General features: G+C 36.4%; 2 protein-coding genes across 2 annotated transcripts in view; both read left to right on the plus strand.

The window, feature by feature from the left end:
- STEAP2 (STEAP2 metalloreductase) overlaps positions 1 to 972 on the plus strand; it is a 26,956-nt gene extending 25,984 nt beyond the window's left edge. Inside the window, exon 5 of the mRNA XM_023507740.1 lies at positions 1 to 972. This exon is cut by the window's left edge and continues 1,570 nt beyond it. The gene's annotated coding sequence lies outside the window, so the exon portion shown is untranslated.
- Positions 973 to 10,176: 9,204 nt separating this feature from the next.
- On the plus strand, positions 10,177 to 60,175 carry CFAP69 (cilia and flagella associated protein 69). The gene is made up of 23 exons (XM_003782653.2): positions 10,177 to 10,455; positions 14,252 to 14,311; positions 18,302 to 18,367; positions 21,128 to 21,237; positions 24,395 to 24,471; positions 27,306 to 27,404; positions 31,393 to 31,542; positions 31,649 to 31,826; positions 33,659 to 33,782; positions 36,867 to 36,915; positions 37,010 to 37,131; positions 39,674 to 39,890; positions 41,467 to 41,631; positions 44,923 to 45,041; positions 46,525 to 46,643; positions 47,735 to 47,816; positions 50,486 to 50,678; positions 51,987 to 52,124; positions 52,663 to 52,739; positions 54,127 to 54,324; positions 57,848 to 57,934; positions 59,236 to 59,340; positions 59,889 to 60,175. The coding sequence occupies exons 1-23, from the start codon at positions 10,336 to 10,338 to the stop codon at positions 60,057 to 60,059; spliced, it is 2,826 nt and encodes a 941-aa protein (XP_003782701.1). The 5' UTR covers positions 10,177 to 10,335; the 3' UTR covers positions 60,060 to 60,175.
- Positions 60,176 to 68,343: the final 8,168 nt, after the last annotated feature.

The raw sequence follows: 68,343 nt of genomic DNA on the forward strand, positions 1-68,343 counted from the left end.
GTGCAGTGACAGACTCAAGCAGAAAGAGGACCAGAGCAGTGTTAATGAATTTTTTTTTTTAATTTCTGTAGAGCTGGTCATCTCCTTGTCTCTTCCTGCCTACACAAGCATTCACTCCAGAGCAGTTTACAAGCATACAGTATATTAGGATAAGGGGCTGATTATAAATCTATTCTGGAGACATACAGTTATACAGATTACTCATAAAATTTTTCATTGCTGGCATTCCACATTTAAATTGCATTTTGTTCAAACCTTAGTTAGAGCGGCCTACATACGTCCCATTTGCTCTTTTCTTATTGAAATAGAAAGTTGCAGACAAGATACAATTCTATGCATTCCTCTCCTTAAACATTTCTAAACTTACCCACTGAGGTAGTACTGAATTTAGCTGCTGAAAATAAATAGGCTTTTATTTAGTGGACGCTGCTTTCCCACCAATGGCTCTTTTCCTACTACTGCCTTGTCAGTTTGGTAAATCACTCGTGATTCTCCATTGTTCTCGTCTTGGTGAATTTTTGTCTGTTATACTTTCTCATTGAGCTCTCCATTTTCTTTATTTTAATTATATTTCTCCCCTCTTGGTAATCACTTGTTAATTTTTCATAGGATTTCAGTAGAGTGATAATAACTTGTAAAAGTAAATACCTAAGCATACTAGTATAATGAACTAGTGAAAATAACAGCATATTTTTGATATTTTCTTGTTCCTTAATTTTCCCTTTCCTAAGACCATGCTTCAGCCATTTAATGTGAAACTATGAAATATTTCTAAAAGTTAGATGACTGTTGAAGTATATATTTTGCACATGTATATTAAGTAGCCAGTAATATAAATAAAATTATCACTATGACTGATAGTGATAAATGGGGCCTTTGAAAATATGAAAAACAAACTTTTATGAAAATGTATAAAAGATGGCAACTGTTGTTTCAAATGGCAACATCTCTTTTCAGTACTATAATGGAATAATGTCGACATTTTAGAATAAATATAATACATTCATTATAATTCTACGTGTTTAAAAGCCTTTCTAAAATGCAAAACTATTGACTTTTAATTGGTTTATTTTCGCATGTGATTCTTTTTCTGTATTATCATTCTTCATAATTATTTTTCTGACTTTTGGCCTCAGACGTAGGACTGAATTCTGCAATTGCTAGATGTGAGAAAGTGGTGATGGGAACTTTTCAACAGTAGAAATTTGTTTCTTGGTCTGTGTTTTCAGAAGTGCCCCTAAGAAAATTGTAAGAATGTAGAACGCATACACGGTCATAATCCTATGCAAAAAAAAAGTCAAGTAATTTTTTTTCCTGTAAGGGAAAACACCATGAGCTGTATCATGCTACTTAGCTGTTGTGTACAGATTTCATATGTCTCCTCTCTTAAGAATATTTAAAATCACATTTAAATATGAATATATTCATGCTAACATTATTTTTCAAAATATATGTGGAAATTTAGCCCAGATTGTCTACATGTGAGATTTTAATTTAAATTTTAAAATATTTAAAAGTATGAATAAATTATATTTGTAGGTATTTATCAGAGATAATTATTTTGTGCTACATACAGGATTGGCTAATGAGAGCTAGTGTTAAACTACTTGATTAATTTCTTATAAATCAACATAACCTTGGCTTAAGGCATTTTACTTTCAAAATTAATTTGATAATAACTTAAGGTATATTCATACTTATGCTACATTTAAATTATAGAAATCATTTGTGTAAAAGGGCTTCAAAAGTACATCATATCCAATTTATTATTTACGTCTTATGTGATATGATAAAACCTTAATTATTTTTAATTGCCATATGCCATTAAGCTATTTCATAATAAATTCTATATAGAGATTTCTCCCCAAAATAGGTTTATTTATGATACTTAAAGTTTCTTATGTGATATTTTAAAGTGCCATAAATGTAATTCATAAATATTTCTCTAGGAATACTATACCACTGAACTTAATTATACCTGCCTATAAAAATCTTATTTTGAAATAAGTAAACAACCTAAAATACTGTATTGAAATTATTTTGTAAATTCATGACTTAAAGCAGTGCACACACCTCAGTCCAGTGTCAAAATTTATATTTGTGATGTGTCATCATGAAAATGAAATGTTTCACTCTCAATTATCCATCAGTCAGTAAAACAAATGAAACTGGAATAATTTTAGTGGAAGCACAATCTGTTCTTTAAGCAGTGAATTTTACAAGAATGAATAGATTCTTTGATTTTTTAGTGTGAGGAAACTATAAAGTGCTTAATTCTCACGTACGCTGTTCATGATCTAAAAACTGTTTTGTCAGTTTAACACACATATATACTGAGTTTCTTTTTTAACTTTCCAAACCATTTAATTTCCATCGCGCCTTTATCCAGAATTACAGCAGAGTGTATGGATTCTCCTAGGGGCTAAATTAAATCACAGAATGCTTTTGTGTGGTCTTCACATTTTCCAACTTTAAAAAAGAATTCTCTGGAGATTTTCTTTAAAGGTAGCTTGCAGATATCCAGCCTGAACAGGGAGTGGAAGTTGTCTGCCAGAGTCTATCTCCCCTACTTCTTTAAAAACTACTGCCCATCAGATTCCTCAACTGTCCTTGCAATAAGGCATACAAGTGTCTGAGTGGGGGCCTATGAGAGGGTCTCCTCAAAGACGAGCAGGATGTGTTCATAATCCTCCCTTCATCTCGCTGCTGGGATTGTGGATATACACTGGGTATACGGGATCCCTGACAGTTGTCTGCAGAGGATCAAGGCCATTACCCTAATGAAGGCAGATTAGAAGACCTTGACTACTTCTTTACTTCAACTGCTTTTTCCAGCATTTAAGCCATTGTAAATTTGGCTTTCTTTGTTACATGAAGTAAAAACTAATCCTTTTTGGCCTTCCGTTCTTTGCCATGATACCATTTAACAGTGTTGAATAAAATAGACTGCAATAATTCTTACCTTTGAAAGCTTTTAAAGGATAATGCGCACTTGATTTTCCATTGTTGATTAATTATACTCATTTTCTTGCCTTGATTCTTCATTAGATATTTTGTATCTGCTTGGAATATATTGTCTTCTTTATACCTGTGTAACTGAAATTTACCAAAACTCTGTAAATCTCCAAAATGCCATATCAAATTATATGCCATAGTTTTGTATCATTCTCATAGATCTGCCTTATAAACATTTAAATAAAAAAGTACTATTTGATGTTTTAACTTCTCTTGTGATGTTGTCTACAAATGGATTTTTTTTTCCTTCCTGAATAACAATTTCAGTTAGTTGAGGGAGGCCAACTAATACTTTTCAGAGTATTTCTTTTTAGAACCATCCAGAAAGCAATACACATGATAGTCTTGTTTTGGAGGGGTTTTGTTTTTCTGTCTTTTACCAAAGTAGTCATTTAGAAAAACCTTCATTTAATGTGTTGGCATTCTTAAAATGATTTCATTTTATTAGTATTCATTAAGCATCTTTAAATCAGGAGACAACAATATAGCTATTTTGTAAGCTCCCTGTTAGCAGGAATTTTGTGTATAGTACAGTATGGTCTAGGCAGGCATCCTCAAACTACGGGCCATATGCGGCCCACCAAGGACATTATCCGGCCCGCTAGGTGTTTTTGCCACCACTGCCTGTCCTGCTTAGCAGCCAATTCATCCCAGGGCCCACAGTCTGCCCCTCCAACGTCTGAGGGACAGTGAACTGGCCCCCTGTTTAAAAAGTTTGAGGACCCCTGGTCTAGGGTAAATACTAAAGAGGTATCATAGTGAATCATGACTCATTTTTATAGGAAATTGTGTTTTTATCACCAACATCCATGCAGCCATGCCTAATTCCTCCTGCCTCTTCCTAACAGCCCTCCCATCACTGCCCCACCTCTAGCCTTCCTCCCTCCAGTTGCCTGGAGCTGCCCTGTAGTCCTAGAAAGAAGCCACTGCTGCTGTCACTGCCACCACACTGCTGTATGTTGAGGAGTCCTATGCGCTGACCAGTAACAAGGAGAAACCAGCCTTGGGCCTGTGCATAGCATCTGTGGAAGCTCTGGCCTCCCCAGCTGCTGCCTAGAAATGCATAAGTGCTCATATCCTGAGAGTAGGATTACCAGGTAAAATACAAGCCTCTCAATTACATTTGCATTATAGACAAACAACAAATAGCTTTTTATTAGAAGTAGGGAACCTTTTGGGGGAGCTAACCCTCGCAACCCTGCTTAAGGAGTGAATTTTAACCAAGGAGATACAGCAACAAGATGTAGCTAGTAGATAAACTCTCCCTTCCTTTCACCCAGATGGGCTGTTCCAAAGTGTAATAATTCCTAAGACCTTCATAGAAATATCCTCAAAGATCAAGCAATTAACTGCTCTTAATCCAAAGCCATCCCCAGTTCAGTACCATCTACCTTTATGCTCCCTTCTCTCCTGCCTCACTTCCATTTTTTCTTCCTTCTGCTTCCCAGAGATAGCACTGCCCTATGAAGTGGCAGCAGGTGAGTATTGGTTGCTGTGCGTTTGTGGCAGCCTGAGGAACCTAGGCTAGCACAGTACTTTTGGCAGTGGATTCTTCAGATGGAAAGTCATACATGACATAAATGATGATTTTGACAAAGTCAGGCACTGGGGCCTGCAGGTTCAAAATCCAAATTTGTTGAAACCCCTGAGAGTGGATACATTCCTCAGGGACAGATTCACCTTGATCAAATGTACAGTGATAGAACATTAAATCAGAATAGTAATTTATCACTACTGTGAAAACTATCAATGTCCTATAGGCAAGAATGCCATTATTGCCTTAGCTAAATATATTCTATTACTGAATCTGTTGTTTGTAAGAATTCATATCATAATCCAAAGGATATCAGTAGCTATTACGGGCTGTATTGTGACCCTCCAAAATTCATGTGGCAAAATCCTAACCCCCCACTACATCAGAATGTGATTTTATTTGGAGGTAGTGCCTTTAAAGAAGTAGCTAAGGTAAAATTAGGTCATATCATTGAGCCCTAACCCAACACATAACTGGTGTTGGGCAATGCCTGTGGCTCAAAGGAGTAAGGTGCTGGCCCCATATACCAGAGGTGATGGGTTCAAACCCAGCTCTGGCCAAAAACTGCAAAAAAAAAAAACAAAAACAAAAACAAAAACATGACCAGTGTCCTTACTAGAAAAGGAAATCAGGTTACAGTCAGGCACAGAGGGATGACCCTATGAAGAGAAAGGGAGTCAGTCGATGGCAAGCCTGCCAACACCTTATCTTGGACTTCTCGCTCTGGAACTATAAGGACATACATTTCCATCGTTTAAGCCACCCAATCTGTGTTATTTGTTATTGCAGCCCTCGAAAACTAATACAGGATCCATGGAATAAGAACAAGTTGAGTTAGTTATAGAACTTGAATAATTAATAGTATTGGATAAACGTGTCTGATTAATCCTGTCCCACAATAAAAATAGTTTTATCCTGGGGTTACTTCACTGTAACCTCCCACCTATAAACGCAATAAGTAGTTCTAAAATCTCAGGAACATTTTTATTTCATGGACATACTCCTATTGGAATGAAGTTTTGATTGGGCCTAAGAAGCTCTTAAAAAATTCTTCATTTATTACCATTTATTTAGTTTTCCACTAAACGTGAATAATAGTTCCTGTGGCTTCCGATTTAAAAATCACTTGCACTTTGGATTACCGTTAGTACTTTTAGTTAGAATGGTTGACTTCAGGATTGGCTGTTCTTTTACTTTCATTTTCTGTTCTCTGTACTTCTTATTCCCAAATTTGCACTAATGATTTTATTGGAAAGAGGTAAATTACTTTGGTTTTGTTTTTAGGCTTTGCTTCTGTACTGTGAATTTGAAAGAGTTTTTAAAATATGGAGGTATATTAAATCCAGTTTTTATACATTTGTTACAAGCCAACCTACTAAACCTATAATTAGATTTTATGAGTTTTAAAGTTCTCAATTCAAAATAATTTACTCTGACTCAGAAAGGAATAACATTTGCTTTAACATTTAGAACATCTGGCATTAGTTTAAAGGCTACCAAATTCATATGTAATCTAAAATACTTAGAAATGTTCTTAATTCATGTAAATATAATTATAGATATGATTATAAATAATTATAATTTTAGGAAACATTGATAATTAGGCAGAGTGCAAATGAAAAATTAGAAGGAAAAAATCAGAACCACATTATTGTTTAATATGTTCATTTAAAAAATAGGTTTTTTTGGTTACTTTTTAAAAGTAAAAATTATGTGTAGGTCAATATTATTAAGACTTCTAGTTGGTTTCTTTTGTCATTGTCATTGTTTGAGATAGTCTCACTTTGTCACCCTGGGTAGAGTGCTGTGGCATCATTGCTCACAGCAACCTCAAACTCTTAGACTTAAGTGATCCTCTTGCCTCAGCCTCCCAAGTAGCTGAGACTACAGGTACATGCCACAATGCCTGGCTATTTCCGCAGACTGGTTTCCAACTCCTGAGCTTCAGTGATCCATCTGCCTTAGCCTCCCAGAGTGCTAGGATTATAGGCATGAGCAACCATGCCCAGCCTTAAGACTTCTAGTTAATCTTTAAGTCTATGGGTGCTTCTAAGAAATTTCAATTTCTTAAAGATACTAAATTCCATAGAATTGTTATCAAAATGAAGCATTTCTGTTATCTAAGTATTCATTTCTCATGTTTTCTACACTTTCTCTTTTGCTGAAATAATTTACCATTTCAGCAGGCATTTCACTTTTTCATTCATCCATTTTTTGAATCACAAAAGATCAATGAATAATTACTAAAATTAAATCCACATACCTAATTTGCACAGAGCTTTTAAAAAGCTTAAGCCTTGTCCACTTACAAAGAAGAAAAATAAATAAACCCAATGTAAGAGAAAGAAAGACATGGGACATGGAAATGGAATAATTAGTGAAAGCCAATTTTATGGAGACTTAAAACTACTCTGAAACAATAGTGAAAACACACATGAGCACTGATCACCTTGTTAAAACGGAGATTCTGATTCAGTAGGTCCACCATGGGGCAAGAGATTCTGCATCCCTAACAAGCCTCCCTAGGTAATGCCTATGCAGGTGGTCCAAGGACCCCATTTTGAGTAGCATGCACCTGGAATATTTACCTTAACTCTGGCTAATTTATAGAATGCTTTAACTTGGCTTCAAATCAAATTTAAAAAGTAATTTTTAATTCCTGAAATCTTTAATGAACAATTATTGAGTAGCTAGTGTGATCTGTACCAAAAGTCCTCAAGTATGGTTTCCAGACTAACAGCATCAACATCACCCAGGAACTTGTTAAAAATGCAAATCCTTGGGTCTCCCCCTAAACTTACTGAAGCAGACATCCTGCAGATGGGTGTCACAAGTCTGCCATTTTAATTGGCTTTCCAGATGATTCTGATATACACTGTTTTCAAAACCACTGCTCTAGGCAGTATGTGGAGGGTTTGGGGTACATCTTAAGTGATTCTCCTTGCTTTCAAGAATCTTAGTACAGTAGGGAGGGATTGTGCTGCTGAACCAGAAAACACTGTTAAATACGTGGCGAGTACAAAAACAAAATGATGGACAAGGTAGCTCCTAAAATAGCAAAGGAGGTAAAGAGGATTTCCTAGAAAAGGTCACGTAAGCTGAGTTTCATCAGAAGTTAGTCATCTGAAGACAGGAGTATTTACAACATAGTGCAAAGGTAATGCAGGAGACAGCTTGGCACCTTTGTGATTTTCTGGTGCAGATCACACTAAGTATTCAATAAACACAAGGGAATCCTGCTTATCCTTCCTGGTGCCTCAGAATGAGGAGAGATGAGGAGGGAGATTGCAAAGGAAAATTTGCCACTTAAAGCGGAGTTTGCCTAAGAGTTACCAACTGACTCTTAACTTTCAACACAATGGGCTGAAGCTGATAAGGGTCCATAAACCTTAATGACCTTGGCAAGTAAGACTCCTCACTAGACCTAACTGAAGACACTTTCCTAACTAATGAACAATGATATTTTAACTGTGTATAGATCTATATATTCTTTTGGTCCGATAGCCATTAGTGCCAGTTTCCAATAGATACCTAATTAACATAAATCCCATGAATTCCCACTTTGTAACACTTATAAGCCCCTTTTTCCTTCCTCAGTGAAATTCTTCATGGGGAAAGTTCTCTTTTCTGGTAATAACAAACATACTTTGTTACTTATTTATTTTTAACTCTAATGGTATTTGTTGTATTCATTGACAGGTGAAAAGAGACAAAGATGGAATTCCTCAAACACTCCACGTTCAGCCACCTTGAGTGAGTTACTCACAGAATTCCATTGTGTTTATCCAAGTATTAATCAGTCTCCTGTCAATGTGGTATTCTCAGCCTGTGCCACAGCAATTAAGGTTATGTGAATACAACACTTAACTCATCGTATTCTCTGTTAGACCTACTGAGCTGTAAGGCCTGAGGAGAGCCTTAGAGATACCTATGAGTAGCAAGGTAGCAGAGTGGCACAGTAGAAGTAGGCTGGGTCCATAAAGATACCTATGAGTATCTGTAAAGATAAAAGAAAAAAATAATGCGAAGGCCTAAGCAAGGGAGTGTCAAGAAAGGGAGAGTGGTCAGCAGGGTAAAATCCTACAGACAAGTACAGCAGAACAAGGACAGAAATGTGTTCACAGGTTTTGACCACAAATGTTGGTGATCTCAGAGCAGTTTCAGGGGGCTGAGGATGAGGAAAGTGAAAGAATGACAAGAATGGAAATAAGGACTGCAAGTGCTCAGTATTCTCTGAAAGAACTTGGTCTTCTTGGCAGCAAGTGATGCCAAGCCCAATCTAGTTTTTCCATTTCTGTTTTAGGGCCAGAAATGGCATTCAGTGTTTAAGGTGAAGGAACTTTAGAAATCATGGATTAATCTGCTCATTCTACAAATGAGGATAGAAGCCCTGAGATGTCAAGTGAAAAATTTTTTCATTGGGTTTATGTGTAATTTTAAATCTAAGTTGTATAGAAGTTATAAAAACATACCTTTAAATCTTAAAGATTATCTGGAAGTTTAAGTATGATTAAAAGAGTTAAAGGATTTTTAAAAAGTTTTTGCAGCCATGGTGTTTGGAGTTGTTAAATTATACTTATGATCATCATGAGCAGCTTTCCTTTCTTGTATTAAGGATACAGTAGATAGATAACAACAGTAATAGTAAAGTTTATGATAATCTTGATTATACTGGGTGCTTATTATCTTCCAAGCACCACTTAAACACTGTCATCTCTCATTCCTCACGACAGTCCTATATTATAGAACCGAAAAGTGGGGCTTCCAATAGTTACTTTGCTAAAATTTTAGCAATTTGACCCCAGAACCTTTTTAACATTGTATACAATGCCTTTTGTTGTTGTTCTTTAACTATTGGCTGGGCCACTAACATACAAAAGACATAAAAAGCCAGGAATTTATGAGAGTGGTCATTTCTCTGGGGCGAGGTAAACTGCTCTGCTTTCTCTTTTTTTCTTTTTTTTTTTTTTTGAGACAGTGCCTCAAGCTGTCCCGAGTGCTGCCGCATCAAAGCTCACAGCAACCTCCAACTCCTGGGCTCAAGCGAGTCTCCTGCCTCAGCCTCCCAAGTAGCTGGGACCACAGGCGCCCGCCACAACGCCCGGCTATTTTTTGGTTGCAGCCATCATTGTTGTTTGGCGGGTCCGGGCTGGATTCGAACTCACCACCTTAGTTGTATGTGGCTGGTGCCTTAGCCACTTGAGCCACCGGCGCCGAGCCAACTGCTCTGCTTTCAACACTATCCGTCCATCACAGTATCACCACTGCATACAGTATACATCCCACACCCCTCCATTCATGCTAGTTTTAAGCAAGGCTACCAAGACTAAAACACACAGTGCGCCCAAGGGCCACTCCCCGCCACGTACAGGGAGTGCCCTTCTCCCTCCTTCTTGCTTTGTCCTTCCTGCCTTCCCCCTGACTCTCGCCTGCAAAAGCACTGAATCCCGAACGCAGAAGTACCAATTGGGTCTTTGTGTAGTTTGGCTCTCTGGGTTTCCGTAGCAGCCGCCTCTTCTGGCCCCGCCCCCTAGCAACGCGCTGGCTTGTGTTGACACCTGGCGAGCCGGAGGCACTTGGGCCTGCCGGTGGGCTATTGCGACGCAATGCGGGCGGTGTTGGGGTGACCTAGGCCACCACCGGACCTTCGGGGTCTTTCGCAACTCTAGCAGCTCTCAGGCTGCCTTACCCTCTCGGTGAAACCCTCTTCGAGCCCAGCGGCCGCAAGCACAGTGTGGAGCCGGAGGATCCCTCCATTGCCCACTCCCCTCCCCCTGCACTCAGCCATGTTCACAGCGGAGTCCACTGGGACTGCCGAGGCCCCCGTGCCCTGCTACAGGATCAAGTCCAGCAGTTCCCGTCCAATCCAGTTGGTTGGGGTGGTGACGGAGGACAAGGAGGCCCAGGTAGGGAATAGTGTGTGCTTTGGGAGGAGAGGGGAATAAGATCAAGGGGCGGGCGGGGAAGAGGGGTGTGTTAGAGGGAGACTAAGCCTGGTAGTGTTCAGGGTGGAAATGAGAACCCGAGTGGAGATGGGGGAACCCTCGGGACGGAGGTTCCAAGCACAGAACTGGTTCCTCCCTCCCCCGAGAACTGCGCAGCCTGTGAGGGGCCCTGACTGTCGTCAGCCAACCTGTCTGGGGACTAATTCAGCTTTATCCTGGAGCATTCCACTGAACTGAGTAGGCGGAGTTTTGCCGAGCTACTTTGAAAAGTTGTGGTCTCGAGGGAATTGGGAAGAAAGGAATCATTCTTAGCCAGATTTGATTTGATGACCAGATGACTTGCTGCACTGGGTTTTTATACATAGATCTTTGTTGTCAAATGATGTTCTTGAAATAGGTGTAAATTCTCCCATCCTTAAACTTTGCTCTTATTCTGGAGGGGAAGAATATGCTGTTAAAATTAGAAATTAAGCGTTTTTTAAAATATGAAATTGGAAGCTGATTGTTATAGGTTGGGTCGGAGAGACTTGGGAAAAAAACAGAACTGATATGTTTTATTGTGCTTGTACTGTATTTATGTTGAGTTTGCTTTGTATTTTGTATTGCATACAAAATAAATACTTCAAGTTGGTCTGTTGGGAAGTTTCACCCGCAATGCCGGCTTGGATATCCATTCATGATGGACGTGTTTAAAAACCCCGGGTGGTTTATTTCATACAAGAGCTCCACTGCTCCCCCCAGAGAGCCTTCACCGTGGCTTGAAAGCCGTGAATTCTATGGAGGAAACCTTTCCCGCCTCACACTAACCGTGTGGCGCCACTGTGGGAATTCCTGTTGACGCTTCACAAGTCTCAGACTGCGTCAGGAACTCGGTCTCTTGGTCCACGGTCTGGAGCCTTGAAGAGTTCCTTGGGGGTGGCCAGTTGACTGGGGACCTAGTCTCCCAAAAAATAGGATTGCGCTCTCTGAGGAAGGTCAGACATTTCCGTGGTAACCTGCAGAGGAACAGGATTTTTGCATGAGGAACAGCAGGTGCTAGGGGAATTTACCTAATCTGTTTTGTGGAAGTATTTCCAGTACTGGAGTGGAGAAGAACTTTGGAGAAATCAGCACTACCACCATACTCTCAGGCATGGGGCAAAACTCGCGAGTAGGTGAATTTGGTTACTGATGGCTTTCTTTCTTCTTTTACTTGGTGTAAAAAAATTTGGGCAGCATTATATGAGGCAGGCAAACATAGGTTAAAAAGGAAAAAGAAATACTTTTAACAACTCATTGCCAAAATTGTTCACAGTATACCAAGTAAAACAAAGAAAGTATATGTCTGTGTGTTCTTTCTCCTGCTTTTCTTTCATTACTACCACTACTTCCAGGACTGAGGATTCTGTTCCAGGAAGAAATCTATCAATTTACATTAAATTCATATTCTTTGTTAATAACTACTTCTAGGAGTAGTAACATTTTTGAAGTATTGAGCGAAAAGGTAGTTTTTACCCAAATGAATGAAGTAGAACAGGAAATTTTTTGAGCTGGTTTGTAGATCACTCAGTCTTGGTTTTGGTTTGTGGTTGTTTTTACAAATGAGAACCCCAAACTCACGAAGAGTTCACTGAGCGTTACTCAGTTTCTTTACTCATAGGTGGGGTCTAGAGTTCCTAGAACTATGAATTTAACCTTTTAGACCTCTGCCTCGGGCCAGTGGAAGAAAGACCTTTGGAACTCTTAATGTTTCCAATTTTTGCAAACTATTCCAAACCTGCCATCTTCTCCTCTACCTATACTTTAAAGATAGCATATCCTTGTGGCTTCAATTCAGTAAGCCAGCTCCATCACTTAACCCAGCTGTTACACCAAAGGCAAATGTCTTAACTTTTCTGTCAAATGGAAAAAATGAGAGTACTCGTATCCATTGTAAAAACTAAATAAAGTAACTTAGATAGAGAATTTGCACAGTGCCCTATATACTGAAAATATGCTATTATCAATATTATCATCATCATTATCATTCTTTATTCAGGGAGTTAGAGGTCCTAAAACTTACTTGGACCTTAAAGCTAAGGGATTCTCTGGAATTCTTAACATTCCCACTGGCTTCCAGGATGTGCAAGTTGAGACTGTGTCCCCCTGAGATAATATTTGCTTTAATCCAGAGTTTGGTCTGCTCACTTTATTTCTTCAGAGATGTTTCTAAGTGGCTGCTGGAGATGTCTTAATATAAAATTGACACTTTGGCTCAATAGCTGTTTTGTATCATTTTTCTTTATTGTAGACCTGAATTCAAAGGATTTAAGTTATCCTAGTCTGAGTTTACATCATTGAAGAAATTGGCTTAAATGTTTACCTAAGGCAGCAGGAAAAATGTGTGGATCATTTTGCTCATTTTTTAAGATGTGTATTTAATTTTGCTTTAAGTAGTGAGGTTTTTTTTCATCTTTCACAAAAATAATTTATAAAAGGCAATCACTACTGTAAATATTCTCTAAGCTACCATAAATGATATTTTCTGAATATTAGATTTTTCTGACTTCACTACCTTTGAAACATTTATAGATGGAATTGTGGAAAATGTAAATGGAGATTATGAGTGAAACTATTAATAAATGGGGACAACAACATTTAGAATCTGGAATTTAGAAACATTCAGAGATGTTTCTAAGTGGCTGCTGGACATTTCTTAATATAGAAATGAATCCTTTTTTGTCTCATGTTGTGAATTTTGAATCCTTGTTTCTGTTGTGAATTTTCACAGAAAGATATTCTATGGAAGCATTTGGCCTTTAAATTTTCTATTAATATTTTGGTAATGCCTGCTATATTGATTCCAAAGCCTTTGTTTTAATGTTATTTATCATACTCTCAGGTTTCAAAACAATTAAATAGTATTAGACTTTTGTTGATCTTTTTTTTTTGTTACAAACTTAAGACAAATTGCTTGCCTTTTCTGTCTTGTTTTTCTCATTTGTAAAAGAGATTTTTAGAAATGCCTACCTTCTTGAATAACTGTGAGAATTAAAGTTTAAAGTATTTGTGAAACATTTAAGCACAGCACTCAGCGTATACCTTCTCAGTGCCTGTAAATGGTAACTAGCTCGGTTACCATTAATGATTCTAGTCATTTAAATAAATTAAGGTGATATATACCAAAACTTTACTAGATAGATTACTAGGGAAAGTCAAATAGAAAGATAGTTCTCAGATGGTTTTTCTAGTATTAATTCCAATGCTTATGTGGCTCTGGCTTTCTGCTAGAAGGTACAGGTAATGTAAAAATAAAGCATTTCAGCCCTGGCAGAGTGGCTATGAAACTTAACCTTAATCATATGTTGAAATCACAGAACACCTCACTGATTACGCTTTCTCTATTGTCCATTTATATTAATGTTGTTCCCCTCATTCTAAAGAATTCCAAAGCCCTTTGAGAGCAGTGTTCTCAAACTTTCATGTTCAGATGGAGGACTTGGAGATCTTATTAAAGATAATTTTATTTTCCAGATCATAGAAGTGCTATTATTTCAAATGGTCTCTTGGGTCTTTCAGGGTTAAAGAAATTTGAAAACATTAAGATTACATTAAGTATGATAATGCTAGAACTTAGGAGGTTCTTTTTATCTCCAAAATATATTTATTCCTACCAGTTCTCATCTGCTTTTTTATTTTTCCCTTACTATGTTCTTCTCATAATATCATAAAATTAATGTGTTTGCTATGATTTCTTGATTTCCATGATATAGAACACTAAGAGTTGTATGTTTTTTAGGGTATGTTCAAGTCTATGGACCTTAATTGTGTCATCAAACTCCTTGAAGAGACTGATAAAGTGAGTAAACTTTGAGAGCAAATTACTGCATCACTTTAAAACTTTTATTTATCTGAAAGGTGACATGAATTCTGTTAAATGTAAGCTCATTTATCTCCTTTCATTGAAAATATTTCAAATACCATATACCTTAGATTCAACAACCATTTGAATTTAGTATGAATATATTTAACAAATTGGGAGGGCTAAAGAAGGAAAATAGATTTTCTTTTATATGAGAGGCAAACTTGTGGTGGCTGTTAACAGAAAGAATCATCTATCCTCGATTAAGTGCTTGTTACCAAGTAGGACTGGGGGAAGGGAGTGGTAAAAAAATGGCATCATGATATACTAAGTAAAATTTCCTGATATGAAATCAGGCAACATACACACATGCACACACACACACATATACATACTTCAGATAATGTATTTTGAAAGAAATATTATATACAATATAATACAAATGAAATTAGTTTGGACATAAGAGTCAAAATTGAGAGTTTAGGTATTGGGAGGAAGTATAACAGATGTGTATGCACATATGCTCATGTACCACATGATGTTATCCAAGAATTGACTGAACACCTGAAAGCAGCACACACTAAAAATTATGTGGCAGTTTTTAAAGAAGAGAGCATATTCTTAATAGGGCTAAGCATGATATAGCCTATTAAAACAGGACAATGTCCTATGCTACCACATAGGACATATGTTACCACATGACAGAAGCAAAAACGAAGACCATGTGATCCTTTCAATAGATGGAGAAAAAGCATTCAACAAAATTCATCCTTTTCTGATTAAAAAGCACTTAGAAGGGGCAGCATCTGTGGCTTAGGGGGTAGGGCACTATCCCCATATACAGAGGGTGGCAGGTTCGAACCCAGCTCTGGCTAAACTGCAACAAGAAAATAGCCAGGCGTTGTGGTAAGCGCCTGTAGTCCCAGCTCCTTGGGAGGCTGAGGCAAGAGAATCGCCTAAGCCCAGAAGTTGGAGGTTGCTGTAAGCTGTGACACCACGGCACTCTACCGAGGGTGATAAAGAGTCTGTCTCTTAAAAAAAAAAAAAAAAAAGAACACTTAAGAAAATAGGCCTAGATGGGACATTTCTTAAACTGATAAAACCATCTACAACAAACCCACAGCTATTATTATACTGAATGGAGTAAAACTGAAAGCCTTTCTGCTTAGAACTGGAACCAGAGAAGGATGTCCACTATCACCATTACTATTCAACATAGTGTTGGAAGTCCTTGCTAATGTAATCAGGCAAGAGAAGGATATCAAGGGTATCCAGATGCGGACAGAGCAGGTCAAACTTTCACTCTTTTTTGATGACATGATCTTATACTTAGAAAACCCCAGGGAATCAACCATAAGACTCCTGAAAGTGATCAAGAAATACATCTTAGGATATAAAATCAATGTCCAGAAATAACCTAAATGCCCACCAACTGAGTAATGATTAACAAGCTTGAGATAGATAGATAGATAGATAGATAGATACACACACACACACACACACACACACACCATGGAATACTATTCAGCCATTTAAAAAGATGGAGACTTTTGTATTAACCTGGATGGAGGTAGAACACATTCTTCTTAGTATAGCATCACGAAAATGAAGAAGCAAGAATCCAATGTACTAATTCTAATATGAAGGCAGTAGATGAGCTAATATAAGGGGTGGGGTAGGGGAATAAGGAAGTAGGGAGAGGGGAGGAGGGTGGGGAATAGGGCGCAGTGAATGGCACACTTTTTGAGGGCAGGATACAATTATAAGAGGGACTTTATCTAACAAATGTAATCTGTAAGATAAAACAAATAAAAAATAAAAAAACAAAATCAATGTCCACAAATGAATAGCCTTCATATACACCTGTAACAGTCAACCTGAAAATCAAATCAAAGACATAATGCCCTTCACAGTAGCATCAAAGAAAATGAAATACCTTGGAATATACTGAACAATGGATGTGAAGGATCTCTATAGAGTAGGGTGACCAGACGTCCTGATTTTGGCCTGACAGTCCCGCTTTCCAATAATTTGTCCCGCATCCCGCAGTGTTTTTAAAAAGTCCCGATTTTTGGAAAGCATGCACGAAGGGGCTGGAGAACAAGAAGGGAATATACGGTTTTCGGCTGCCATATGACTATTTCGCCAGAATATGAGTTTTATATTATTTTTGTTAATTTTATAATGTTAAACTGTAATAAATAATTGCTGAGAAGTGATTATGGAGAACTGCTTATCAAAGTTTGCCTTGTTGTCAGGCCCTGCCCTGCGCCGCCCCCTGCCCTGCGCCTCCGCTCTGCTCCCCCACCCCGCCCCGCCCCCATGTTGTCCCGCCTTACAGATGTTAAAATCTGGTCACCCTACTATAGAGAGAACTAAGAAACCCTGAGAAAAGAAATAGCAGACGTCATTAACAAATGGAAGAATGTAACCATGCCCATGCTGGGAAGAATGTTGTTAAAATGTCTATTCTACCCAAACCAAACTTTTTTTAAGTCTGTACTTTTTTACATTGAAGAAAAAAAACTATAAGAATATTTTTTTTATTTCTGTGAAGAATTATTTTTAAATTGAGACTCTCTGCATTTTCTTATAAAAGAAAACTTAACTACACACAGTGCTCTTCTTAGCTATTTAATAACACCAGGAGAAAAAAATGTATAGACAATGCTGCAGCTTCTCAGAAACAAATTAAGAAGATTAAAAGAGCAGAAAGAATTCAATCATTAAAACATATAGTACAGACCTGTGTTTGTTTTCATTTTTAATTGAAGATATTTGGTTTGCAGAGAACATTGAGCATATTTTAGAAGTTAAAAATAGAGTTTTTAGAGTCAAATTGCCAAATTTGTCTCCTGACACCACCACTTTTTGCTGTATGTTTTTAGACAAACTATTGAAAGTATTTCAGCTTGTGTTTCTTATTCTGAAAGAAAGGAATAACAATAGTGTCTTCCTAATAGAGTCATTTTGGAAAGTAGTGAAGTGAGACGGTATATATAGTGCCTATGTGGTACTCAACATAGAAATAACATACAGTGTACTTCAGCTACTGTTTATATTATTTTGAGAAACAATTGCTGATTTATATGAACCTAGTTTTGAGTCCAAATTTCCTAATCAAATTTAAATGATTTTTTTATTGATACATAATATTTGTACATATTTACGGGGTACTTGTGATATTTTGTTACATGCATAGAATGGGTAATGATCAAGTCAGTTTATTTAGGATACCCATCACCTCGGATATTTATCATTTTTATCTGTTGGGAGCACTTCAGATCCTCTCTTTTAGCTATTTTGAATTATACGATATGTTGTTATTAACTGTAGTCACACTAGTGTGCTATTGACCATTAGAATTTATTCCATCTGTTTGTAGTCATTATCCTACTTATCTTTATCTTTCCATACACCCTTCCCAGCCTCTTACAATTATCATTCTTTGCTCTGCCTCCATGGAAACAACTTTTTAAACTCCGACATATGAGTGAAAACATATAACATTTGTCTTTCTGTGCCTGGCTTAATTCATCTACCATGATGTCCTACAGTTCCATCCATGTTGCTACAAATGACAGGATTTCATTCTTTTTGTAGCTGAGAAATATGCTATTGTGTATATACACCACATTTTCCTTATCCATTCATCCATTGTTAGACATTTAGATCTATTCCATATGTGCTGTTGTGAATAGTGCTTCAGTAAACGGGGGTGCAGGTAACCCTTTGATGTACTGATTTCCTTTCCTTTGGATAAATAGTGGGATCATGAGATTGTATGGAGGTTAGTACTGTATGATATGTTTGTTTATTTTTGTTCTGATCATATGAGTTTAAAGGAAATATTTAATAATGCTTACATTGTAATACAGTAATTAAGAATTACTTGATAATTTTAATGTGTCTATTTTTTATATTGAAGAATTTTTTAAAATCTCAACAGATTTAATAACATAAACTAAAATAGATAATTTGTTTTAGGATGATTTAGAAGAAAAACAACTTACATGTGTGAAGAAACTGGTGCAGTGTTATCAGAATGGACTTGTATCCTTTACATATATGTATATTCATTTCATTTATCCTGAAACAGATTTTCTTTTTTTTTTTTTTTTTTTTTTTTTTGAGACAGAGCCTCCAGCTGTCCCCTTGGGTAGAGTGCTGTGGCATCACAGCTCACAGCAACCTCCAACTCCTGGGCTCAAGCAAGTCTCTTGCCTCTACCTCCCAAGTAGCTGGGACCACAGGTGCCCACCACAGTGCCCGGCTATTTTTTGGTTGGAGCCATCATTTTTTAGTCCTTAAGTGTATGTGGCTGGGCCCACCACCTTAGGTGTATGTTGTTTTGATTCAAACCCGCCACCTTAGGTGTATGTGGCTGGCACCTTAGCCACTTGAGCTACAGGCACCAAGCCCTGAAACAGATTTTCTATAGAAAACGTATTAGTCTCCTACTGCTGCTGTAACAGATTACCATGATTTAGTGTCTTAAAACAATATACATTTATTATCTTACAGTTTTAAAGGACATAAGGGCAAAATCAGTCTCACTGGGCTAAAGTTAACATGTTGGCAGGACTGGTTCCTATGTGAAGACTCTAGGAGAGAACCATTTCCTGGCCTTTCCCAGCTTTTGGAAGCTTCCTGTTTTCCTTGGCTCGTGCCCTCTTCCTCTCACTGTATCATTCTCACTAAGCTCTGCTTTTGTCATCATATCTCCTTCTCTCTAACCCTCTCCTGCCTCCCTCTTGCCTTTATGTGGATCCCTATAATTACATTGGCCCCACCTGGACAATCTAGTCACCTTTCCCATCTCCTCCCCGGTCCTTTACCCTTTCCAGTCCAATTTTTCTGCAACCTGCTTACTCCCCAGCTCTTACTTATTTGGGGCAGGAAAGAGGTCAGTGGATTACTTGTAATTATCCTACGTTTTAAAAGAGAAAAACATAAATATGAACTCACCTTATGATTTTATTATCTATTTTAGGTTACATAAAATAAAGTGTTTTTGTCTGACATGGGATCAGAAAGGGGGTAACCACAACTGAAAAGTCAGTCCTTTTGTCATGTAAGGTAACATATTTGCAGGTTCTGGGGCTTAGGACATGGACGTCTTTGAGGAGGCCTTTATTCTGCCCACCACAGAAAAGATCAAACATTTTGTGTTTTTAATAAAGTATTTTCTATCAGAATAGAAATGGAAGAAGCAGTATGACACAGTTAACTTTGTGGATCATGTCAGTTTCTGTAGTTTCAGAAAGAGTAGATTCAGTTAGGAGGGCCATGTCCAAATCTTGTTTTCATCAATTTATGTGAGCAGTGTTACCATTGATAAGCTGCTTAACTTCTCTACCCCTATAAAATAGAGATCATAGTACTTCATGAGCTGATTAGGATGATCAGTTGAAATCATGTATGTGCAAGTGCTTAAGAATCTGCAAAACATTGTCTATATATATTATTCCCCACTGAATACAGCACCCTTAATCACAATACATGGAAACCAGTGTGTTTTAAAGCTCTCTGTGTGTAGGAACCAGTTCATTGTTGGGTTTTTTTAATTCATTGGGTATGTATGCTATTGAAAATTGCAATTAAAGTATATTAGGAACATCAGATTGTTACACAGGTTTTTAGATGTCTACTCACTTTCTGTACTCATCTTGTCACAGACTGGTAACATTCAGTTCCAGAACTGACAGTTGTCCATAGCATAGACCATACTTTGAGTATTAATTAATCTAAATGACTTGAGAATTATCTGACTTGGTCTAAAGAACATCCAGTCTCTAGAAGCCTGCTATTCAGGGGAATATATATACCTTAAATTTTTATCTAAATCTTCTCTTACTATATTTTTGCTTTGATTTTATCCAGATCTGTTAGCTCAGTCTGAGACCTTACTGATATCTAGCACACTTTACTGGTAGCAAGTGATTCCTTTTCCTCTCTTAACCTGACAACTACGTTATTTATTTTTCTTCAGATTCAATGGTTAATGACAAGTGTTTCTATTTCTGAATGCCTTTCATAGACTGATTTTAGAAGTTATAAAATTTAGCAAAGATTAGTGAGGGGAAGTATATTGATCATCTCTCTAGGAAGTTACCAGAGCTTTATACTTACCGAATACTTAGATTTTCTGTTTCTTCCCAAGAAGGTCAAAGATAGAGTCTAGAAGTTATAGGATTCAACCAAATGTAGGTCATAACTACCATGATTTCTTAGCTGTAAAACAAAATCAATGAAATATGTTTATGCAGCAATAGGACTTTTAAAGCAGGTAAAATAAAGATGCTTTTACCTCAAGATCTAGAAAGGGTACATTTTGTTTTCATACTAGTTTTAAATGAAGCAAAATCCCAACTAATTTAAACTTTAATTACAAAAAAAAGTTATCTAATTTAAATATAGATAGAGTAATACTGTGAAGTAAGGTTTGGGTTGCTTATTTCAGGGCATATATGTTTTGGGTGGGGGTGCGATGAAGGATATAATTGAGTTAAACAAAAGTTAATTTTTTCTATGTGTTATTACTCAATACCAGTAGGAAGTTATCAGTCAACCAAAATCAGTGTTCTAGTAATTGGTAATTTAATTCTAAAGTCGTGAGGAGAGAAATAATTAAATAAGAGGTTACTGAGACAAAAATTAATATTCTCTAAAAATGGTTTTAACTCTTCCTCTTTAGACTTCAAAGTAAGAATAATTAAAACATTATCTATCACATTTTAAAAAATAAGTAAAATTCTATAGACTTCCTTGGCAATGCTATAAAGATATTGATCTTAACCAAAAATATTAAAGCCCTTAAGGGATTTAGCACAGATATTTAAAATTCTGAATCTGTGTGCAAGAAAGATTGAAAAACACCCCTGTTTTGTAGAATCTGCACTTGATATTCTAAAATTGTCTGGGTAAGTTATCTTTATTTTTGTATTAGATGCATTTCATTATGTTTTTGTATTACAAAGATATTATGCATTGTAATATGGTATCAAAGTGATACATAACTAAGAAAACTTTAGTTAATTACTGGATTCTAGCAGTTAGTAGTTCAAAGGAAGTCATTTTCACTGAGTTTGAGATTACTAGCAAGAGATTAAATTAGAAGTATACTAAAAGGTTTTCTTGTTTTCTTAGTAATTAATAAATACTAGATGAAACCAAGGAATTATAGTATTTTTAGAAAATTGTTGAGGTTTCAGTCTAGTTTTTTTCTCTCTCTTTAGAAAATTAGGTTGTATATCATGTTTTATTTAGTTTTCAAAATTCAAATGAAGAATAAAATATCACCAGTTGTGGCCAGATGCAATGGCTCATGCCTGTAATCCTAGCACTCTGGAAGGCCAAGAGAATTTTTTAAATCTCAACAGATTTAATGACATAAACTAAAATAGATCATTTGTAGCCCAGGAGTTTGAGACCAACCTGATCAAGAGAACAACCCCATCTCTACTAACAATAGGAAAAGTAAGCTGGCATTGTAGCAGGCACCTGTAATCTCAACTACTGGGGAGGCTGGAGGCAAAGGGATCTCTTTAACCCAGGAGTTTGAGGTTGCTGTGAGCTAAGCTGATGCCACTGCGCTCTAGCCTGGGCAACAGAGTGAGACCCTGCCTCAAAAAAAAATCATAGTTGTATTTGGAATGTATTTTTTAAATGTAAATTAGAGGTAAAAATTATGAAATTAATATGTCTCATCCTTTCCGTTGTTACTTCTCCATCCAGTTCTGGGAGCTGTGAATATATTGTGCTTCCTTGCTGCCACATAGTGGCTAATCTAGGTATATGTTAAAATATCCATTTTTAGTTGCTCATTGTAATAAGGTAAAGGAAACTTCTTAAAGTGAGAATTGTCAAAAAGGTTTCCCTTCTAAACCTTTCTACCAAATTAACTATTTAAATAGCATTGTTTACTTTCAATATCAAATACTAGAAAGGTTTTGTAGGACTATGTATACATGATAGGTGCTAATGTACTTTTAGATTTAACAGGAATAGTATTTAAAATTTCATAACCATTTACATTTAATCTTTTATATGTGACTAAAATAATTTATTGAATTATGGCATTATTACTTATTTTTTTAATAGGGAGTATAGAAAATAAAGAAATAACTGATTGCTCTCCCATTTCCAATTAGTTATTGGAAATTATTATTATATTGACATGAGATTATATTATGCAGTACACGCTCAAATTTAAAGGCTATGGCAAGTCCCAGAACACTGAGTTCATGAGAATCACTTTCAACATCAGTGTTCCTACAAAGCTCTGCCCAAAGTCGGTTCTCTATGGAAGCTTGTGACTAAATGTTTCATTACATAAGAAGACATGTTTTCAACTGCCGTCTTTTCCTTCCCTCATATTTCATAGTTATATTCATTTTTATATTTTTAATTTTCTTCTTGTACCCTAATTTGTCTCTACCTCACCCTCACTTGTTTCTCTTTTCAAGACTTTTTTTGGGAGATACACATTGAAAATAATAAAAAAAAAATTAAAAATTTGTTCATCAGAAGGTTAGTGCTTAGTTTTTCATAGCCTTTTTTGGTTGAAACTTTTCTGATGCTTTATGTTACAGATTGTCTCCTTTGATAGAAAAGGAAAACATAGGGATGAAAAGTACTAGACTGGATCTCTTCATTATAGAGATGCAAAAGTCAGCTGGACAAGTAATAATGTTTCAAATGACAGATTCTAACAATCATTAGAAAAGAATGTCTGTTACTCTTAAAAATTTTCCTTGTTATACCTTGCCCTTCAAGTATCTTTAAGTTCAAATTGTGTATATCCTACATCCTCATGTGATGGCTCTCAATACCATTTTTCAACCCCTGGGCTAATTTTTCTTGAAAAATATGAATTAAAAGTCCTATATATACAGGATATGTTATACCTTCAATGGCATGAAAGGTTCAAATTTTGAATTTGTGAAATGTCAAAATAGTTTGTATATTTAAGATAGAGCTTTTATATTTTCTTTAAAATTTAGACTAATGACCCTAGTTCATATACCTGATCTTTTATGATTTGTAAATAAGTTACTTTCAAATAACCTTGGTTATAGTAGCTGTGAAACGCAATTTTTTTTTTTTTTTGAGATAGAGTCTCAACTCAGTTGCCCTGGGTAGAATGCCATGGAGGCATCCTCTTGTCTCAGCCTCCTGAAAAGCTGGGCTTACAGATGCCCACCACAACGTCCGGCTGGTTTTTCTATTTTTAGTAGAGACAGGGTCTCATTTGCTTAGGTGGGTCTTGAACTCCGAGGCTCAGGCAATCCACCTGCCTTGGCCTCCCAGAGTGCTAGGGTTACAGGCATGAGCCCCCACACCCAGCCGTGAAATGCTATTCTAATATAATTAATATTTGTTAACTTGAATTCCTTAGTGTCAGCAAAAGCATTCTTTTATTTTGTGGGTAGTAACTAATCCAGTAAATAAGGAAAACAAAGGAACAAATAGACTACTAATCTATTAACTAGCGTTGTGAAAATTTCAGAAAAAGCCCTTGAACACTTTTTAAGTTACAGGTAAACCTAGGTCTGTGGTTTGCATCAAATTATCCATTGTATTCCTAAATTTCATAGAACTATATCTATAATTCATCATTACTTTGCCCTCTAAGAGAAAGAGAATTCCTAATTTTTTTATTCATGTAGGGATACAGAATGGCTTTCTGAACCCATATATTTATTTTTATTTTTTTATTTTTTTTGAAGACAGAGTCTCACTTTATTACCCTCAGTAGAGTGCTGTGGCATCACAGCTCACAGCAACCTCCAGCTCTTGGGCTTGATTTTCTTCATGATTTTCTTGCCTCAGCCTCCCTAGTAGCTGGGACTATGAACCCATATATTTTATATCCATCTCGCTTTATTTTTATAAATTTACTTTATTTTCTTTGTAGTTAGAAGCACTTTTTTTATAGTTGTTAATTCCCCTGGGCTAAAGAATAGAATATCATCCTCATTTTATTCTTTAGAAAGAAAATTTCCACTACTTTACAAATGATGCTTCAATCAAGGACTTTATTAAAAATTACTTTTACATTCTTCATTCCTACTGAAGCTTGCCATTTTTGAAAAAGAAAGTATCGGATGAAATAACTTATGCTGAAGATACTGCTAATTCAATTGCACTTCTGGGTAAGTTAAAGTTTTCCCTGAGGTAGAGAGAAATGTCTAACTTAACTAAGTTTCACTAAGAGTATCTATTCTCTATATGTAGGACTGTCTCTTATTTTCTATTTGGGATTTAGTCAGAGTGTGCCTGGTAACAATTCTGGTATTATTTTCTGCTCAGGTGTTCCATGGTAACGTAGGAGTATAGGTTTTTTAAGTGTAAGGGATGGCTGATACCTCTTTGTGCTTCTTTGACTTGATATTATTTAGCTTGATGAAATGTTTGTTACTTTTATTATAAATCAAAAAGTTTACATCTCCCTCTTTCAGTAGTCACAAAATATGTTTTCAACTTGGAACTCTAATAGTGAATTGCTAGAATCATTAAGTGTTTAATTGTTCATTAAATGACCTAAAATTTTATGTAAGATTATAAAGTGGTAGAACACTAAGAACTTTAGCATAATATACGTAAAAGATGCAGATACCTCTATTTTGTACATAAAAATATGAAAACGTCATGGAAGAGTTTATATCTGGGCTATTGCTTAATTTTCTGGAGAAAGAAAATAATTTCCTAGGAAATGAGATCAGTGAGACACTAGTTCTTTGAGTCAACTCTTGAGACATGACAGCATGTTCCCAAAACAAACCCTACATTAAATTTATGCTAATTAATTTAGGTCTTTATTTGTACAGGGGAAATAAAAGATATGATTGAGCCAATAAATTTTTTAAAAAATATTTATAGAATAGTTATGTTCCCAGCATTATATTCCATACAGAAAAATGCTAGAGATTCAACTGGAATGAGGAAAAAAGCATTTTTATTTTTAACTTAGACACCTTTTTATATCTAAATGAGTTTTATAGTCTTTAATTACATTTGCTTTGGTTGAACTGCCTATCTACTCTGTAACATAGAGTAGGTGAAAGTATCATGGAAATTAAACATGGGTAGATTGAGAAATAATGGGAAATTTTAAACCTGTAAATTTCTATCATCAGTGGAAATTTACAATGAGAAGCCAACCCAAAAGAAGACCTGGTAGTATTAACAGAGAAAAAGTATCCATTTTGTTGGTAACAGTATAAAAAAATGCCCTTGTTCTTATTTTTAAATGTTCCTTCAGAATGCTGACAGGCATTTGAGGTGTAAATACATGGTCCATTTTTTACTGTTAACCTGCTTTTTGCTTAAGATTGGCCAGCTACCTATAAAACATGTTACTGTCTCATTTGAGGGCAGTATGAACTGTTAGCTTTAGGTGAGTTTCCTTCAGTGATTACTACCTGCAAGTACTGCTGTCTGTCTCTTTATTTTTTGATTGTCAGAAACATGAATTTACACTAAAATAATAGTGTGTCATATATGAAGTGCTGAACAAAGACTAGTCTTAATTTTTACTAATAACTTCCAATTTCTACTATGTGCTAGTAAGTTCTGTTATGTTTTCTTCCAAATAATACATAGATATTTCTGACTCAGGAGCAGGATTCTGGAAATGGATGAGAGAATAACTTGGCACTCTGCTCCAAGATTATAAAACAGGAAATTATGAGATATTATCTAAACTGACAAAGACTAAAAGAGTAGAGAAGCAGATGAGAAGCTAGAATTTCCCATAAGCCTGAATATATTTGCTTAGTTTTATTAAAAATTTGCAGTTGTTCCTGTTGCCTAACGTTTTTAAATCCTAGTAATTCTCCAACTCCAAAAGCAGGGTCCAAAAATAAAATAAAATTAAGGGTTAGCACAATACTGTAACTGTCTTTTGGAAACAGAGGTTCCTAAAGCAAGGGTCAGGCTTTTCTTTGTGCTCCTTCCTTCTGTCCACTTGTTTCTCTACTTGCTGACCACCTCCAGAGATGAACATTATGCAAGGCCTAAGGAAAGGAGGAATACCTAGTTATTCTTTTACCCTCAGAGAATCCAACCAGATCTGCTTAAGCCCTAATGCTGATGTTGCTGACTTCTGTTGTGCTCAGGCATCCAGAGAACATGGATCATTTCCAGAGTCTCACAGGTCATTTTCAGATTTCGCTGGAAATCAACACTTGTAGAACTTCAACAGAGTACATGCAACATGAGCTGAAGCTATTCAGTAGTAATTTAGATATGACTGAAAAGGAACCCTTCCTATTTCCCAACCCTACCCAGATAACTTCAACATAAAACTATTACATTTGCCTGTAGGGCAGAGTGTCTTTAAAATGCACTCTCTTCCAGTCTCCTAGCAAATTGAAGAACAGAGCTCACCTGGAACTTCTTGAAGCAAAGAATGTATTATTAAAGGCAACAAATTGCTGACTCTTTATTTAGGGACACAGTTGACTCATAAATGTAACACATTAAAAATAAAATAATAATAGTAGCTAACATATCTATATGCTAGATGCTGTTCTTAGCCTTTTTCTCATATTAACTCATTTACTCCTTACAAAAGTCTTAAGGGTGGTAAATATTAATACATCTTGAAAAAAAGTAAGACTCAAGTTTATATAGGAATTAAATGACAGAGCCAGGATTTAATCTTAAGACAGTCTGGTTTCAGCATTTATGTTATTAATTATTATTCATTTCTTCCTAGAAAGAAAAAGTTGAATTGATTGAGGGCCAAATGTATAAGGATTGATCTAGGGTATTGTGTGTATGTATATATATGTATGTATCTATATATGAGAGTGTGTATATGTACATATATGCATATATACATACACACAAATATATATAATTATACATAATTCAGTTTGACTCTCTGAGAATATTTTTAGTAATCATTATTTACATTTATGCTTAACTTGAAAGTAAGCATATAACAGTGTTATTAAATAGCACTCTTTTATCTTTCTGGCAGGTGACTTAATGAAAATACCAAGTTCTGAATTGAGGATACAAATTTGTAAGTGTATTATTGACTTTTATCATGCAGAACCACCAAAGAAGCATATTCCAGGTAAAGTTTCAATGGTTCTTTAGTAATAACTTATATATTTAGAGAACAGAATATTCTGTCTCATTTCTCTTTAAATTTGAAAGACACAATGAGCTCCATAAGTGTAACATATTAAAAATAAAACTATGCAGCCATAAAAAAAGAGGGAGACTTTACATCTTTTATGTTTACCTGGATGGATCTGGAACATATTCTTAGGAAAGTAGTTCAAGAATGGGGAAAAAAGTATCCAATGTACTCAGTACTGTTATAAAACCAGTATAGATATACCTTCATATTCATATGAATGATAAAACACAAAGATAGTCCAGAAAGAAAGAGGGGAGGACAAGTGGAAGGAGGGTATTCAGTCGGATCTCACCTAATGTACACAATGCAAAGGTACATTTCAAACAACTAAGAGTATATTATAAATGTCTTACCACAAAAATAAGTGAGTGAGGGACCATAATATAAATGGTAAAGTGAACTGCACTGAAATGGGTGCTATCAAGACACTATGCTAGCTATCAAGTGCTATCAAGACAGGGGCATTGCACCATGAGGATATAATGTTACTTAAGACAGACTTCATACCTTCATAGTTTCTGTAATTTGTAATCAATCTATGAAGCAAGAGAGGATAAAATTAATATTTTTAAAGTTGTATGTTCCTTAATATAGGTAGAAATAAGAGTCTATGATAATTATAAACAATCTTTCTTTGAACTAGAAAAAAATGAGAAGACATCTAAATTAGAGAAATGAATAATCAGATTATTAAATGTCCAGTTTGAACTTTTGATAGACAAGTGCAAGTGTTTGGTAGACAATAGACACGGATACTAAAAGCATACAGATTTGGAATCTATGAAATAGAGATGAAAATTGACACCACTAGAATGGTTGAGTTTGCTAGGAGATAAAGCATACTACATATAATCAGCAAGGGATCAAGAGTGACATCATGAAGAGTTCCCATACTGAGGTTTGTAAAAAATTATTAAAGAAACTGGCAGTGAAGTTCAAAGAGGAGGAAGAAAACCTAAGACTGCCACGTCTCTGTGCCAATGAATGGAATGTTTGATGAAAGAGGTAGTGGCCTCAGTGTCAAATGCTACAGAGTCTTCTGTAGTTGAGGAATGAAAAGGCCAAGTTAATGTGGTATCTGAAAAGGATTAAAGAATAAGAGGGTTGTGAGAGTAGAGGCAATAGGCTTGATAGTGAGGAAGTAGAGGCAGTTCATGAATGAAGACTTATATTTTAAGAACAGCATGTAAAGAGAAAGTGGAAGATGGAGAATAGCTCAGGTGGTAGCAGAGTAAAAGAAAGGATATTAGGGTTTTGTTTTTAGGAAAGAAAGAAATGATGTTTGTAGACAGTGAGCTAGAAGCTGATGCGTGGGAAATAGGAAGTCAAAATTCTCCCAGACTGCACAAGAGAGAGACCCCATCTCTACAAAAAGTAGAAAATTAGCTGGATGTCATGACAGGTGCCTGTAGTCCCAGCTACTTAGGAGGCTGAGGCAGGAGGATCCCTTTAGCCCAGGAGTTTGAGGTTGCTGTGAGTGAGGCTGACACCATAGCTCTCAAGCCTGAGCAACAGAGTGAGACTCTATCCAAAAAAAAATCAAGAACAATTTATACATAATGCAATCAATTACTCCATGGCCATTGTATGCAATAAACATTTCTGCTTTAAAAAAAAAAGGAAGTCAGAATTCTCAAACCATTAGAGAATGGACTTAAGCTCAAGCTTAGAGTTAACATTGGCAAAATAACAAGCAACCTTCAAAGAAAGGGAGACAAATGGTGTAAGAATTAAACAGAGGAATGTTATAGAGCAAAGAAGTGAGATTGATCTTAATTTAATCAAGCATCAAAAATTAGGAGTCTTTTTTTTTTTGCGACAGTCTTACTTTGTCGCCCTCAGTAGAGTGCCATGGTGTCACAGCTCACAGCAACCTCAAACTCTTGGGCTTAATGATTCTCCTGCCTCAGCCTCCCAAGTAGCTGGGACTTCCGGCGCCCACCACAATGCCCAGTTATCTCAATATAGTTGTCATTGTTTGACAGGCCTGGGCTGGATTCAAACTCACCAGCTCTGGTATATGTGGCTGGCACCCTAGCCGCTGATCTACAGGCACTGAGCCCCAAAATTAAGAGTCTTGATGCTCGAACTGTGGCACAGTTTCAAGCAATGGTCTTGGCGGGATATCTGAGACCATGTCTGAGAAGTCCTCAGTTAGCAGATAGAAGAAACATAGCCTTGGAGATAGGAATCAAGTCCATAAGCTTTATGATGTATAGAAATGTAGCCTTCATAGAAATGCACTCTCACTAGAAAAAGATGCAGCAAGTATGAGGTACATTTTGGCCCATGCATGATGGACTATCATGCAAATAAAAAAAAATTATGATTTTAGAAAATGTTTACAACATGGGAAAAACATACAATAAAAATTTTAGTGGCTGCGGTAGAATATAAAACTCTGTATGCTATCCTTAGATGGTAACATTATAGGCAATTTTTGTCTTAAATTCATGCAGTAAGTAGCAAGAACACACCAGGCAGAACCTATCACAGGAGTGGACAGGGCTTTGTCCACAGCCAGAGATCAAATTTGGAAGATGAGATAAACTGACAGTCATCTCAGAAATAGGGTAGAGTTAGGGAATCTAGCTGGTCTCAAAAGTCAGAGAGTTAAATAAAAGAGATCACTAACAGAGAAAATAGCCTCGTCTCAAGTAAACAAATGTCCTCTGGTGTTTATTTAATCCGTCTCGTTGAACGTAATTAGGCAGACACCTGCATCAAAAGCAGAGGTAGTGCTGAGGCAAAAGCAAGTTCTTACAAGACCTGTCATCAAGAATCCATCTCCTAGGTGATGCCTGTGGCTCAAAGGAGTAAGGCGCTGGCCCCATATGCCACAGGTGGTGGGTTCAAACCCAGCCCCAGTCAAAAACTGCAAAAAAAAAAAAGAGTTAATCTCCTCTAAAATACCATTAAATTCATTAACATTTATCAAAGCAGCATTACATTTTTCACCTCTTATTTTATTGCTGGCACTACATTAATGTCATCCCTTAAAAGCACTGAAGTAATGCATCGACTTGAATAGTGAAACTGAGTAGATGGAAACATTCAGTATTTGTAGTTATACCATTTTCCTTTATGACTTTATGGAAAGTCCTATCTACTGACAAATAAGAAATTTTGTTCTCGTTTAGAATTTCAGATGTGTCCCCAAAATGTGTGGTCCTATTTCAGATGCTCTACCAGGGATCAGCAAACTATTTTGACCGCAGGCCAAAACACAAGATCAGACAATTAAGTTCATGAATTCATCCTAGAAAAAGTGCTACAGACCTCATTGCCAATATCTCTCCAGTCACTTTTGAAGTACTCCCATTGGGAAGCTATGCACCAACACCAGTGCCTACTCCACTATTCAAAGCAATTTTGGAACTTTTTCTAGAATGGCTATCAGAGATATTGTCATATGAGGTCTGACAATTAAGTTCGTGAACTAGTCCTAGAAAAGGTGCTTTGAAGGGTGAACTGAGTGCTAGCATCTCTGGTTAGCTTCCCAAGGGGAGTACTTCAAAGGTGACCATAATAATATTTAGCAATGAGGTATGTAGCACTTTTTCTAGGATGAGTTAGCAAACTTAATTGTCCTACCTTATAGACCCACTTACTCCAAATAAAGTTCAGTTGGAACGTAGCTGTACCTGTGTATTGTTAATGGCTACTGTCTTGCTACAACATCATGCTACAATGTGCTATGGAGTTGAAAACAAAACTTATAACCTAAAATATTAATGCCAGCTGGGCCTTTACAGAAAAAAATTGCCCATCTTTATGCTATGTAATTTTTAAATGCCACACATTTGCTTTTAAAGGTCATTGGTTGTTGCCATTGCATAATGATGAATTACTCATTCCTCTGGTCTCAAAGATCATTATGTGAGATAACAGTATATATTTATTAACTAACTGTTGTTAGGTTACCAGCAAGCCAGTTCATCATACAAGATTCAAATGGCTGAAGTCGGAGGATTGGCAAAAACAATGGTCCAGTCAATGACATTGCTTCAAAATCAACTTATTGTGAAACTTTGGATACTTAAAGTTCTGCAACATCTCTCAACTTCAGGTTTGTATAAAGTTATCAAGTTTGAATACTTTATTGCCAGCTGTTTTTGTTTACATCTAATGATGTTGATACTATAAAACAAATAATTTTTAAAATTTATTTTCAGAAGTTAATTGTACTTTAATGATGAAAGCACAAGCAGCCAGTGGAATTTGTGCTCACCTCAATGACCCAGATCCCTCTGGGCAGTTTCTGTTTCGCTCATCAGAAATACTTTGGAACTTATTGGAAAAATCTTCGAAAGAAGAAATAATACAACAGCTTAGTAACTTTGAATGTTTGCTGTAAGTATATAGGGTTAGACAGTTAGACAGGAATGGTTTTTAACTGTTTCAATCTGTGCTCAGTTAGACTTTTGACTCACATGATGGCTATGTTTCAGGACACATTTTTTGTGCCATGACATAAATCTGCACAATAACAAGCCATACTGTTCTATGTGGAAGGGTGTAAAAGTTGCTTATTAAATTATGCCTTTGAATGTGTAATGTAAAATTAGACATTTAGAAGAATTATTTCGTTTATTCAGTAAATGTATTAAGTAATTTCCATGTTCTAGATAATGCAGTAAGCATTAGCAATAAAATGTGAGTAAGCCTTCAAGTTCACTTATTCAACAAATAAATATCATCTGTTCTGTGCCCTGTTCAGTACTAAGCCACAGAAATACAATATAGACATGGCCTCTATTTTCATGGAATTTAAACTATGCTAGTAGAGATAGGGAAGTAAGTCAAGGATTAAAAGAAAATATGTTAAATATTATGAAAGAGATTATTGCACACGTTTTTCAGAAGGTGAATCAGCACATTGCTGTTTACAAGTGACTAAAAACATAACCCAACTGATTTAAGCAATATAGGAAATGTATGGGCTTGTGTAACTACAAAGTCAAGGGATAAAACTGGTTTTAGGTACATCTTTATTTAAGGCTCAGCATGACTTGGTCTCTCTTCATCTCTCTGCTCTGTCTTCCACTGTGGTATCTGGGCTTTACTCCCAAGATCCACATGGTAAAGACCTAAGAAGTCTACGTTCTGATTAAATCAACCTCAAATCAAGCAGAAGAGAAGCCTTGCTGTCCTGAAAGCTCAGAGAAAAATCTTTGATTTGAGTCCTTGTTGGCTCTGAACAGTCTAATGTTGGTCAAATGCCCATTCCACAGTGAATTATAAATGCCAGAGGAAAGAATGTGCTGACTGGCTGGAAGGCAGCTGAAGGCAGCCTCCCAGGACCCAAAGTTGGTGAGGAGTGAATGCCTAAATAAAAACAAGGGTACTGTTGACCTAAAAAGGACAGGGTCCAAAGCAACAATTGTCTGCTATAGAAGGAACCCACCCTAGAATTGGAGACTTAATAACTGCTAATTAATTCCAATCCAGTAACTGGGTAATAAATAGGAACTGGCAACACAGAAAAGTTTTGTATGTAGACAACATCCTAGATAGGGGGAACAGAAGGGAAAATAGAATTTATCAAAATCAAAAAACTGATATTAAGTATGATGAGAACATAAAGAATAGGGTAGAATGCAGAGAGAATAGGCTAATAATCTTAGCAAGGACTATAATGTGAAATACCTGATAAGCCTTTTGATAAGGAAGTAGGGCTTTATCCTAAGAACAAAGAAAGAGAAGTCTTTGAATGGTTTTAAAAAGGAAAACAGCATGACTGAATATTTTAGAGCAGTCACTTTGACTGCCATAGATAGCGTGGTTTAGTGGATTCTTATCTAGTAATAGTGAATTATGGGCAGATTTCTGGAAAAAATTAGAAGCACTTTCAAACAAATAATAGCATAATATAAAGAAGATTTTGTTGATAGACACTTGAGTAGCATTTATAGAAATGTGTGTTTTAATTTAGGCTGCTATAACAAAGTGCCATAGACAAAGTGGCTTATAAACAACAAAAATGATTTCTTACAGTTTTGGAGGCTAGAAGTCTGAGATCCCTTTTATAAGGGCACTAATTCTATTCACAAGAGCTCCATCCATATGACCTAATTACCTCCTCATACCATCACATCAGGAATGAGGGTTTCAGCATAAGAATTTTGGTAGAATACATTCATTCCATACAAGTATGATTCTTAAATTATGATTTTACTTTGTAGGGCTTTGAAGGAAGTGTTTACAAATCTGTTTACGAGTGGTTTTAGTCATTATGATCGTCAGCTTAGAAATGATATGTTAGTGATCACTACAATTATTGCTCAAAATCCTGGAGCACCAATGATTGTAAGTATGAATCAGTTGGGTCAGTTTTAATTCTGGCAGTGGTGGGCATGGGGGAAGAGTCCTAAATTATGTTGTAGTATTCATATGTATGTATTTTGTTATAATGCCAGATTCTGCTACACTGTCATGATGGTTACCAGAATACGTACATAGTTTCCCCCTGCCAGTTCTTCTTTGCATTGTTTTGGGAGTTTGGCATTCTCCCACTTATGATACTTGTCATACCTTCCTGATGATTCAGATTTCTACCTGGTATCATTTCTGTTTTCCTAGAAGAACTTCATTTACCATTTCTTATGGTGCCATCTGCTGGCTGCTGGCAACAAATTCTCTTAGCTTTCTTTACCTGAAAATAACTTTAAATCATCTTAATTCTTGAAGTCTGTGCTCACTGAATATATTAATAGAACTCCGTGTGGAAAAAGTTTTTCTTTTGGCTCTTAAAAGATAATATACCACTGTTTTCTGACGAGAAATATTCATTATTTCAAATCACTCTTTCTCTACATACACTATATCGTTTTTTTTCCACTGGCTGTTTTCAAGATTTTTGCTCTATCTTTGGTTTTCAGCATTTTTATGTTGATGTTCCAAGGGTGATCTTTGTATTTATCCTGGCTAGGGTTCATAGAGCTTCTTGGATATGTAAATTTATCCAAATTTGGAGAATTTTTTGCCATTAGTTTGTCAAGTATTTTTCAGCCTCATTCTCTCTCTCCCTTCTTCTGACTCCAGTTACTCTCTTGTGTGGCCTTTTGATATTGTCCTGCAGTGTTCTGAGGTGCTGTTCACTTTTTCAATCATTTTTGTCTCTGTTCTTCAAATTGGATAATTTGTGTTAGTTTATATATTTAAATTCATTGATTCTGGCCAAACACAATGGCTCACACCCTAGCACTCTGGGAGGCCGAGGCAGATGGATTGCTTGAGTTCAGGTGATTTGAGACCAGGCTGAGCAAAAGTGAGACCCCATCTCTACTAAAAATAGAAAAACTAGCTGGTGTTGTGGCAGGTGCCTAAAGTCCCAGCTACATGGGAGGCTTGCTCAAGATCAAGAGTTTCAGGTTGCTGTGAGCTATGACACCACAGCACACCTCTACCCAGGGCAACAGAGCATGCCTGTGGCTCAGTGAGTAGGGCACCGGCCCCATATACCGAGGGTGGCGGGTTCGAACCCAGCCCTGGCCAAACTGCAACAGCAACAGAAAAATAGCCGGGTGTTGTGGCCGGCACCTGTAGTCCCAGCTACTCGGGAGGCTGAGGCAAGATAATTGCCTAAGCCCAAGAGCTGGAGATTACTGTGAGCTGTGATGCCAGGCACTCTACCAAAGGTGACAAAGTGAGACTCTGTCTTTAAAAAATAAATAAATAAATAAAAGTAAAAATAAATTCACTGGATTTTTTTTTGTCATCTCCATTCTGATGTTAATCCATCTAATACATTTTTTGTTTGTTTCAGATATATTTGTCAGTTTTATAATTTACTTTTGATTCCTTTTTATAGTGTCTTTTTCTCGGCTGAGAGTTACTGTTTTTCTATTTATCATGAGTATATTTACTGTGGATTCTGATCTACTCCTCTAAAGAGTGTATTTTTACTTAATATTCATTTTATCTAGTGGATGGCGGCCTAATGTCAGTTCAGTTCTTCTAGCTGGGGACACTTTACCATTCCCTGCATATGTATGGTTCAAGCCAGTGATTTAGGAAGAGTTTGTACACAGAAGTTGAGGTTATCCCTCCATGGTTGTCTCCTCTATGAGATTTCTCCCTTCACTTTCCAGTGACTGTGGTTGCCTGTGTCCTCTGGTTCTTTAAGCCACTAAAACCACAGGGTTATTCAGTTTTAGCAGTTGTGCCTAAGGCACAAAAATCTTAACTTCCTTACAGTGTCTGCTTACACTTGGTCACAAGATAGTTGTTTTATATTTTGTTCAACGTTTATAATTGTTATCAGCAGGAGGATTTATCTCATAGGAGCTACTCATACATTTTTATCTCATAGGAGGCGCTCAGATACTGAGCCTCCCCACACTTGATAATATAAAAATCATCGAATGGATGAAATCTTAGAATAGAGATCTTTGGCAGCAGTCTTCCCATGTCAGTCACATACTTTCTAGTTGTACTTCAAAGACCTGGCTGTAAAGGCCTCAACCCCCTATCATTAGATATCAGATGTTCCACACATGTGTGGAGAATTATGGAACTCATGCTGTGCAAACAGGGAAACAGTCCTGCATGGTGTCCTAGTTCAGAGTGCAGTTCATAAGTAGACTTGGAGTTTCTCTGGAAGTTCTGGTCAGTTAGTAAGTTCACATTACCATCCTTCCAAATACAGAGATGAATTTCATGAGCATCAGTCAAAGGAATGACATCTTCACCATTTAAAGAAACCATATGGATTCTGAAGTCAGAGGAATGTAAAGCTACAAGTTTAAAAGCCCAAGGATTGCTCCTGTAAACTCTACCTGATGTTCAAAGTCCATCTAGAATAGCTCTGTCAAGAATGAATTCCCTTTTGCTGAAATATTCACTACTCCAGTCATTCTTCAGGGCTTTTGATGTGGGACAGCAATTATGTTGTTATCACTTAGACAAACATTTGACATAATTAGAATGATTGGGGTAGGGGTTGGGGTGTTTAAGAAGAAATGCTGTTGAAAATAACTGGATTTTGCTCCTTTATTGTGTCACTTGATGGTATAGCTAATTAATTATAGGAGTAACTATGAAGGACTAATGTGTTTTGGGTTCTTACCAAATTTTAAACTGTATCTTGGAAAATATTCATAGAATAATGTAAAATATTTCTTAGAACCTAAAATTTTCATAGAATAATGTAAAATATTTCTTAGAACCTACAGAAACAAGTACAAAATTAAATAAATTGCAAGTGTATCTGGATATGTCCTTTTTCTTTTTGTTTTATCACATAATTGTTGTTAATGCTTTATGAATTCAAACCAATGACAATAAGGCACTTTGATAAATGTGCTTAAGTAGTAGGTAAATTTTGGCATCTGTACCATAATATCCATCTAATTAATCTATCTTTCTGCATGTTTTATGTATTTCTATTAGGAATGTGGCTTTACCAAGGATTTGATACTATTTGCAACCTTTAGTGAAGGTAAAAACCATAAAACTTTTAACTTTTTATGATTATCGTAAGGAATCTTGTACATCATTTTAGCTTTCATTTTACTCCTTTTCTTCCCTCACAGTTAAAAGTCAAAATACTTTGGTAAAAGGACTTAAGCTTTCTAATTCCTATGAAGATTTTGAGTTGAAGAAATTGCTATTCAATATAATTGTGATCTTATGTAAAGATATACCTACCATACAGGTAAAAAGTAATCAAAACAGGAAAGTAAATAAAAATTTTCTCACTTTGTAGGCTAACTTTAAAGTCCTGATTGCAAATTTTTTGTCAATTCATATCTTTATCATAGAAAGTAACAAACTCTTACCGGCCTCAGTTTTAGCTTTTAAAATTATTCTTTGCTAATCTATTATTAAGCAGTGAAGTGCTTAAATATAAACCGAAGAAAAACAGTAGAAGAACCTAAGCATTTTGATTGATGTATTTAGATCTCCTGAATAAGAGATCTCCTGAAAGAGATGAAGGAAATTTCACGCAGGCCCATCCAACCTAATCTTCTGTCTCTTGACTGTAGTAACAAGGAATGATTAGCATCAGCTAGAGGAAATTGATAACCTCAGTGATGCTAACCTTGAACTCTCATGAACCTCGAGCTTTCTTTTTCACCACACAAATGTCTTTAATTTTTTTTATCACCTATGAATTTACCTTAATATTTGATTTCCTACCTGACAGCATGATGTAATTTAAAGAACACAGAAACTGAATTTCACTTCTGGATTATCACATACTAACTATGTGACCTTTGCAAAAGCACCTAATCTTTATGGAGTTCAGTTTCTCATTTTGTAAAAGAATGGTTCTAATCCTTTGGCCCTGCTCACAGCATTGTCCTGGGGTTGAAATGAAGGCTTTGTAAACTATAAAGTGATAGGAAAATGTAATCCTAACAGTTTCATTAGTTTACTTGTTGCATTGCAATTTCCTTTTAGTCCTAAAAGTCTTTCAGACTCCAAAGGATTATCTTGAAACAGAAGTGAAAATTCATATTGTCAATATCATTACCAATAATCTAAAGGTAGAACAGTGTAATGGTAAAGGCTTTAGTCAGGTAGAACCCAGTACTGTCACTTTCTACCTATAGGACCTTATATAGATTGGTTTCATTAAATCCCAGCTAGCTCAACATCTACTTTATGATATTATTATGAGGATTTAAATGGGCTTGCCATTTTATTAGTAATGACACTATGAAGAACATATATTTTTTGAAATGCTCAGAAAAAGAGAAATTATCTTTACAATTATAACTTTGTTATTCTATCAAAAATATGTACTATGGCTTGGTGCGGTGGCTCACTCCTGTAATCCCAGTACTGTGGGAGTCCAAGGCCAGTGGATTGCCTGAGCTCACCAGTTTGAGACCAGCCTGAGCAAGCACAAGACCTGGTCTCTAAAAATAGCCAGGCATCGTGGCAGGTGCTGTAGTCCCAGCTACTCAGGAGGCTGAGGCAAGAGATTCACTTGAGCCCGAGAGTTTGAGGTTGCTGTGAGCTACGATGCTATGGCACTCTACCGAGGGTGACATAATGAAACTCTGTCTCCAAAAAAAAAAAAAAGAAAGAAAGAAAGAAAGAAAAAACAAAAATATATACTATGTAAGACATAAATATACCTGCTGAGATAGCAAGAAAATCATTTCATAAAATGTGGTTTATTATTATAGGAGAATATTAAATAACTATTAAAATGATAGCTATACAGAATAAATTGTTTATAAATCTTGATTAAACAACATTTTGTAGGCAACAGAGTCAAGTAGCACAATAATTATGATGAGCTTCTTAAAGCACTTTGTGAGCAGTAGAATCAATAATTTTTTAATATCATATGTTTATGACCCAGTAGCAGTAGTGATAATGAATATGTGCACTATCATTTGCAGTTCACAGGGCATTTTTAAAACATTATCCATTTAATTCTCACAATAATGCTAGCATTCATAGTTATTCCTGTTTTCTCAACTCTAAATCTTACATTCTTTTCATGCAGACTAGTAAAAGATTTAGAAAAAATTATAATTGTTATTATAAAAAAGTATTTATAGAATAATGCCAAATTAAAAGAAAATTAAGCATAATATAGCATATGGCATTTGATTCTCTAATGAACTATAAATATGCATTAATCAGAATTAGGTCTAATATTAATTTTGTTGACATAATAGCTATACATTTTGTCTTATTGAAATGATGAATTCAATAAAATTCTAAAATATTAGGAAAATAATTAAACATGGCTTGTGACCTAACAGTTATTTAATAGAATGTTTGTATAAGTTCTGTTGTGTGTAGTGAAATATTTGCTATAGTTGTTTGTTCCAACAAAACTTTTTTATAATATAAAAGTGAGTCCATGAGATGTTTTTCCAAAAGGGGGTAAGGAAAGAAATGCCAACAATTTATTTGATCCAAATTTTCTGCTCCTAGGGTTTTATTGTAAATAGAGCTAAATTACATATATGAGCAGCATAGACAAAAAATTACATATACTTTATATTATTGTCAGCTAGACAGTGTGTACCTCAGAAAAGAGGATCATAAGCAGCTGTTATTTCTAATTTTTTGTTTTTGTTTTTTCTCATTTTTTGGTACCTATCAGAGATTGGAAATATTTAAGAAGGAAATATTTGAAATGATCAATAAAACTTCAAAATATTTAATTTTATTACATTAAATAATTTTAATTATATTTCTAACAAAGTATCTTTTGCCATCTCTCATAGCTGTTAATTGAAGGCAAAGTTGTTTCGGCTTTGCTAACCTATGTTAAAAAGCCTGAGAAACACAAAACAATTGAATGGTCTGCAGCGCAGTATGAAGAATTGCAACTGCATGCGATTGCCACTTTGTCATCAATAGCTCCTTTATTAATAGAAGATTATATGTCATGCCAAGGAAATGCCCGAGTCCTTGAATATCTAGAGTGGTGTGAGAGTGAAGGTGAGTGGCCCTTCAAGATTTGTGTCAAAATTCTAATCTGTGATTTCAACCAAACTCTCAAGATATGCATAGAAAAAGCAATAAAGTTAAAGAGAAAATTTTTAAATGTAGACTGTCTTTTAAAATATTGATATGTTTTAAGAAAAAAAACAGACTTCATTTGAAGTCAGACTTGAGTAGTAAATGTCATGCTATAATTGATACACACCTAAAAGAAATCATACGTATCATTTGATTTAATTTTTTGTAATATTAGTCATAGCCAAAAATTATATTTAGGAAGGAAATAAATCCTAGTAATGTTTCAATGCATTCATTCATCAAAGATTTATTGAATACCAACAAGATACCAGATACTGTTTCAGCTGCCTAAAATACATTTATACTTAAAATAAATAAAAATCCTTACTTACATGGAATTTAAATCTAGATTTCTTGCCATAAGTATAGACTCTATATGTGTAGTCTATCAAATTAGCAGAGCCCAATTTGTGTTTTATTTTGGTTCTTAAAAAGGAAATAAGAAATGCATTCATGTTTTTAAAAAATTATGAGAAAGACACTGCTGCTTTTCTGGTAGTAATTTTGCTCTGGAAATAACTTTGTATGATGCATTTTCATTAGATCAAGACTCTCATTTCTCCTTGAAGGAGGAAAAAAAATTTTGGCCTTTTTGTTCTCTCAAATGACCTATAAAATTTAGTCTTGTTAAATTATTTTCCACTAAACAAAACAGTTCTTATGTCTACCCTTTATATCATTTATGTTTACAGAAGTCTGTAAGACAATAGGGGAAATGCTGCTTAACAAGAGGAAGACTGTATGACAGAATCTCACTGAAATACTAATCCACAAATGAGGGAAGACATTTACTACCCTGTGACTTATAAAGGATTAGAATCCAGGTTTATAAAGAATTCCAACATATCAACAAGAAAATAGTAAATAAGTGTCCAAAGACTGCCGCATCATAGAGAAACCCCCAAATTTCCAGAAAACATTCAAAAATGCTCAATTTCATGGGTAGTCAGGAAAATGCAAATTAAGATAACAATAGACTACCATTTGCACATTTAATAGATTTGGGGTAAAAATTATTTAGTCTTATCCATTGTATATATATGGGAAACAATTTGTCAACTTTAGTAAAATTCACTGTGATTTTGCTGTGTGATTCTAGTGTTATCTGGAGAACATAAACCAGAATGTTTATCATAACAGTTTTTACTAGAGAATGATTCATTTATACAATGAATGCTGAAAGCAACTAAAATGAATAATCTAGATCTACTTTGACAATGTGAATAACTTAAAAAACATAATGTTGAGTAACAGAAGCAAGTTACAAAAGGTACAAGCAATATGATACATTTAAGTAATATTTTAAAACTCACATTTCTATTCTGGGAATAGAAGGAGGAAAAGGAAGGGATCATTTATTTCTCTAAAAAAAAAAGGAAATATGACAAAATTTTAACATCTGTTTAAACTTACATTTGATATACTGTTTATTAGAAATGTTTTTGTTTTAAATTTCTTGATTTAAAGTAAATTATTATTCAATTTTTCTTCACAGATCCTTTCTTTAGTCATGGCAATAGTTTTCATGGTACAGGTGGCCGTGGCAACAAGTTTGCCCAGATGCGTTACAGTTTAAGACTCCTGCGAGCCATGGTCTACCTTGAAGATGAGACTGTAAACACAGATCTTTGTGAAAAGAGAGCAATTCAGCAAATGATAGGTAAAATATAACACGATAGTTCGCTAATGAAAGGGGAATATTTATAATACTACAGATTTTGTTTGAAATATTTTTCTACAAATTTGCTTTTTTTTTTTTTAAGAGATGGAGTTTTGGGGCGGCACCTGTGGCTCAAGGAGTAGGGCTCCGGCCTCATATACTGGAAGTGGCGGGTTCAAACCCTGCCCCGGCCAAAAACTGCAAAAAAAAAAAAAGTTGGAGTTTTGCTGTGTGTTGCCTCTGCTGGTCTCAAACTCCTGGTTGAGGAGCCCTTCCACCTCAGCCTCCCAAAGTTCTGGGCTTATAGGCTTGGGTTCTGGGATTCTCAGCTCTCATGACTGAGAAACTCTTAAATATTTTCTTGATTTTTATTTCATATTGGAACAAACATCATATTCATTAATCCTATAAACATTTGTTTCCCTAATTCAAGTATCATTTCATTTAGAATTATCTTTATTTTTTTATTAGCTATTGTTATGTTTCATTCTTTTAGTAATAAAGTCACCACTTTTGGCATAGTCTTTTGGAGCCATTTTTAAAGGGGATAACATTACATTTTCCAATGTATGTGGCATGCCAGAAATATACAGAGGAGTTTCTTTTCTGATATGAAATAGCAGAATATCAATAAATTGACTATATTAAGTCACTTTATCCCCTAAAACAAGTACCTATAATCCCAGTATAAAATTCAGAACCCTTAAATAAAAGCTGCTTTACCGTTAATTTAAAAAATAGACTCCCAGCCCTTACCTTTCCTTAGCTTTGAAAAGAACTATTTTAATCATTCATAGCCAGTGACTACTCCACAAGTAAATGATATACTCTGCTAGATGTTAGCTAATTACAAATGCCTACTCAAGAATCCTTGTACCTGTTAAGTAAAAGTAAGTGCCTACTTTCCCATCATTTGTAGAGTAGAATGCCCTCCTATAATATTACTAGTAAGAAAAAGTATATTGAAAAAGGAGCTTGGTAAAGACATTTACCTTCTTACTGAGTTTGCTTGGGATGACCAAACCCGAAGCTACACTTTATCACTCTTGTGCATATTCTGTTGCATAAAATTCAGTCTTTTTTTTTTTTTTTTTAAGATAGAATCTCACTATGTCGCCCTCTGAGTGCAGTGAAGTCACAGCTCACAGCAACCTCAAACTCTTGGGCTCAAGTGATTCTCTTGCTTCAGCCTCCCAAGTAGCTAGCACTACAGGTGCCTGCCACAACACCCAGCTATTTTTTTTTTTAAATTGTCATTGTTATTTAGCAGTCCCAGGCCAGGCTCAAGCCTGCCAGCCCCGGTGTATGTGTCTGGCTCTGTAACCACTGAGCTATGGGTGCTGAGCCAAAACTCAGTCTTAAGGCCCCAGCCTAACAGAAGGAAGTCCTCAAAATGTAATTTTTCTCCCCTATGTCCAGAAAGAAACCTTAATCCTCCCCCTGGGCTGGGGGAGTAGAGTAGGGAAAATATATAGCAATGTTTCTTTTCTTCTTAGAAGCGTTTCTCTTTAACTGGAAAAACACTGTTCTCTTTATCATGTTGAGTTCTTGGGGGAAGGGACCAAATCTTAACTGAGTCTAACACAGTTTTGTTTTATAGCAGTAACATGCTCAATGAGTAGTAATTACATTTTAAAAATAAATGTTTATACACTTTCTATGTAGGTGCTAGGTTTACAAATGTGTATAGAGCAGGACACTGGGGACCTTGCCCTTGATAAGAACAAAAGAAAATAGGTTTAATATAGAAAGTAGCATGTGTTACCTGGCACCATCAGTTAGGCCCGTATGAAGAGTACAGAGAATAAATGTCACAGAATTAAGAGCTGTGGGTAGTTTTTTAAGGCAAGCAGTCTTAATACAATTCTGGGAGAGTAAGGCAGTTTCAAGAGGGGAAAAAGTAGGCAATGCGATACCTTTTCAAGCAATGGAATATAGCATGAGCAGAGACAGGGTGCTAAAATATGCATGATGTGCATGTGTTCAAAGCTAGTTTAAGTGAAGCCAAAGTTTTCTGAATGATAGGAAATAGTTTAAGTACATAGTCAGAAGCCAAGCTGGAGAGTTTGAATGATAGACAGCAGTTGGAACTTCATCCTCTTTAGGCACAGGGAGCAAAAAAGGTTTTGATCATTGAGATCGTGTGTATAAATGTGTGTTTTAGGAAGAGTTTTGAAAAAATAGAATGGTTCAGAATAGAACAAGGAGAGAGGGTAAAGATGGGGATATTGAAGGGTGCTTAAATATGGAGCAAATGATTCAATATTAACTTACTATGTGTTAGAGCAGGAAAAGTTACATGTTTGCCCCCCAGTAGGAAGGAAAATGAGATGATCTAGAAAGGAAAAGCAGACCCATAGCTAGCAGGTTGGATTCCTAGAAGATGCTCCTGATTAAGGAACATAGGCCCCTCTGGCATGGCCCTGCCCTAGGCCTGCTGCAGGCTAAACTAGCTTCCCTAGGGTCTGAACCCCCACTTGTGATCTAGCAGAACCAAGAACAGTCCCTCAGGGTCAGCTGGGAAGATAGGCTATGATGTCTATGGCCCTTCTATTTTAAAATATAGCTTTATATTTTCCTACTACTGCCAGTGGGGAAAAAATGACTTTTTGTTTCTCATTTAAAATTTAAAGAAAAATTCCTTTGGGGGGGCAAAATTTATCATGATTATCATTTGATTGGTGTTAGTGGCTATTGCTAAGACCTTTTTGATTTTGATAGAAATAAGGGAGAGGTTTTGGAATAAGGACATGGAATACTGTTACCTAAAGTTGTTGAAGAGACAACTTCTCATTATGTGAGAAGATGAAGAAAGAGATAACAGAAATAAAACACATACTAGCAAGGTGGTCTATCCCTGCTACCTTGTTAACTTTGAGGACAGGAAGAGATGAAGTAAACTACAATCCAGCGTTTTGGGCAGATATTTGCAAAGGCACTCATCTCTCATGAAACTGCATATTTTTAAACACAGTTTGCTGGGCAAAGTATCAAGTTGTTAGGACATCTTTTAATGATATTCCATTAATTCTGTACTAGAATTTCTATATATGTGGAACTACTGATTATAATGGGAAATTTTATACATTTGGTGGTACTGATTTTATTAAAGATTAAGGAATCCATTTATCATCCTCTGTCCACAGCTTCCTAGGTTACTATACAATGAAAATATCCCTTTCTAAAATAGTTTCTCTAACTACAGAAATTTTTAGAAGGGATTTCTAAACAGTAACTGATCAAAATTAAAAGTATCCAATAAATTTGTTTTTTTAAATTTTTTCATACCAGGAATCTTTAAAAATATAATGAACAAGTCTAATGAAAAAGAAGAGCCAATTGTTTTGGAAATTCAGTCTGATATATTGCTTACTTTATCTGGTCTTTGTGAATATCATATTCAAAGAAAGGTATGTATGCCTGTGAAAGTTTTGTTCAGCCCACTGAGTCACCTAACATTATAAATTTTTTTTTAGTAAGTACCCACAAATTTTTATCTTGAGAAAATTTAATTTAATTTTTTTAATAATTAGAGTATAATTATATACAGTAAAAGGTACAGATTTTAAATAGTTTGATGGATTTTGATGAATGTGTACACCCATTTAACTAATACCCTAATTAAAATATATTAATGGAATATTGCCATCTCACTATAAAATTGCCTCATCCCCTTAGCAGCCATCCCCCCACCCACCTCCAAACAAACCATTTTTTTTTCCTATTCCTATAGATTGGCTTTGCCTATCCTTTAATTTTATATGAATATAATCACATAATATTTACTCTTATACCTGGTTTCTCCCATCCAGCATCATATTTCTGAAATATGTCCATGTTTTTGCACATATCTATCATTAATTGCTTTTTATTGCTGAATGGTATTCCATCATACAAATATATCAAAATTCATTTATCTTTTCCTCACTAATAGGCACTTGGCTTGTTTCCATTTCAGACTATTATGAGTAAAGCGTCAATGAACATTCTTATACTACTCTTGTTGTGGACATAATGCTTTCATTTCTCTTGGGTAGATACCTAGGAATAGAATTGAAATATCATAAAGTAGGTGTATATTTATCTTTTTAAGGAACTGCCAGTCTTCCAAAGTGGGCTATATCATTAAAATTTTGAGTTTTGAATTGCATTCATACCTAAAACTAAAAGTTAGAGCAAGATTTTAATTTTCTTTGACCTTTTTAAGCTTAATTTAAATAGCAAGAGCCAGAATTGAAAAGATTACCAAAAATGATGAAAGTTTCAATAGATGGATTTTGCTAAGAGACAATAGCAGTGAATGCATACTTGGCTCCAAATTTTGATGCAACTTCTTATATTCTACCACCCTGTGTCTGTGCTCTTCTGGAAAAAAAAAATCATAATCTTGCTTACTAGGAACCAGAACTGAGCATGACAATGAGAACAGTAGTTGGTAAAGGAAAAATATTAACTAGTAATAACTGCATATAAATTACTAAAGGTTTTACCTACCATTTATGTACTTGATTCTCTCTGGGGATCATGTGACAATCATTCATGGTAGCTAATATATCTAGTATTAATCTGACATGATGCTAAACTGTATTTATCATAACATGGAAGAAAATAATGGGGCAAGTATGGATTAAAAGAGAAAAGGGAAAAACAAAAAAATCTAAAAGGACATTAAGCTAGCATTTTGATTAATGCCCTCTCTTAAAATGATTAGCTTTGCAATAATTTGTTTTAAATTCCTGAGAACAAGTGAATTTTTAAAATTGTATTAATTGTAAATATAGCAAAATCCTAATAATTTTGCTATATTTCTCTGGTGAAAAAAAGTTAGGGGACAGGATAAGGTGGAGAAAGAGATTATTTCAAGAAATAATTTTAAACAAATCTCTTAAACAGGAAATTTTTGGACCTGAAGGAGTAGATATAATTCTTCATGTAATGAAAACAGACCCCAAGAAGTTACAGAGTGGCTTGGGCTATAATGTGCTTCTATTTAGTATGTTGGATAGCATTTGGTGAGTATTTCCTTAACCAAGTTAGGTAGAATTGTGGTCCAATTGTTCATCACTTAACAATATTTGGGGAACATTCTGAGAAACATGTCCACAGGTGATTTCATCTTATGCAGACTTCATAAAGCACATGTACACAAACCTATGTGGTACAGACTACTACACATCTAGGCAGTATAGCCTACTACACATCTAGGCTATGGTTTAGGAAAGGAACACAAGAGACTGACCACAGAAGATTTGCAATGGTTGAGAGGAACAGAAATTAGCCTCTGTTACTATTGACCATTCCCACCAGCAATAACTTGTTTAACCTGGAAAACAGTGTAAGTAGCCCTGGCAGCAACTTCATTCCTTTACTCCATGTGAGTGCCACAGGCCTAAGCAGGCATTTTAGTAAATACTCTGAACTGAAAAGATGAGATGTAATCAGGAATCACCATAAGTTTGAGGTGCATCAATGCCATGAAAGAAAGACCATAAATGGATAAACTTTGAAGAAATAGTTACTAGAACAACCAGAGATCTTTGAGAACAATTAATATCATGAAAGCAAAGAAGAATGCTGCATTGCACAAAAGAAATAGGCAGTTATTAAAAATATTTAATTGGTATTGGTTAGAAATAGTTAAAATTAATCTGTATTGGTGAAGTTTCTTGAGTGCTATTTAAGTAACAGCATTAACTACTTGATTTAAGGAAATGAAGGAAAAAATGTTCTTGGAAAATGCTTTGATAAAAAGAAAACTGGCTGAGTGTAGTGGCTTATACCTGTAATCCTAGTACTCTGGGAGGCCATGAAAGGAGGATCACTTGGCCTCCAGAGTTTGAGACCAGCCTGAGCAAGAGTGAGACTCTACCTCCACCAAAAATAGAAAAATTAGCCAGGCATGATGGCCACACCTGTAGTCCTGGCCACTGGGAGGCTAAGGCAGGAGGATTACTCAAGCCCAAAAGTATGTTGTAGTCAACAAAGATGATGCCACTGCACTCCAGCCCAGGGGCCAAAAAGAGACTCTCTCTCAAAAACAAAAATATGCAAATTGAGTTTAATAATAAAGGTTTATCAAATGAATGACTTCTTTGCATTTAAGGTGCTGCATCTTGGGATGTTATTCCTTAGAGGATTACTTTCTTGAAAAGGAAGGCATTTTTCTCCTTTTGGATTTATTGGCAGTAAGTATGGTTATAGCAGTTGTAAGATAAAAGATAAATATGTCTCTATTAATCTTTTCCAAACTGAGAACAACAGAACACTATTCTATAAATAAATTTGCCCCCAAATCATGTACAAATATATTATTTAAACAAAGTCCTTCCTGGAAATTCATAATACACCAGCATAGTAAGGGCTCTGAAAAGTCCTCCAGTTAAGAAATCATTTTTCGGCTCGGCGCCTATAGCTCAACCGGCTAAGGCGCCAGCCACGTACACCTAAGGTGGTGAGTTCGAATCCCCAGCCCGGACCCGCCAAACAACAATGATGGCTGCAACCAAAAAATGGCCAGGCGTTGTGGCGGGCGCCTGTGGTCCCAGCTGCTTGGGAGGTGGAGGCAGGAGACTCGCTTGAGCCCAGGAGTTGGAGGTTGCTGTGAGCTGTAATGCCACGGCACTCTACCCAGGGGGACAACTTGAGGCTCTGTCTCAAAAAAAAAAAAAAAAAAAGAAAGAAATCATTTTTCCTGAGGTCAGTGTTCTCAAATACACATACACATATAATTTGTTTTTTCTTCATACTCCATCAACCTGTTAAGAAACGATTTGTGAAGAGCTGGACTATATCAAAACCCATATTGATTTATTAATAACTTCTAGCTGCTTTTTCTGATACTAAACGTTAAGGGCCACATTAGACAGGAGGATTTTAAAGAACTATGTGTAGTTGGTTCAGAGGTAATGTGAAGTAGTCCAGTGTGTCCTGGGCCACCAGGTTGCAGACTGAGCAGGAGTGAACATACTAAGTCCTCCAGGAAATAAAGAGAGTTGCCATCTAGAAGCTGTGAAGAATGTAACCTCCTACTAGCCTCAATTTTAAGTGGGGGCCACAGTCAAGATAATGTAGGAGGAAATACAAATTTGTTACAATAAAAAAATTTTTTGGCAGTTTTTTTTTGGCCAGGACCGGATTTGAACCTGCCATCCCCAGTATATTGGACTGGCACCCTACTCCTTGAGCTATAGGCACTGCCCCAAAAATGTTCTTTTTGAGAGTTTTGTTTTGAGACAGAGTCTCATTTTATTGCCCTCAGTAGAGTGCTGTGGTGTCACAGCTCACAGTAACCTCCAACTCTTGGGCTTAGGCAATTCTACTGCCTTAGCCTCCCAAGTAGCTGGGACTACAGGCGCCCACCACAATGCCCAGCTATTTTTTTTGTTGCAGTTTGGCTGGGGCTGGATTTGAACCCACCACCCCCAGTATTTGGGGCCGGCACCGTACTCCTTGAGCCACAGGCACTGCCCTTGTTTCAATAAAATTTTGAGAGAGATTCTCATGCAAAGTTCTAGCTTTGTCACTATCCATGGTTTCTATTATTCTTCATTTTGTTAACAGAAGAAAAAACCTACTTTAACTAAGATGCTAGAATTATTTGTGTCCTTTAACTTCCCTGAAAGAAAATTAGTTCATTTGTGTTTTTTATTTCTTTATCTGTAAAGGGATGACAACGGTATATAACTCATTGCACTGTTAGAAGGACTAAATGAGTGATTGTGTGTATGTGCACCTAAGTGCGCATGCATAGATATATAGTACGTTGATTAAAATATTACCTGGCACATTATTGTTTTGTATTTACTATTATGAATATTATTATAAGATTCTGTTCAATGTCATTTGAACTGGTCAAGTCAGTTATAAGTTACAAATATTCTTTAATGAAGTTTTTATATCAACTTCAACCTTTGACATTTGCCTCTTCTGAAAATGAAGTATAGGAATATAAAAACTCAACTGATGAGGGTTCTACATACTACAGTTCTGCTAAAATATTTATAAGGTGTTCAATGATAATAATTGCTAATAATGGTTAAATATTATTGAGAGCTTACTATGTGCCAGGCAGTCTTATATAACTTACAAAAACCAACCCTTTGCTGGTGATATTTTTCGTTTATAAAAGGAAACTGATAATATTTACACTTAAAATGAAAGAGTTTTTTTTTTGCTATGTTCAATTACAATATGCTATAAAAGTTAATAACAAAAATTTTTCACATAGAAGAATTATTGTATAGAGCCCATTGCTTTAGATGGAATTTTCTGTACCTAAATTTTGGTTTCCTAAAACTGATTAAAATAAAGGAAATTTCTTAATAATAAGAGAATTATTCTTGAATGCTTAAGTACTCTTTTATGGATGCTAATGATCAAAAAATAAAATTATATCTCATTTTGTTTTATTTTTGTATGTACTTGTCACTGGCAGTTACCATCAGTTATTATCTTAATAATGTGATTATGGTTAATATAAATTTTTATAAACCTTAATAAACCATATTAATGGGGAAGATTCTATAATTACAATGTATAGTACTATTGACTGTACTTAAATTGAACAAATTCTCTTATTTTTGCAAATCTCCCCTCTCCATCTCAACCAAATCAATTAAATTTTTGGTTATGACATTTTATGGCTACTAAAGAATTATGTTAAATATTTTTCTTTTTATTCTTTTTAATTTTGAATATTTGAAAATGTTCTCAGTATATGGGTATCTTATTTTAACAGATTATGCTGACTCTAAATTTAGAAGAAACTTATTAATAATACAAATGTTCCTCTTTTTTATTAAGGTAATAATCCTTAATACTTATTGAAACTTTTTTCCTTTTCATTTTGCTTAAGTTGAACCAAAAAAAATTCTGTAATCTAATACTTGGAATAATGGTTGAATTTTGTGATAATCCCAAAACTGCGGCTCACGTCAATGCATGGAGAGGGAAGAAGGATCAGACAGCTGCTAGTCTTTTAATTAAACTGTGGAGAAAGGAAGAAAAAGAACTAGGAGTAAAACGTGATAAAAATGGGAAGATCATTGGTGAGTATATTTATAATTGTTAGTAGAAACATTTTTTTAGAAATTAGATGCATTTTTTAAGAAAAGATATTTAAAAGTATTATTAGGAAAGCATGAGGACTTTCACCCCTTAGTCTAAAGTTATTTTCACAAGGGTTTAAAGAACTTACTCTCATAAATTCTGAATAACTGGAAAAAAACTAAGGAAGTTAGTAGTAGGTTCACATTTATATAGAATATTTTCTAGAAATGGTGTTTGATTATATTTGTTAACTCTACAAAACTGATGATAGTTCCCTTTTTTTTTTTTTTGGCCGGGGCTGAGTTTGAACCCGCCACCTCTGGCATATGGGGCAGGCGCCTTACTCCTTTGAGCCACAGGCACCACCCCTGATGATAGTTCCTGAAGAAGTTTCTCTGGGTTCCCTTCTTTTAGAAATTGATTTAGTAATATTTTATTTACCAATGAAATTTTAGATTGTAAATAGATTGCTTGAAAATAATTTTATAACATTTTGTACATTTCTATTGATTAAATTTTATATAATTTTTATGTGAAAGAATAAATTGTTTTCTAGATAAAAATAAACCAAAAGTTTCTAAATTTTTTTTTTTTTTTGCAATTTTTGGCCGGGGCTGAGTTTGAACCTGCCACCTCCGGCATGTGGGGTTGTTGCCCTACTCCTTTGAGCCACAGGCGCCACCCAAGTTTATAAATTTTAATTACTAAGTTCCAAATTAATGAGTCCTAAATTATCAGAATTATCAGAATTTATAGTTCATCTATTTACGTGCTCTACAACGCTACATTACATTTTCTAAACCTTTTCAGATTCTTTTGGTTTCATCTAAACTATGATATTATTTATTTTTAAATGAAGATACTTTCCCGTCTGCTAATTTGTACCTTTAGTCCATTTTTATTATTTCTGAGTTTTGATCTGTAGCTTAATGAATTAGTTTTATATTTATAGCATAATATATAGAAGCAAAAAAGCAAAGGATGTAATATCATTGTTAAACTGACATTATTCAATCTCTGTGCCTCAAAATTTAAGAAGTTACTTACATAAGTATTTTACTTTTAAAAAGAAATTTTTATATTTTACATAAATAATAAAAATTAAAACTTTGTTTTAGCACCAAGAGGAGAAGAAATTATTGATTATGATTTTGGAAAAGAATAACCATGTACATATAAGGCTTGATTTAAATGCTATAATATTTTTATATTTTTTGTTATCTAGACTAAAAATCTCAAAATTAAGTATTTTATTTACCACAGTTTTTATCGTTCCCTTCTATGTTTTCATGATATCCAATGATTAGACACAAAGAAACCTCTATTTACTAGTTTTCAAGAAGAGCAAAGAATCATGCCACTGCCTGCTAACTGCCCATCTGTTGCAGTTATGGATGTTGCTGAGAACATCAGAGCAAAAATTTATTCTGTGTTGGGTAAACTAGGTAAGAAGTTGCTCCTCAAATTCATAAGAACCTCTCTGACATTCTTTTTTGAGTTTGCTGAGTGTGCACATTGATTTGCAGTGTATTTTTAGAAGTTTCTTTATACAGAGTAATTTATGTTCCATTATTACCTCAATTCCTAAACTGCACCCCTGAACAATCAGATTCTCTAGATGTAGAGCCCAGGCATCCCACCATGCAGACAGGATTAAGGGCATGAGGGCAGTTAGTTTAGGTGAGTAGGCTTAAACACTACCATGCTCAATCATCGGAGTGTTTTTAAGTCCTTGCTCCTATTAAGCAGTAAGTCATTGTCTAACCACAAGACAGAAAAAATGATTCCTCTTCTAAAAACCAAATAAAGAGGACCTGGCAGAGGTTTGAACAGGGGACACCTGCTCACAAACTACTCATAGAAGTAACTTTTCATAAATCAAGATGAAATTAAAAGTAACTATTTGCATGCATTTTTGTAATAAAGTTATGCCTCTTGGAACTTATTCTGTTACAGTAATTCTGTCTTTATAATTTTGTTTAGATTTTGAAAATCTACCTGGCCTATCTACTGAAGATTTTGTCACCCTCTGTATTATACATAGATACCTTGATTTTAAGGTAAGTACCTTTTGAATAACATTACTATTAAAACCTCAAAAAAAATTTTTTAAAAACCTAGTACAAAAAAATTAATTGGCAAATAACAGATCTATTCACAGTTATGAGCAATGATCCACATACTGTGTGGTGTTTTTGTTTGTTCTGTTTTGTTTCTTAGAGACAAAGTCTCACTTTGTCATCCTCAGTGGAGTGCTGTAGCATCACAGCTCACAGCAACCTCCAGCTCTTGGGGTTAGGCAATTCTCTTGCCTCAGCCTCCTGAGTAGCTGGGACTACAGGCACCTGCTGGGTTCGAACCTGCCACCCTCGGTATATAGGGCCGGTGCCCTACTCACTGAGCCATACTGTGAAGTTTTTATTTTCCATTTTACATCTTTACTGTTAAAGAAATATACCATTAATTGATTGGATATTTTTCATGGGATAAGATTTTACCCAACTTAGTTTATAAAAGAAGATATACATTACTGACATAAAGCTATTCAGAAGCCTAACAAAATTTCTAAAATGTAATTTCTTCTTCTCTTTGGAAAACATTAGGATTTGAAATTAAATAGGTATTAGTTATTAAAATAAATTATTAATACTTACTAAAGTTTATTTTATCATAACTTTATATCACAATCAAATCTCAACTAAAGAATACTAGGTTTCTTGCCTTACTGGTTATGTTTTCGTCAATAAATAGAGGCTTTTGAAGCTTCAGGTAAGCATTCTCCTATTAGTACTATGTATTTGAATGTTATAAATGAATAAATCTCTATTTTCAAATGAAAACAAAGTTGAATTTTATCCATATCCTAGATATATCAAATTTTCTCTAATTTTAAATAACATTAAATTCTAGGCAATCCAGAATATGAGATGGATCTATCAGCATGATGGGACCATAGAGTTAAAAGCTTCAGATACAATTATAATTTTCCTTAGCTAGAAGGTGAGGAGTAGGACTCTTTTGCTCAGGGTAGCTGTGTCTCATAATCCCCATGTTCATTCTACAAGTTCAGCTTGATCTAGCCTTCAATACAGAGATTGAGGGAGGAAAGCAGCAACAGTTCAGAAAGATGACACAGTTTCTGCAACAATGAAATCAAGGTAAATATAAGCCAAAGGACAGTGATGATGGCAGTGAACTTGATATAGGAAATGGAGCCTCATCCATCAAGACCTTATCATTTAAAAACATATGATAAATTACTTCTGAATACTAAAATATAGCTGTTGCCCTAAATCATCCCCACTAGATGTAACTTATTACCAAGAAATAATTTAGGAAAAGCACAAGTGTTAGCAGGAGTGACCATCCACATGTAAGATTACCTAAAATTGTATCATTTATTTTTGGTTAATTTAACTTTGTTAAACCTGAACTTTGTTGTAATAGATTGGAGAAATATGGAGTGAAATACTTGAAGAAATAAAATTGGAAAAGTTAAGACCAGTAACTACAGATAAAAAAGTTTTAGAAGCTATTACGGCAGCATCAGAAAACATTGGAAAGATGGTTGCTTCTCTGCAAAGTGAGATGATCGAAAGCCAAGCACGCCAAGATGTACTAAATGAACAAAAAATATATGCAAAAGTAAGCCACCTTACAGGGGTTGGGATTGAAGAGAGGTTGGTTAATGGATACAAAAATATAGTTAAGTGGGAGGAGTAAATTCTAGTGTTCGAAAGCACAATGGGGCAACTATAGTAACAATAAGTTATTTCAAATAGCTAGAAGAGAAGATTGATATGTTCCCAACACAAAGAAATGATAAATGTTTGAAGTGATGAATATCTCAATTACCACAGTTTCATCATTACATGTTGTATGTGTATATTAAAATACCACACGTATCCTATATGTATAACTATTATGTATCGATTTAAAAAGTAAGTCACAGATACCATAGAGGTACAAGATCATAATTTCAGTGTATAAAGTAGATTAAGTCATCCATAGAATTTGTCTTATTTGCAAATGTTTCAGCCTGGAGTTATTTTATGGTTTTCTCCTACAGTTATTTTCAGTCTTTGTGCTGTTTTAAAAGAAACCATGGAGTTAAGAGCTTGAGATTCCATTGCTATATTCAGTGTTGTTTTATGGCACTGTCATTTGAGTTTTACAGTCTTAACATTATTAAAAAGTAAGGAGACACCTGAGACATTTTTATTTTTTGAAATAAGTTGTAGCCTCTTTAAATGTATAAATTTAACAAATTCTATCCAACTTTACATCTCTGTGACTATATCCATAACCTCATTGAGAGATAAAGTTGGACCCCATCCCTCACTCAATGATAGGTCCTTACTGATATTCCAAACTACAGGCATGTTACTGATTGGCTTCATCCTCACCTCCACGCTCAAAACCCTCCCTGTGAGCATCCTATAATTACAGAGATGAAAGTCTCTGAGTTTAGCAATCAGAAAATATCACCCTTTTTTTCCTAAAACTTGACACAGGTAGGAAACTGAACCTATCATTTATTTTTGAGCAAATAAGTTATGTGGCTACTTAACTTGTGTCACGTACCAGCCACAACACATGGTGGGTTTGCTTCTTAGTGGCCTGGTGGTGCGAGGAGGCTGAAGAAAATTATTAGGAGCAGTTATAGAGTATTAATATAGAGAAATAATAGACACAGACAAAGAAATGGTTTTAAGAGCAGCAGGGCTCAGGAGGTAGCACACACTTCTTTGTGAGGCTTCCAGTATGCTGTCCTGAGTGTCAGACTAGCTCTGTATTGATTTCAGTGTTACAGTCCTAATCTCATGAAAGCAAGGCAAACAGTCCCACCAAGGTTGTTGTTGCACTTGGATTCCTACTAACTAGACTAACTCTACAGCTGATTATGTTAATTGCATGGATTTATTTACTATTTTTTACTACCTTAAAGTATGATGGTCTTAATGTAAACAAAGTCTTGATAAGGAAGCCAATCAGAGGCCAAGTCAAGGACCAAATCCTAGCTGACCCATAGTCACACACCATAGATGTGATGTTTTAATATTCTGATAGCCTTGTGTTCAAACACATAGACTCCTCTGGCCCAGTCAAGGTGAGAGAAGAAAAGAAATCCTTCTTCTCCTTATCTGGTCAGGAGCAAGTCTTCCTGAGCTGGACATAGTTTAAAGAATTCACATTCTTTATTTTATTTTATTTCTTTATTTATTTATGTATTTTTGACCAGGGCTGGGTTTGAACCCGCCACCTCCAGCATATGGAGCTGGTGCCCTACCTTTTTAAGCCACAGGTGCTGCTTTTTTTTTTTTTAATTGCAGTTTGGCCGGGCTGGGTTTGAACCCACCACCCTCAGTATATGGGGCCAGCACCCTAACCACTGAGCCTTAGGCGCCACCCAGAATTCACATTCTTAACTCCCAAACCCACTCCCTCAGAGCACACAGCCTTGCCCTGGCAGAAAGCAGCTTCATTGCCTCTAGCCAGCTGCTGTGCCGCAGCTGCAAGGGGGGAGGGAATATACAACACGCCAGGCAGCAGAAATAATAAAGTGATAGGGTCTCGCACTTTGTGCTCGGAGCCCAGAAAATCAGTCCAAATTGAAATCCCCATAACCGTCTCCCTTTGTCTAGATTTTGTTGCCTATTACTAATAACATTTCTAATCTACTAACAATTAACAATGGAATATTAGTTTCAAACTTATAAAATCATTACTACTAGCAATACAAGCACATCAAGATATGACTCTTCCCTTAGGTCTTCCCAATGCACCCTTCATACTTGCCCAGAGATAAAAATATGATGAAGATTCCCCGCTCTCTACTTCTGTTTTGTGATCCTCTATGGCTATAATTAAATATTTAAAACTCTTTATGGTGATTTTCAAAGCATTTTCTATTGCCTGATCTTTCCGCATGGACCATTCAATGTTTATATCTTCAGCCTAGTAGGAACTTTGTGTGCATCCACCTGAGAATTCTGATCCATTTTATATACCCAATTGCTTGACAGTTTTGCTTGGTAAGAGTTTTTATTACATGAGTGCTGCTGTTTAACCTATTTGTTTGCTCTATGAGGCAGCAGAAATAGAACTTCTGCTACATCACTATCATTACTTAGGTCAAATGGCAGAATGTCAGCTATGTTGACTTACTGATTATTGTTAATTTGTCATTATAGCTCTGGCCCTACTTGTTTTTTAAGCAGTTGTTTAATTAAACATTCTTAAGTTCCAAGTCATTTCCAGCAGAGAATGCAGACATGTACCCTAGGGCTGTCAAGTGAGCTCTACCCACTACCAGCCATAGCCTTTGCCCTACAGACACCAGGAGCTATAGCTGTGGCTGCTGACCAGAGGAGCCCAGGCCTTGAAGCTGTACCAAACCCCTCACCCCACTCCACCTCAGTGACATCTCTCAGCCTGGACCTCACCAGCCACTGGGAAACCCAGCTCAACTTGGCCTGGCCTAGGCAAAGCCCCTGCCAAGCCACCAGGATGCCACATGTCCTAAGTGGCACAAGGTCAGACATAACTAGGTCGACAAACATCTGTCTTTCCACAAGGTCAGACTTTGACTGATGCTGTCTCAATCATAAAAGCCATGAACTACCTGGAGTTTCCAAGGAGGCAAATCTCTTTAGTACTACCCATTCCCTTGGTAGTCAGAGCCACAGGCCCCATGGCCAAGCTACAAGTCAGTCAGTATTGCAAACCATACATAGTAGTATACTTAACCAATATATAAATGTTATAAGTTAAATTTTCCACATCAAACAAAGTAGCATTTAACATCAACAGAAAAAGGGATAGGGAAAGGTCTTAATAAAATAGTCTAAGAAGAGCAATGTGGGCAAGAAGTGTGCCTTGGGCTGATCTGATAGCTAGCCAGTCAGAGTGCTTGATCTGGGAAGAGACTGTCTGCAGATAGCACTGGGTGCTGATCATGAGTGACAGCAAAACAGTATCCATGGAGACAGCCACATCTAGCTGGTGAAGTCCTGTTCTTTATATGGTCCTTGAGTCCTCTAGTGAAGACTGATAGCTTTAGCTAGTCAGCCTTAAAAAAGTACCTAAGCAAAGAACAGGGGCTTCCTTCAAAACAAGGGCTTTATCCGTTTATAGAAACCAAAACTCTTAATTATCTCTATTTCAGATACAAGCCACAAACAAGCAAAGAGAACTGGTTAATAAGTCATGGGAAAATTTCGTGGCTAGAACATCAAATGCTAAAACATTAAAGGTAGGATTTTTTAAGTATTGCAATTTCCACAACAAATAACCAACTCTTAACAGACAGATTTTCAGGAATGACTATGCATTCACTTTTTTCTGGTGACCTTTCTGTACAGTACCAACACTATCCACTCCTTATGATTTAGGGTGATAACTGAAAATGCATTTTCACAAAAGATGCTACTTGGAATTTCATTTGGTATAGCAGGGAGAGGGAAGGATGGTGTTCCTGGCCTACATAAATAAGGTGACAATAAGCAGGAAGGAGCTGGAAAAATGTGCTCTTTTTTCTATTCTGAAACTTCTTATTCTTTGATTTCTTTTCTGTAAGAAGCAAAGGACAAAAAAGCAACTATGCTATGTTACTCTCTCCCCCAAGTATTTTTCCACTCTGTAATCACTGAAAGAAATATTATATTAACGCTTAACTGGGAATTTGGGATAAAAATTCCTTTGTAAAAAATGTGACAAGCTGCCTCAACTATAAGCTAGAAAATAATTTTAAAAGTTGAGGATGCTAATTGTTTGAAATACATGAGAGGCATCATCGATTTCCAAAATTGCATTATTTTTCCCCACCTTTTCCATTAGTACCTGAATACTCTTTTACATAATGTAAGAAGTCTTTCTCTAGCTGTGAAATTGTTAAATGTTAAGTTAGTCCACAAAAATAGTAAAACTATATTAAGATAACAAAATCAAATATAGCTACATATACAAGCTCACTCAAGGCACCAAAGATCGCCCTTTTCATTGAAAGTTCTTAGCAACTTTACTTGCTCACAACTATCTGTATTTTTAAGGAATAGCTAATGAAAATTAGCCTCTTTTCTTCAAATCATTTGTTACTTCACGTCTCACCTGTTTAGTGTCTCAAATATTGAGCTTGGATATAACTGCAGTGAATTACATCTACTATTCTAAATGTTTAAAGCACTTAAGTATATTGAGTTACTATTTAATTTATGCAACATATTTTGCAACATGCATTATCTGATATAAAGTTAGTAGCTTATCAAATTATGTGCTAAAAATTGAGCCTGATTTCCTCAGAACCTGCTTTATTTGTAAATGGCCTAGAAATCTCACAAACGTTTTTAGGTGACTGGTGTCATCTTCAGTGGTACAAAGGATCTGACTTACTAATAACTGTCTTCTTAGACTGAGTAAATGCAGATTTCAGAGCTACCTAATAAACAGCCAAAGCATAAGCAAAACACAATTAAATTTACTTTCCATTTGTAAGTATCATAGTTAATGCTGTAATAGCAATTAATATTATTATCTTTCTAATTTAAAATTCTTCAGAGAGCAAAAAGGCTTCAGGAAAAAGCTATAGAATCTTCTAGATACACTAAGCGACCACAAAATGCAATATTTCATCAGACAGATATTAAAGGCCTGAATACAACGGTAAGATTATTTTTCTCCATAATTTTTTTAATAAATTATCAAATTTAGGCCCCCAAACTGTTATTTTTATGGGATTTTTATCTCAACTTTTTTTTTTTGCTGTTCAGATTTCACATTGTTAAGCCACCCTTATCTGCTAGGTAACCATCCACTCTTGCCTAGTGCTGGTTTAGAGCAGCCCTCTGGGGCTCCTAAGCAACTGCTATAAAACACTAGTCAATTGCACACATATCTATCTCTATATCTCTTTGACAGAAAATGTGCAGCCTCCTCTGCCTGGCAAGTACATCTGTGCCATATGCCAGTGCTCCCAGTACCTTCTGCCGGACATAATTTGCCCCATGTTACAAAGCTGTTAAGAAATAGAAGTAGAATAAAAGCCAGCTTTCCCTGGCTCCAGAGCCCTTATCTTTCCATTATGTCATAATGTCTCCTACTTATATGTACATTTTGTGTCTTTTCCAAAGTAAGCTGAAGGAGGAATGGCTTTTTCTCTTATTGCAAATTTTATAAATGGACTCTTTGATATTTACCTTTTGCTTTTTTAGGTGCCCCCTGGTCGTGTAGTAACAGTAGAAAGCACTCCTGCCCAATTAATAGGAGGACCTTTGGCTGATACTGATATTGCTCTTAAAAAACTGCCCATTCGAGGAGGAGCCTTGCAGAAGGTGAAAACAGGTAAACCAGTGGATGAGCCAAAGAAAAGCATTCCTACATGATAGACTCGAGAGACTTTTTGAAATAAATTCTGCTTATAATTTCTAGTTAAATATCTTTATATGTAAGTGTAAAGTAAATATTTTAGAATAAATATTTTAGTAAAATACTATAAAAAATAAAAGTCTGGACAAATTATTTTTATTAAAAACATCAACATATCTCAGGAGAGTTTTCATCAGTTTCTCTGGAAAAACAACCAGTTCTCTTAACTGAAATGTAAAACAGTGTGTCACTTAGAACTCTTCTGGTTGTTATCTGAGCTACTCCAACTAGTTTAAGGCAAAAAAATCTTTTTACAGGCTCTGTATCTACCAAATATAGTTGTAATTTAGACTGCAGGTACTGATGGGTCTAGGGACTGAAATGACCTGAGTAGGATCTTCTCCTTCCCTGGCAGCTTCTGCCTGACACTCTCTCAGGTTCACATCCAGGGAAGAAGAGTATAACCCTCTCAACAGTTTCTACAACTGCCTGTGCTCCCTGACACCCCTGATGGCCACATGTCCACCCTTGAGCCATGCACTATGACTTTGGCCAAATCTGAGTACTGCCTGCTCCTATAGCCAGAAGCAGGCCAACCCCATTCAATCAGAGTAACTGTCACCAAAAGTATAGATGAAAACTGGGCTGCAAAATAAGTGACTGCAACAAATATGTTGGTCAGGCCAGGCACGGTGGCACACACCTGTAACCCTCGCACTCTGGGCAGCTGAACCTGGAGGATCCCTTGAGCTCAGGAGTTTAAGACCAGCCTGAGCAAGAGCCAGACCCCATCTCTACTAAAATAGAAAAAGTTAGCAAGGTGTTGTGGCAGGCACATGTAGTTCTAGTTCCTTGGGAGGCTGAGGCAGGAAAATCATTTGAACCCATGAGTTTGAGGTTGCTGTGAGCTATCTATCCTGGACAACAGAGTGAGACTGTCTCAAAAATAAACTAACAAAAAAACAAATATTTTGGTTAAAGTAAGACAAGTTATCTCTACTATAAAAAGCAAATGTTAGTCATGTTGTAAAGAGTGTAAATAAAATGTAAAAATATAGCTAATTTTACCCTTAACATGTAAATATGCAAAGCAAACCCTAATGCTACTTCTCTTCTTTAACAGGGAAGGAAAAGGGAGAGTGGGGAAAGTGTTTGCTCTCCTTTGGTTGTGGAGGTATCTTGCCAAAGAATAGGAAGCAGGTGGCTTAATGTAGAAGGCAGAGTGACCCCATGTCTCTGGATGCTATGATGAGGTTTCTATCTCCTGTCTTCATCCCCATCACACCCCTCTTCTTATCAGGAAGCCACAACATTAAATTCATGTATAGGGCTGAGAGAGACAAAACTTGACAAAACAGGAAAATAAACTAATTTGAGTCCTAATTCTAGGCCCTTAGAGTACACTCAGCAGTGTTCTGTTGAATATGTTAACTTGCTCTCAGGGGAGAAAAGCTCTGACTTATAGCATTTGCCAATTTGCATGGTATAAATACTCCCACTATGACCAATTTCAAGATACCAACATGATGCCATTGAATGTGGAATTGGAAAGAGATGATACAGTCCATTCTCATTATTAGATTAGAGCAGGCTCCATCACCCACTGGGTTTTTTCTTACTTTTGCCTCCTCCTCTTCTTTGAACTCACATTTTTCTAGAAATTTTCCATTATCCCATTTGTGAAGATAGTTTTTTGACCAAGTGGAGAAGTTTCAGCTGTTGTTATTGTCCTCATTAGAATGAATTGCCAGTTCACCTTTTGGCTGGCAGCCTCTCACCTTGGCAGAGCTGCCCAGGCCCCTTGTGGACCACAGGAGTAGATCATACGCATCAGCTTATCAGTAGCTTCATTCTCTCTTAAATCCTTTCTCTATTACTGCCACCCATAAAAAAGATATCAGGAGGCATAATGTGTTCCTTTCCTTCACAGGAAGCCCTAAGCATAAAGATTCCATGTAAATGGGGGAATTATGAAGACACAGGAATAGATGTGGGCAGGGGTACGCAGTGATGAGATAACCATTAAAGGGCACCAGATATATCTCAAGTATACTTCAGGTTTTACCCAGAGTTTATATGAAGTGTCCTTGGTTAGTAACTATCCATTTTTGCCCTATTTTGTACACTAAGCACATTCCCTAGATTCTAATCTCCCTAAGAAGAAGGGAGAGACCCTAACTCATTCATTATAGTAATCAACATCTCAGTAATAAATTACTGGGTAAGTGTGATGGTACCCTCAGCTTCTGGCAACCTTTCCTTTGAGCTCTGCAAATCAGATTGCACAGGATAGAATCTGTCATCATAACAATAACTAAAAACAATGCTGTATACCATGGTAACCTTGGGGAAAACTTTTGGGACAAATTTCTATTGATTCTTAGTCCTAGAAAAAGCTGAGTCTCTCCTGAACAAGTAGTTTGCTTTTTCTTATAAGTATGTGAAAATACTTAATTTTTTTTTGAAATAGAGTCTCACTATGTCACCCTCAGTAGAGTGCCGAAGCATCACAGCTCACAGCAACCTCAAACTCTTGGGCTCAAGAGATTCTCTTGTGTCAGTCTCCCAAGTAGCTGGGACTACAGGCGCCAACCACAATGCCCAGGGTTTTTTTTGTTTGTTTTTTTTTTTTTTTTTTTTGGTTGTTTTTAGACACAGGGGTCTCACTTGTGCTCGGGCTGGGTCTCAAACTCATGAGCTACGGCAGTTCACAGGCATGAGCCACACGCCCAGCCTTACGTATGTGAATCTTGAAACTGTTCACGAGTCCCTCTTCACTTTGAAACATGGGAAACAGACCGAATTACAGGTATGCTTTATCAAAGATACTGGTTTTTATAACATGTATTCAAAGTATCAATCTAAACCATAACTCCATAGTATTAGTTTCCTATCTTCATGTCCAATTATTCCAACATCCTCATCTACTTCGTGTTATCCTACTGTTTGGTGTGTTTCTGTAACGCTTATAAATAGGTAATATAAAAGACAACTGAGCAAACACCTAAAGACAAAAATTCAGTCAAATTGCACTTTACTAAAATGAAGTTTCTCACTGCCTTGTTGTTGTTCCTTTTTCAAGATAAAAACAACAAAAATGAGAACATAAAAAGTTTTTAATCTTCAGTGCATAGAAAAAATACTTTAAATTACCAGATGCTTTGGTAAAGAAAAGCACATTTCAGAAGCCACACAGTACATTACATCAAGATTAATACTTTTTAGGATAATACTGACATTAGTTCTGGCACAGTTTTAAATTCAATATTAATGTATAAGAGCACTTATAAAATTAGTTACAATTTTACTCCATTAACTATTGTATTAAAATATATCACATTTGCATTTAAGTGATGTTTTCTTTAAAACAAAGTCTTTACAAAGACTTCTAAATCAAAAACTATTAACAAATTACCTGAAAAGATGGGAATGATAATTTAATATCAATAAAGCAATTACACACCAACAAAAACATAACCTTGATCATATTAAAGTATTAGAAATAATTAGTAAATGACCTCATAAATATTGAGAGAATTGAGTTTTCATGTGGGTGTCATCTTGCTTGAGGTACAGGCCATGTTTCCATCTCCTGGTACTCATGTTTTGTAAAATCCAGTCCTGTAAGATTTGAGAGGAAATTGTTAATATTTATTCTAATATGAATCTTAAGACTCCTCCCCCCTTTTACACAGCCTTATTGATGAAAAGATTAATTTTAAAATCCCAAATACATGTCTGATGTTTAAAAATTTCTTCAACAAATGTAATATGAATAACAGGGTTAAATGGCTTTCTTATGAACTATCCATGAGGAAACAATAATTCAATTATCTACCAAAATGTATCATGTTCCAAGATCACTTAGAATCAAGTATTTGTATATCAAAGCTCCCATGGTTTCTAAATAATATAAGTAAAATAAAAAGCAAAGCCTCTATAACATTAGGGGAAAAAAGCGAATATAGCAAATTTGCTAGCTTGTTCAATAAACTTTAAAAAATCAGAAGGATTAAAAATTGAAAATTAAAGAAAACTAAACTGCTATTTTCTTAAATACACATTAAATTACCTCCTGTTATTTTCTGTGGAAAATTATATTTGGGGGGCATCACCTGTCTTCTGCCCATTCCATGAGATCTTGAAAGCAAGCAGTCTACATACATGTCCCAGAAATCCTGAGCTATGTTTAAAAAGACATTATAATGTCCAGGCCGCTGGGATTTTTGCAAAAACAACATGAAATTCCAGAAAGCATCCACATTGTGCTCTATCTTGAGTTCCTTGAGATCCATCAATGTCAAAGAACAAGCTTTCCAGCACTGGAGGTCAATGTCTTCAGTGATCCCTGGGCTGATGCTGGCAAGCACTCCCTTTTGAAATTCAAAATCAGCCTTAACCAGACTTATCAGCACGACGCAGCCTAGTGGCAGGCAGAACCATCTTCTTGTGACAAAACCCATATTCTATACAGGAAAAAAAAAATTAGGAGAGATACTTTTAACTTTAAAAAATCATTTCTTTGATCTGAAAAAGTATTTGGTTTTGATCAGGCCAAATTTGACTACTATGTATTTGTTAGTTTTCTTCTAAGTTGCAGGCTCTCACACTTTCCTCTGAAAAGGATGTTATGATTTCCAAACTGATTACCAGTGTCTGCTAGAGTCTTTGCCAACGACCATAATCCAACCCACGATGATAAAAATGTGATAGGTTCATTTCATCACAGACCTTTCAAGCTGGAAGAAGCCGTAAAGGGCATGTGTTTTAACCTTCTCCCTTTACAAATTAGAAAACTCTCAGTGATGTGGTTCAGCCAGTTCTCAGGTCTCCTAACTGCCTGTCCAAGACTCCCACCACACTTTCCAACTAAGTGGATCAAAATGCATGCCTTTCCGTGTGTAACCATGAAAAGTATTTTGTTGATTGAGATGTTACAAATCTATTAATCCAAAAGGTACTGGAACTCTCAAGCACAGTTTGAAATGTTTCAAAGTTACTGCTGCTTCCATTTTTATTTATTGAAAAATCTGTTAAACACTGATATCTGATGGATCCCTGGCTTACCTTGGGTTGTTCAGGAGCTGGCTGGAGAAGATTAACATACACGTCTTGAAGGAGCACGAAAACAAAAGGTGAAAACAAAAGGAGATGCTGCAAGGCCAATTACATTCTGCAAAATCTTAACATTTTCTAAGGCGTAGTTGCACATGTCTTTCTGCCAATTAATTTCTCAGTAAAATCGGCCTATAGCACACGGGTGGATCCAGAACAGAGGACTCACCTCTTTCCTGTTTGCCGCCGTCCGTCACCTACCCCCTAAAAAAGTTAGGCTAAAGAGAGAAAGCACACGGAACAAATTTAAGCAAGGTATACAGGTGGTTTCACATCGCCCCCAAACTGAACTAACAGTGGCCAGTTTATGATACGGTTCTAAAAGGAAGGGACTGGGAGGGACCAGAGAATATTCACCTTGAGTTTCAGGTTAGCTGGTCAATCAGTGCCCTCCGCCCGGGTCAGACCACAGGGACGCAGAAGCGAGACCGCGCGGGAACCGAGGACCCGTAGGGGACGCGCATCCCTGCACTCGCTCGGGACACGGACGCCTCCCGTTCAGGAGGGACAGGAGGAGCCTGTCGACGACCCTCGGCCCTCCCGGGGACTCGCCCACTCCGGGAGGCAGACAAAGGTGAGAGGCGGCACTGCGCGACCCACCCGAGCGCTCCCCCGGCGGAACCGTCCGGGCCGCGGCTCCGGGTGCTGGCGGGCTCCGGCTGACCGAGGGGGACACTGCGGGCTGTGCTGCGGTCTCGTGGGGCTCCCGAGTCAGCCCCGCAGCCTGACCGCGCTCCTTTTGTACGGACAGCGCGGGCGGGCGGAGAGCGGGCGGCCGCGCCCCGGAGGTGCCGCCCACCGTGCCCACCTTCCCAGCCCAGACCCGCTGCCGCGCCCCGCGCCCCGCGCCCCGGCCTCGGCCGCTGCTTCCGCCTGTCTTCCTCTAACTATTTGAGATGACAGCGGCACAGGGTCTTCCTTGCTCTTTCCTTTCATTGTTTCTTTTTTTTCTCGTTGGAAGATTATTCTCTGCAGTAGTCAGGCCACATACTCAAATTATTTTCCCTCTGCCCACCCAGCCTCCACGCTCTAGTCTCCTGTCCAGAGAAAAACCTATTAAAATCCTAACCCTCCCTGGCTGATTGTAATCTCTGGCTAAGCACCATTTAAATTAACACCAACACCCACAAACAAACCCTTGCTTCTGCTTAACTGCACAATGTTTAACTCTGGGAAGAGTTTCCTCTCTCCTTTGGTGGACTGAAGACTCTGAGCAAGTCTTTTAAATTTCATGTCTGTGTTAATTGTCCATCAGTCCCAGCCCTGACACATCGTTTGGACTATCTCTGTGTTTAAATACATCTGCTAAGCCTAAGCCGCAGTAGTAATGATCAGATGGGGCTGGAAATCAATCCAAAGCCAATTGCCTTATCCCCACCTGAGCTGGGATGGAGAGACCATGGGGGAGATGAGCGCCAAACCCAACAGGCAGTCATTGTCCCTCAAAGCACACTTCTCCCAGCTCCTACCATTACGCACTGCTCCACCTTATTCTCATCCTATCAGTGGAGCTAATGTAGCTAATGATTAGTCTTGCCCTGGCAATACCCTCTGTGCGTTCTTCTGCCTTAGTGTTCCAGGTGTTTTAGCCCACTACATTAATCATGGACTCTTTTTTTTTTTAATTGAGACAGAGTCTCACTTTGTTGCCCTCAGTAGAGTTCTGTGGCATCATAGCTCACAGCAACCTCCAACTCTTAGGCTCAAATGATTCTCTTGCCTCAGCCTGTCAAGTAGCTGGGACTACAGGTGCCTGGCACAGGCCAGCTATTTTTTTGTTTGAGCAGGCTGGGGCTGGGTTTGAACCCATCAGGCGTGGTACGTGTGGCCAGCACCCTACCCACTGAGCTTCAGGTGTCACTCCTAATCATTGACTCTTTTTTTTTTTTTTGAGACAGAGCCTCAAGCTGTGCCCCTGGGTAGAGTGCTGTGCCATCACAGCTCACAGCAACCTCCAACTCCTGGGCTAATGCGAGTCTCCTGCCTTAACCTCCGAAGTAGCTGGGACCACAGGCACCCGCCACAACGCCTGGCTATTTTTTTGGTTGCAGACGTCATTGTTGTTTGGTGGACCCAGCCTGGATTCGAACACGCCACCTTAGGTGTATTCCACTTGAGCCACAGGCACCAAGCCATCATTGACTCTTAAAGTTAGCAGACACATTAAAAGTGATCTAATCCAGTGTCCCAGCTGAAACTTGAATACGCCACCCTCCTAAGAAATTCCCCCACCAGCCAAAGCTGTTGTCCATCTTTGATTTAATCTTGGGCATATGCCCTCCCGCTTCATGGAAGCAACCTTTTCCATTCCTGAGTTAACGCTGGTCCTTCAAAATGAATTAGCTCTCATTTCTCTATTGAATAACCACATAGTTCTATAAAAGTTTTTTTTGTGTGAAATATATTTTATTTTTCATAAGACCCTTTATCTGTATACAAGTGTTGCAAAACCTGTACTAAAGATTTGTAAAATATAGAAAGAAAGAGGCAAGTAATAGTTGGAATATTTATTTCTAGACTTTTTTCTCCAATTGTCTTAATCTGTGCTGCTTTACAATATACCTAAGACTGGGTAATTTATAAAGGGCAGAAATTTATCACTCACAGTACTAGATGCTGGGTGCTTTTGAGTCCATAACTTGGGACAGAATTTACATGAAAAAGGTGCAGGTGGCATCTGGTGAAGGCCTTCTTGCTGTGTCCTCATGTGGTGGAAGGCAGAAAGGCAAAAGGCCCAGTACTGTATACAGCCTCCTTTATAAGAGACTTAATCCCATTCTTGAAAGAGGAAAGAGCCCTCATGACCTAATCACTACCTACAGGGCCCACCTCTTAATATATGGGTCATTATAAAAGTTCTGAGACACAAAACCAAGAAATGTAAAACAGAAACACTGAAGCCCTCTCATCAACATCCACAAGCCAAGCAGAATTGAAACTTGCACAGGTGAATTAGGAAGGATGTTGTTGACTGCGTTTCTTGGAAGTGAAATAATGAACTATAACAGATCCTGCCTCAAAACTTTCATAGTGGCTTGGTGCCTGTGGCTCAAGCAGCTAAGGTGCCAGCCACATACACCTAAGGTGGTGGGGTTCAAATCCCCAGCCTGGGCCCACCAAACAACAATGATGGCTGCAACCAAAAAATGGCCAGGCGTTGTGGCGGGCGCCTGTGGTCCCAGCTAC

This window comes from Otolemur garnettii, unplaced genomic scaffold (genome assembly GCF_000181295.1).
Source record: "Otolemur garnettii isolate 467f Iridium unplaced genomic scaffold, OtoGar3 scaffold00005, whole genome shotgun sequence".
Classification (NCBI taxonomy): Eukaryota; Metazoa; Chordata; class Mammalia; order Primates; family Galagidae; genus Otolemur; species Otolemur garnettii.

What these genes read in the sequence shown, in the direction of transcription:
- CFAP69 (XM_003782653.2), top strand. Translation starts at nt 10,336, where the DNA reads ATGTTCACAGCGGAGTCCACTGGGACTGCCGAGGCCCCCGTGCCCTGC. An exon ending in AGCAATTCAGCAAATGATAG is followed by an intron (nt 41,632 to 44,922) that starts GTAAAATATAAC and finishes TTTTCATACCAG; the next exon opens with GAATCTTTAAAAATATAATG. An exon ending in AACAAAAAATATATGCAAAA is followed by an intron (nt 54,325 to 57,847) that starts GTAAGCCACCTT and finishes TCTCTATTTCAG; the next exon opens with ATACAAGCCACAAACAAGCA.